This window comes from Mesoplodon densirostris, chromosome 10, assembly GCF_025265405.1.
Source record: "Mesoplodon densirostris isolate mMesDen1 chromosome 10, mMesDen1 primary haplotype, whole genome shotgun sequence".
In the NCBI taxonomy this organism is placed as follows: Eukaryota; Metazoa; Chordata; class Mammalia; order Artiodactyla; family Ziphiidae; genus Mesoplodon; species Mesoplodon densirostris.
This window is the reverse complement of record NC_082670.1, coordinates 34,593,011-34,665,099: the sequence shown is the minus strand read 5'-3', so window position 1 is coordinate 34,665,099 and position 72,089 is coordinate 34,593,011. Positions and strand designations below refer to the sequence as shown.

At 47.8% G+C, this 72,089-nt stretch overlaps 1 protein-coding gene across 1 annotated transcript; it reads left to right on the top strand.

The window, feature by feature from the left end:
• The first annotated feature begins 31,482 nt into the window (after positions 1-31,482).
• LOC132497903 (GMP synthase [glutamine-hydrolyzing]-like) lies at positions 31,483-60,858 on the top strand. The gene is given in 7 exon segments (XM_060111448.1): positions 31,483-31,549; positions 31,744-31,798; positions 31,976-32,031; positions 55,772-56,814; positions 60,303-60,380; positions 60,458-60,553; positions 60,787-60,858. Coding segments are annotated over 7 exon segments (1,467 nt in total).
• Positions 60,859-72,089: the final 11,231 nt, after the last annotated feature.

Here is a 72,089-nt window from a genome sequence, read left to right as displayed (position 1 = left end):
CTAGCTCCTTCTCCTTACACTGCTTCCAGGCAGAGTCCACAGAGAGAAGCGACCACAGAACATGAAATGTACCACGCATGTAATACTCTAGAAGGCCTGTAGAGGGCGAGATGCTGGTGTCCCTCTATCTGCCAGAGGCTGCAGGTGTTTGTCAGATCAGGAGAATTGAATTGTCTACTGAACGGAGAATTGGCTCCAGTTCAGGAGAATTGCTCAATGCCAAAGGGAGCCTCCACTGGGAGGCTGACCTGGAAGGATGACTAAGAGGAAGGGGCTTGGCCAGAGGAGGCAGTGTCCCCATCCCCTCCCCAGACCTCAGCTGATGTCCAACTGCACAGGAGACACAAAAGGCTGACCTCCTGGCCTCAAGGTGGGACCAACTCTGTGGTGCAATTTAAGCTCCAGAGCTCCTGCTGGGATAAGGCTGGTATGAGTCACTACCTGAGAATAGCCTTACTTAGCTTTTTATCTCCTGTCCTCTTCCACTTCCCCCATTCCTCTCCTCCTGAGAGCACTGCCCCAGTAAGTCACGAACAAGAATCCCCATCTCAGGCTCTGCTGCTCAGGAACTGACTCATGTGCGTGGGTACCCTGTAAAAAGCTGACCCAATGGGGAGCCCTCAGATAAGGATTTGAGTGCAAGTGGCTTATTGGAAAGCGATCCCAAGAAGATTCACAAGGAGTGGGGCAGCGAGGCAGGGAAGGGAGAAAGCCAGGAAGGAGCTCATGGATGAGGGACTCACCCCTGTGGGCAACTGACACTCAATCCTGCTGGGGACCCTCAGAGACACCATGAGGAATACGCCTAAGAATTGTCCACTTGGAGGGGCAAGAAGTTTGGTATTTATCCATCAACTCCTGTGCATTCTAGGTTGAGGGTCACTCCTGAGACAGTAAGTCCTAACACTTCCAACCTGCCTGCTCCAGCAATGGGGGAAACACTCTAGGGCAGAGAGATGCAGGAAGCCATGGGTGGCCATGCCAAGAGTTACGGGTGACTTAGTGGGTAGGCCAAGAGGATATGGTGGGCGCCACCAACAGCACATGAAAACCAAAACTAAACCACAAAAAAACAGGTTACGTGGCCACCTGGATATTTCCAGGCGCATCACAGTTAACACGGCCCCAAAGTGAACTCACAATTTCCTCCCCATCACCCAACCCCCAAAGCTACTTCTTCTCCTGCTTCATCACCTTTTGCAGAACCATCCAACCAGTTGACCCAAGCCATTGGTCTAACCTGCTAACAGATCTCTCATTCCCCCAGATCACGAGGCACCCTGAGTCCTTCATCCAACCCTCTTATCTTTGTGCCTGGGGAGGCCCACCATCTTCCATGTCTGCTTGGCTATGGCTTGTCATCCTCCAGAGCCTCCCTGCTGTTTATTGTAGTTTGTTTTGTTTTGTTTCCAGGAAGGCACCCCCCCACCTCTGCCCCGCCTTTCTTGACAAGACAGATATTTGCTGATCACATAACCTGGCCTGGTAGCTCTTCACCAGCCCCTTCACGGAGAGGAAGGAGAGTGACAAAGACCCATCTTTCAGTCTGAATTCTTGAATCTTCACCCGGAGGAAACACCTCTTGGAGAAACAAGATCCCCTCGCTCGGTGATGCTGAGGGTTTTGTTTGGCATATCACCCTTCCCCTCTTTCTGAGGCTCCCTAGGAGATATTTCTCTATTTTCAGAACCAACACTCTCTGTGTTCCTCCCAGGCAGCTGGGGTGCTTTTATATGATGGGCTCTGTGAATCAAGTGATGGATTGAGCCTCCCTTTCCACTGATTTTAGAAAATCAGCCAAATCGTGTCTCACCCCAGGCAAGCATAAAGACCCAAATGCCCCAATGTGAACTTCTTTCATGACCTCGTTTTATCTTTCCTATTTGTCCTGCTTTCTTCTACATTTATTTTTGATTTTGTTAATGCATTCATCTAAGCTACCTTAAATCCTTTCAAGACAAGGCAGATTACAAATACATACAAACATACACATCAGCACGCAAACATATCTACCTCTTATTATTGTCAATAATATTATCTCTTCCCACCCCGAGACCACCCCAGACTGGTACTCATGCATTGCCGGTACACAAATAATCTCCCTACTGGTAAAATCTCCTGCTTCTGGGTCTGATCCCCAGGCCATCCTCTATGTAGCTGCCAAGTTAATCTTTCTAACATGCAAATTTCATAGGGTCACTCTTCTGCTCAAAATTCTTCAGCAGTTCCCTCAACATCTCCAAGATAAATCTAACTTTTCCCCTCCAAAGATGTGACCCCTGACTGTTCAGCCTTTCACATTCCTCCCTCCCCCTATAACCCCCAATACACCCCATTAGACATTCCATGAAAGCACCAGACTGTCTTCCCTGTCCACCTGCCATACTCCTATTCACCCTCTGAGGCTCAGCACGAAATCACCTCCTCTGTGAAGCCTTTCCTGATTCCCCAGTCAGACTGTGAGATGCTCCAGCTATAGGACTAATAGAATGTAAGAGCTTCGGCCACAACGTCAGACAAAATGTGAGGAAATTTCAGGACCCTACAGACTTGCATTGTGTGTCTTCCAAGCTAGAGCAGAAGACACTAAAATGTCTTAAGAGAGAGAAAAACATGGGAAGTCCAGGCAGGCAGGGAAGGAAGCTGAGTTGGTAAAGGAAGGTATCTGCCCTTTCCCTCGACTCTTCTCAGAAGGTATAATTAGTTAAGGGTGTGATTTGAGCACAGGAACAAGGATTGCAGAAACCCAAATAAAAAAAGGACACCCCCCCCATTGTCATAGCAGTTGTAACAAGGACCAAACACGTCCATATGGTCGGTTGCATACTGCCTCAGTCTCCATGTCCACTCAGGAAGCAAGTGCCGTCTACATGAGATAGTTTCAGTGTAACGGACCTCACTTATTGACCTAGTAACTTCCACTCTCTTTAGGTAGTAAATCTGCTTGCCTTGCAACAGTGACCCTTAAATGCAGGCCCCTGAACCAGCAGCACCAGAATCACCCAAACGTGTGAGAAATGCAGATTCTCGGGCCCCAACCCAGACCCATGGTTCAGAACCTCCCAAATGTCTACAGTATAGTCCTGTGAGCCCCCATGAACCCAATCCCAGCTTCAGCAACTGCCAACTCATGACAAACTTTCCCTTCCACAGCCACTTCCCTGGGAACAAATCCCAGATGTCATATAGCACCTTATACATATAGAAAGTGACAATGATTCCTTAATAATAGCAAGTGTTTCGTCAATGTTCAACTTTCTTGTCTCATGAATGTCATAAAATTTTTTGTTAAGATTTTTTTTAAACCAAGAAGCAAATAAGGTCCACACGTACTGTTTACTTCTTTCTTCAGTTTTTTAATTCACCACTTCATATTTTGACAAAATTCCCTTGCAATGGATTTGTTAGAGAAAACAAAACTAATAATTGATTAAAAAGGCCTGTGATTTTTAACACTGAAGTTTTAAAATCATTTGAGTAAGGTTAGTGAAAATGTCACTATTAGCCTGATATTTGTAAGTTAATCAATTTACTACAGTTATTGAAACACTTGGTAACCTTTTCTTGTTAGTCATAAGTTTCCCCTCTTAGGCATTTGACGGTCTTAAAGAGAAAAAGATATATTAAATATATGAATGTAGTTAAAAATATTTAGTAAATTAGCTAAGTGTATAAACTGGGTTCTTCCGAGAGAAATGTGTTCAACTTGAATTTATGGAACATTATTCAAAAGTCTCATGAAAAGTGATTATTTCATTTTGACTTAATTTACCAGATTTGTAAATAGAACAAGCATTGTAGTTGAGTATAGACTTAGGAAAAACAAATTTCAAAATATTTTGTTTTAAAAACCAATTTAAAACCCATGTAATTGTAAATAACCCTTTCTGCACACTTACAAACCCATGCTGCCATTTTCAGTCCACTTCAATTACAGCAATTACTGTATTACATGACCATGGCTGTGTCCTGCCCTGTCTGCCTTGCTGCCCTGTGAAGTCTGAGCTCTTTGCAACCAGAGGCTCTTTGACCCGGTGATTTCAGGCCCTGGGACCTGCCTGTGATGGGCTCTGGGAAGTCCGTTTGCCTTCACTGTTGCCCCAGCTGCTGGGGTGCTGGCTGGCAGACCGTTCCCTTCCTTTGGGGACTCCCGCAGCTGCCAGCCACTTGCCCAAGGTCACGGCCCCCTGGGGCAGCCCCTCTCCAGTGCCTGATGCCTGGGGGTGGGAGTGGAGCAAGGCAATAACTCTGAGGCACCAGAACTCCCAGCCGTGGGCCAGGCTGCAGGTTGCCCTCGGCTGGCATCCCAGCTCAGCGCCTCCCTCCCTGCCCAGGTGCTGACCCCCAGGGCCTTCTTAACAAACATCCTGCGAGCTGTTCTCCCCTTCAGAGCCTGCTTCCTGGGACGCCAACCTGCAACCTGACCCACAGAGAGAAAAAGCAGGAGAGAATTACTCCCAGATCAAAAAGGAAGCGCTGATAGAAGTGTAAGGTTCAGGAGCCACCCAACACGGATGCTAACCAACTCCAGCAAGTTCCGGTCAGATCTTCTCCACCCAAGGTCACCACCGCCACACGCACTGGCCGGGCATCATGGTCCACGGCCAGAGCCTGGGGGCCAGGAGGGAAGGCAGGTTCTGTGGCTCTGGGCAGCTTCATCTTGCATTGACTTTCTCTTTCTTTCCTTCCCATCACTTCAGCCAAAAGTCCAACTTCCCCAGCCTCTGTATTATCTGGTTTCAACACATGAAGGACCAGCTCTCAACATGGAAGGTGTATGTCTTTAAGCTCTGATTTAGTCTAGGTCTAGTGAATTCGAGTGACGCCCTCACTAGCTCTGGGCCTCAGAGTCCATTCTCTAGGCTCTTTGTGGCATCAGTTTGAGGCGTACTCCACGGCTCACGTTTGCCACCTCCCCAGCTCCCCTATGCCTGGCCTCCTCCCTGCCTCACTGTGACGAGAAAAGCAGCTGCTGACAAAACAAACAAACAAACAAACAAAAAAACATCTTTTGATTTCTGTCAAAAGAAACTGACAACAGAGTTGCTGTCTGGGCATTTTACAGTGTGGTCACCCGGCTCACACCCAGAGTCTGGACATTTAGATAGGGACGTGAGTTTAGGATGCCTGCCAGAAGTTCCCGCTTCGCTTTTCCGGGGACAACTTTCAAAATAACCACTTAGTGTTCAGCCCTTGAAAAGTTAGTGACCCCAGCCCTAACCACCTTGTAAGTAGTAGGTGTCTCCTGTTTGCTCGTGACCTGGGACAGAGGACTGCCCTTCTCCTGGGTCACAGTGTCCCCTTGCTTCTGGGATCTGCAAATAATAAATCTTGTGACCCTACTTCCTTTGGGTGGGTGTATTTAAACTGTAACTTCAATCAAGACAACCCTGGGGTTTTTCACTTCCCCAGGTGGGAGCTGGGATGCTGAGCGAGCTGCACGCATCCTTCGAGTGGGTGGCCGTGTCCCCTCACTCAGCGGGTCGTAATCTGCTTGTTCTTAACTCAGAACACCAGCTCTGGCCTCTCAGCACACTCACCCATCAACTACATCCTCCAACAGCCAGGTATGGAGCTGCACAGTGAGCTAGATCAGACTCCTACATGAGTCTCCACTCCAGTGGTCGGCTCTCCATCAGAACCCAGTACTACAGCAGGTGTCCTGGCAGTTTTGTTAAAAGGATAAATGAGGAGAAACTTACGAAGCTTGAAAATAGATCAATAAAATTTCTCTGTGAATGTACAGGTCGCCAGAAGAAGCAGAGGAAGCCCAACACATAAGACACATTTTAAAAAGAATCCCTGGTGACACAGTGCCTGCCAATGCAGGGGACACGAGTTCGAGCCCTGGTCCGGGAAGATCCCACATGCTGCGGAGCAACTAAGCCCACGCGTCACAACTACTGAGGCTGCGCTCTAGAGCCACAACTACTGAGCCTACATTGTGGTGCAACTACTGAAGCCCGCATGCCTAGAGCCCGTGCTCCACAATAAGAAGCCACCGCAACGAGAAACCCGCGCACCGCAACGAAGAATAGCCCCTGCTCACCACAACTACAGAAAGCTTGCGCGCAGCAAAGAAGACCCAACGCCGCCATAAATAAATAAATATTTACAAAAAGAATCATGAAACAAAAGTACCATGAAAGGAAAAACCATCGCAGAGGGTATGTCAAGTGGGTGCATTTCTCAAAGAAAGCTCCTTCCACACCCCCCACCCCCAGAAATCAAATCAACTTGTGGATTGTTTTAAACTTTAAAGACAAAGGCAGGATTTTTAAAGGGGCCAAGGAGAAAAGAAAGATCAAACTAAACGTTGGAAGACTTCAAGCAAATCTCAGCCTCTTTCACAGGCTGCAGGGCAGGAGCATTGCTCAGGAAGAAGCTCTACCAGGCGCACAGAACTGGAATTCCTGGCCCCCAGCTGGCGGGCACAGCCAAGATCAAATCTCCAGGTGGGAAGACCATTCATCAGAGGAAGCAGAGAGAGCCAAGAGCACAGAACTAACTAGACAAAGAGGGAAAATCGAGAGTTTAGAAGGGGCAAGTAAATCTTCACTTTGACAGTATCCACACTTAATCACATAAAGTCAACAACGTCAGGAAATTAAACACGTGCTGTGAGAGACCATGAGGTGTAAAGATGAAATTTTTACCATTTTATGGCAAATGTCTAACCCTTCTCAGTGCTTAACATGTCTGTTTTCCTACAGTTAACCTTTTTTATTATCTTTTAAATTACATTTGTATACCCTTAAATATTTCAACCCACCTTTCTGGACTAGGCAAGATATATATCATTTAAAAATATACTATTTCATCAAGTAGCCCAGACTCCCAAGATATAAGGAAGTATGAATCGGAAATAAAATAGAGGAGGGACAACTTTGAAAACTAAACTTACATCCTGTGCAGAAAAGGGGCTCCCCCTTTATTTAACTCATTCCATGCACATTTACTTAATGCTGACAGTGGGTTTGACATTACACTTGGCTCTGGAAAAACAGGTGAAACAGGCCAAGTCCCAGCTCCAGTGAGATTATGAATAAAGTTGGTAATTGAGAAAGGAAACGCATTTTTTTGAATTTTATTTTATCTATTTTTTTATACAGCTCCCACATACTGCCAGTTCCCTCAGACAACTCCCATATTCTATACTGTGCCTAGTGTATCTCTGGTACAGAACTTGGTACCAGAAGTGATTCCAGGAAACAGACTCATAAGAATAAGTTCTCTGAATTAGTTCTGGTTAGTTGTGATGGGTCCTCTAATTTGGTTAGATTTAAAGGTATTAATGACCATGTTTCCTGTGGTAAAGAGGTCATTGGTGGCCCATGGCAAACTGGTAAACAGCTACTTAAATTCTCACCTGTAGACATCTGTTATCAAGTGACTGTAGAAGGCAAGACTTGAGGTGACCAGGTGATTGCTGCCATGGAATGTTTTGGTGACAGTAAGGAATTTAATTGGGTTGGCTGGTTTCCCCCAACTGTGCTTGGGAGAAAGAAATCAATATGCTCAGGGCTTTAAATTCTCACTCAAGTTCTGCTAAAGGTACCTGAACATTCTGTGACTGACCCAAAAGAAACCTTTTCACCTGTGGCCACCAAGATTTCTGAAAACAAGACCCAAAGTCTGAACTCACAGGTGGTTAAACTACACAGCAAGTGAATTTCAGCCTCTCAGCCTCTTAGGTTAAACTTCGGGCTCTTCTTCGGAAGGAGTGGTACACTGAAAATCAGACGAGGACACATGGAGAGATTCTGATGAAGCTGGAGACCTTGAACCCCTAAATCCTGCCAAGTCTCCTTTTCTAAACGAAATGGCCCTTCCACTCGTGCCTCAGGAGGCTGGCCTCCCCTTGTGACAGCCTCCCCTGAGGTTGTCAGCCACCTTGCAAAGGACTACTGACTCTCCTGGGCACCCACCCCCCCCACCCATCGCTGAGACCTATAACCAGACTCAAGTTCAAACAGGGCCCGAAGAGTGAGGGAGGAATTGTTACCTGTGAGGAGGTGCCACACATGCCAAAAGAATTGCATGATTTTTTTTCCAATTTATAAATATAGATAAATTTCTCTATATAGAGAAATCTGGAGAATATACATGCAAATGGAACTTAAGGGTATTAGAGTGTGAGATGTAAGTGCTGGATTAAGTAGAAGCTATTGAAATGGGCTCACTAAGCAGAGATCCTGGACATGTGCGTTAGCTCTAATGGCTAGCAGTAGCTCCAAAAGCCTGCTGGGTTGACTGATTGAACCCCAGGATGGTCTACACTAAATCGAGTTGAAATGCCAGTCTTTCTCTGGTACACTGTAGAGGAAGCTCTCCAAAGGCTTAGGGAGACTAGAATGCGAGAACGAATTCTTATATAAGACCTGCTCCCTCATCCACTAAGCCTACCACCTAGAGGACACTCCCTTCACGAAGGATGTAAGAAGTCTATTCAGAAGGGGAAGCCCTGCATTGTTGGAGAACTCTGTAGTAACTATACTCTAAAGGCCAGGAATGGCCATGGGAAATACTGCTTCCAAACTGGGCTCCGTGAATCCATTGGGGATGATGGATCCCTGGGTGACAGGGGACAAGTGACAAGATGGGCATGGTTACTTTGTGAGCAACAGAGCTGAAGCAGTAATCAGAATGATTTGAACTGCAGAGATCTTTGGTGTGGCTAGTTGATCATGGTGGTGCTAAAACAGAAATAGAGGGGCAGCCTATTATAGTTTTACTTGATTTATGTTAAGTAGAAAAGCTTTAAGTATGGAGTCTAAACTAAATTACCAGGATGGAGAGTTCCAGTCCCTCAACCAATTCTCAGATTTGAACCAATTCACAGATCCAGAACGTCTGGAATGAAGAGGCCAAGTCACCTTGAGGAAGGACTTGTGACTATGTGATGGGAAAGGGAAATAATCAGACTTTTCAGGGATTAATATTAGCATTAGTTCCTAGATTCCAGCTACCCCTGTAGAGCAGGAGCTCATGGCAGTGAGGTGATCACAGTGGGTCCAGTGGGTCCCCAAGTCCACCCTATAGGTATTTCAAGAATGTATACTGGAATAAACATGGAAGCTGGAAGAGTCCCCCATACTGGTTTCTCATCTGGGGAGTGAGGGCTGTCCTTGTAGGAAAAACCAAGTGGCATAGTCATTTGAAGATTTGGTTACTGCTCTAGCTGGGTGGCAACACCTTACAGGGCAGAGGCAATGCTCTCCAGGATGTGGAATATGCTTTAAATCACTAACTGATATATTTTACCTATAGCACGATTATGGGGACTGGAATCTAGCAGCAGAGATGAGAGTGGCTTCTTTCACTGTTACCCCCAGTGAGTCACTAGTGAAATGTTTGCTTTCTCATCCCCATCACTTTGAGCTCTGTTGCCAAGAGGAAAATGCTTATGCCAGGGACACAACTATGGTTCCATTAAGCTGGAAGTTGGGACGGCCACCTGGCCACCTTGGGCTCTTCATGCCAGTGACTCAACAGACAAAGAAGGGGGGTTAGCTGGGGTGATGAATCCTGACTTACAAGAGGAAATCGGGTGCTACACGAGGTGGGTAAGGAGGAGCTTATGGAATGCAGGCAATCTCCTGGGCTGCCTCATGATATACTCCCACGTCCTGTGATTAAATGGAAAAAGACAACAACCCAATGATCCAGAATCTAAAGTTTTGAGTCACCTCACCAGGCAAAGAACCATGACCATTTGAGGCACTTACTAAGGGGCAGGGAATGTAAAATGAATCATGGAAGAAGGTAAGTTATAAATACCAGCTACAACCACATAACCAGATTCAGAAAACAAGATGCAAGGAGTTATGAATATTTTTCCTTATTTTGATATGACTATATTTTGTATGTATTAACCCATTTTCCCTCCTCCCATTCTCATTCATTAAAATGTATAAATAGTAGTTAATTTTATATCTTAGTGCTTGAGTTATACAGTATCAAAGAGAAGATATGACACAGGCTGAAGGGAGTTAACATAATCCCAAAATGGGTAAAAGAGTGGTGTCTCCCCTTTTGAGGAGAGGGTTGGTGTGTTTTCAGTTGAAGGATAGAGTCGCCTCATATTAGGCAGAAGCTTGACTTTGCTATAGTCTATATTTGGAAAGTCAGTATAGTTTAAAGAGCTGTGTATCCCAATGCCCTAATTTCCTTATATATACCTGATAGACTTGTAAAGGTTAAAATGGTGTGACTTAAGACATACAGGAGGCATTCAATTAATGGTATCTTATTTTTATTAGTCATAGTATATTGGGATCAAATGTGATCATGTACAGAAAAAACACTTTGTCAACTGTTAGACATTATAAATAAAATGTGCTGATGTGTTTATGATTGAAAGAGACAGACAGAGACAGACAGACAGAGAGATGTGTATTGATTGTCAAGTCCTTATGGTGTGGACTGTGGTGGCTTTGTCCTGTGTTAGCTGTGCTGGAAGTGCATTTCCTGGAATGTGTGGTTTCAGACTAGAGTTGGCTGTGAGAGAAACTGACTCAGGTTTGCAAGGCAAGTAGTCCTGCTTCCTCTCTGAAGGTCAGTGTAGGTGGATCTGCTTCTTTGGTTGAATCCTGACTGGTAAGAGTCCCTCCCTGTAACATCTAGCATATTTTTCTCTGTGGACAGGACAGGGGGCGGATTCTTCCTCCTCGTTTCCATAAAGGGGACTCTCCCTTTATTCTCCAAGATGACTGAATGTTGGAATGACTGCAGTTGGCCTTTCTTCCCTTCATCCTGTTTAGTCCCCGCCCCCATGTAGAGGAGCAGCCAATCTGATTGGTGAGCACCAGACGTCCTTTGACTAGAGTCCCACTGCTGGGTGAGGTCACTGTCAGAGGCCACTGCTCACATGGGGCACGTTCTCTTACCCTCTCAGACAAACACACTCTTAAGACTAAAGATACCCTTCTCCTCCTCTTCATGTTCCCGTTTGGTGTCGGCTACCAAAAGGGAGTTTCCAGGTGTAATTCTGTGAGGAAGGTTAAGAGATTCAGCCCCCTCATCCAACATAACAGTTACTGGAGAGGGAGGGAGGGAGGGATGGAGAGAGAGAGGGAGAGAGAAAGAGGGAGAGAAAAAGTGTGTGTGTGTGTGTGTGTGTGTGTGTGTGTGTGTGTGAATGGACATTTGTTTATCAGTTAATAAATATAAAAGGTAACCAACAAAATTAAAAAGCGTTCCATTTTGTCTAGGCTTCAAAACAGCAAACATCAGCTTATTATTATTTTTTTTTAATCTCTTCTGCTACAGCAGGAAGAGAACAGTGAGCTGTTCATCTTAACCTTTTGGAGTTTTCATTGAGCTTTTTTTAGTTTTGAAAATAATGCAACTTCAGAAAGAAGCTTAGGAAGCATGACTGCTGGTTTATTTATATCAAATGATAGATTTTTTAAATTGTGAAATGGATCTTCATACAGAAGAGTATAAAAACACAGTTACTATAATTCTATAAACCAACTATACTTCAATAACAAAATAAAATGTCTAAAGAGTATAGTTTAAAAAAACAGTTACAGTTTAAAGAATCATTATGAGGTTATTTAATGTTAAGAAATGCCAGTACCTTAGAAGCCCCTGTGAGTTACTCCCCAATTGCATAATCCGTCACCCACAGAGGTAACCATTATACTGTTTTGTTTTAATCATTCTTTGTTTTTACTTTTCACCACTCATGCATCTATCCCTAAACTAGTGTCAGGCACAAACCTAGCTATATAAGGACAGGGTGATGTGGCTCCTGTTAGATGAAAGCTCCCAAGGGAAACCAAGCTGAACTGAGTCTTTCTGTCAGAGTCTGGGGGCGGTTAACTGGGCACACAGTTAACACAAGCCTAGAGCAGAGGGGAAGCTGGGCCAAACTTGCCAGAAAAATCTCATCTGTAGATGAAAAAAAATAAGGTAGGCAGCTGGGATCCTTAGGCATAAGTCTTCAACATATCATGAGTCACACGTATCTGGACCAAATGCCCTCTATGTCTGTCGTGCAGCTGTCATCACAGGACCTTCGTCTATTATATTTGCCTCTGTGATGGGTCCCCTCTTTTATTTCATATCTTCCTCTTTCTGGATCTATTCTCTCATTTTTAGTGAAGCACACCCCAAAGCACATTGTTGAGAAAGGGTGCAAGGGAAGTACATTTTTTGATACCCTGAATATTTGAAAATATCTTATTCTGCCCTTACTCTTGGGTGATAGTTTGGCTGGGTATAGAATTCCACATTGAAGATAATTTTCCTTCAGCATCTTTAAGACCCTGCTTCATTGCCTTTAAGCTTCCAGCTGCCGTTGAGAAGTCAGAAGCCACTGTGATTCCTGAAACTTTATAAGTGATTTGCATTTTCTTTGGAAGCTCTTGGAATCTTCTCTTTGTCCCTAGTGTTCTGAAATTTCACAATGATATATTTCACCCTAAGTCTATTTTGAACTATTATGCTAGGCATCTGGTTATTTTTTTTTTCCAATCTGGAAACACAAATCCTTTACCTGATAATTTTGAACCATCAACTGAGAATAAAAATGAAGCTTCTACATACCTAGAAAAAGGCTGACTTTATAAAACCAGTTTAAATCTGTTTGATTAATCAGTGACAAATTGCCTCAGTCTTATATCAATGATAACTTGCTTCATTGAGCACACCTCTAAAAACCAACCAACCCATGATAGCCACTAAAGGTTAGTCAACCAGTAGCCAACTTACTCTAGTGAAGTGTTGCCTTAGTAAGCACACTTCCAAGGCTAACATAACCTACCTCCACCTCTAAAACCATGACAATCCCCACATTATCCCTGACTCCAAAACTTTACATAAATACTGCCGTCTGCTTTGCTTGGTGAGACTGCTCCTAACTAGCATGTCTTTTCATTACTTAAGCTAATAATGAAGCAAGCCCCTGTGTATAACTCCCTAATCATATATTCGCTCACCCCCATATGTCACTATTATTTTTTGTTTTAATATTTTTTAAAAACTGTTTACCACCTATGTGTGTACCCCTAAACTGAGTATCTGGCACCAACCTAGCTGTGTAAGGAAAAATTAACACAGCATCTGTTATATGAAGACTCCCAGAAGTTGAGCTGGGTGGAGTCTCTTGGCCTTAGCTTTCTGTCTCAAATGTTAAGTGGCAGCCTTTTTCTTTTACATAACTATGGGTTTGAAAAACAATGACCAAGTGCTCACTCACACTTAAGATCACTCTCACATCAGAAACTGACGTGGGTGTGGATGTGTTACTGTTTACAACTTATGTTGGACATTTCAGGTCCTATTTGTGGTTCTCCTCCAGAGTCCCTGGATTGCTTGCCCCAGTCTTGGTTCTCCTCAGCTTAAAACTCCCTTCCAACACCATGCCAAATCTAATAACGCCTTCTGGAAGACTTCCACCTCTTCATGGGACAAGAGCAATCAGTTATCCAAAGAGAAAGAGCACTGAATGGGTAATCGGGACACTTGGGTTCAAGTCCCAGTTCAGCAAATAATCAGTGAAGTGACCTTAAGCACATGTCCTCATGTTCCTAACTGTGCTTCCGTTTTCCTGTGAAATAAAGCTTGAACTAAATCAATAGCTCTCCACCTTGGCTGCACATGAGAATCATCTGGCAATTATTTTAAAATACTGACTCCTGAGCCATACCCTAACCAATTAAATCAAATCTCTGAGGGTGAGGCCTGGGCTTCAATATTTAAATCTCCCACATGATTCTACTGTACATCCAGGGTTGAGAGCTTGGACCAGATGACTTCTGAGGGACCATTCAGGGCTTATACTTGGAATTCTAGGAAGTCTTGTGATACATAACTGAATAAGTTGGAAATTATATTGGTAGGACTCTGTTTGTTGGGTTTCTAAGAGAATAAGAATCATGTAAAAGGCACAACACAAGAACATCTGTGATGCAATTTGTCTATCTGACACATATTGATGAGCAGTATGCATAATGGAAGCTTGTAGAAATCAATGAACACAAAGTGCAGACTGTAATTTTTTCTCAACCATGCCTGTAACTGGTGACTGTAGTTGTGAGTGATAAACATGGTGGGTAACATCCATTAATCACCCTCTAGCTTACTGAGGCTCTATGTGTTGGGAGAAGGGGTAGCTCCAGCTTGTCAGAACCTCAGTCTAAGCAGCTGAAAGGCACGTGACCACATCTCCAGGGTCTGGGGACCCTTTTGAAGCAAAGGTTGCACCCAGACTTGGACATCATTAAAGATATCATCCTTGTAGTCGACACTAATTGAGGTGGCTTCCGAGTGCTCCCCAATGTCTGGCTCTGACACCCAAGAGGGCACAGGCCTCTAGGGGCCATGTCTGAACTCTGTGATTTTGCCCTCCAGGAATCTTTTTTCCAAAAGTGGTTTCTTGGGAGAAAGTCCACTCCTCCTGTTTCTGAGATCCTTGAAGCAGTTCTGTTATATGACCATCTTGCATCCAAGTTGTTTGGCTATTCCTTTGATTTTTGTGAGCCATCCCAGTATCCTTCAAAGTTCCTTTTCCATTTAACTTAGTTTCTATTGCTTGCAACCAAAAGAATCTTAACTATTACAGGTCCCATCCTCAAATAATACTAACTTCCACTTATTGAATATCTGGTATTCACCAGGTACTTAAATATATTATTGCTAATTCTAAAAATAACCATATGTCCCAGGGTTGCCCAAATAAGAAAATTGAGTTTTGAGTAATTTGATCAAAAACATAAAGCTAGTAAGCAGCAGAGCCAGGATTTGAATTTACTTCTAACTGAAAATGTGATTTTTTTCTGCTATTCCATGCTAAAAAAATGTTTTTATTATCCAATGACTAGTCTTTCTACTACCAACTTCTACCCATATCCAAACTCACTCATACTAGTCTCTGAGTAAATCTCACAGAGAGGATGGGGAAGGGCATGGGAGATTAATCTGTGCCCCACATGCACCTGTCCTTTCTCCTGATGACAGGAGCTTGCTGGAGTCAGAGCCAGGCTCTCAGCACCGAGGGCTTGTGGATGCTTAGCCAATACTAATTAATGGAGATGATAGGAACAAAATTCATGTCCCAAACTTCAGCAAATGAAGATTCAGCATCAGGAAACTTGCAACTTGCATGGACATCCCAGAATAGATGTAGATGAGGATCCTGTGACTGATGAAGAATATTGCTGGAAAGGACCACAGGAGTTGTTTCCTTTTAACTCCTGTTTTTTTTTTTTCCCCCCATTTGGGAGAACTGAGGCCCAGGAAGAGGAGGACTGAGAAGGAAAGGGTAGCCAGGTTATCCTCAACGTTGTGGCTAAAGCAGCCAGACCTCTACATCTATGGATTTTTCCCACTGGCTTATCCTCCATTGTTTGTCACCTTAATATCCCTATTTCTGATGGCAATGCTGCTTTTGAAAGGGAGTCAGATTTAGAAATTGGCCTATCTTTATCTCCCATGACCTGACTGTGTATATTTGTAGCAGGTTTTGTCCTCAAGGCACCCTGGCTCTGAGAAGGAAGTCCTCATCTTCCCACATAGAGATCCTGTAATCATCTCTTTCTCTCTGGGGATCCTTATTTTCTTATTAGATTTCTGAAATGCAGGTGTTCAGAAGTGAGAGAAAACTGATGTAGTGGCATCTGAGAGACAAGAATCCCAGAAGGATTTGGATTTCAGATGGACACCCTCTGTGCCACAGGTGATGTTCCCCTGATGACTACATGCTGGCAATGCTGCTCGGGGAACCCAGCCCATCAGTCTCTCTGCCTCAGATGTTGGCAGACGTGGAAGCTCCCTGAGACCTGAGGATGTACAAACTTCTCACTGGTGAAACCACCCACTGCTTCCTTTAAAGGGTCACTGCAGATCAAAGGGAGTCCCCAGACTCGGGAGGATGTGACACACGTCCGCTCACCGTGTCTCACATCACTGATTTCAGCATGTCTGTGGCAAACAGAGTCCTGCCTCAGGGTACAGAGGAAGCCTCTGCTTTTCTGCCTCCGGGCTTTCTCCAGGGCTGCAGGACTTAGTCCACACCTAGGCGCAGCTAGGAAATGCTGGGGAGTTAATAACCGAAAGGGCAACTACTGGGGGACAGAAGCCAGTGGACAAATATCCCAAGCTTCCATCCTTCAAAGGGACAATTCTGAGGTATATTCTATATGGTTCCCTAGGGTGGTCCTTGCAGGACTGAACCCCAGTTTCCCACTGTGGTCCCCAGCTCACTCAATAATGCACTCTTTAAAAAAAAATTACATTAAAAAAATTAGAGCAATTATATATACACACATATATATGTATATATACTTAAAAATGGTTAAAATGGCATACTCTGTTTATACATATACATTTATATATTTTTATATTTTATATTGTTTATATATTTTATATTATATATTTCAATATATGATAAAGTATGCCATTTTAAGTGTACAATTCAGTGGTATTAATTTCATTCACAGTGTTGTGCCCCCATCACCACTATTGATTTCCAAACCGTTTTCATAATAACCCTGTACACCTTAAGCAAGATATCCCTCATCCCCTTCTACCCCCAGCCCCTGGTAACCTCTCATCTACTTTCTGTCACTACGACTTTGCCTTTCTAAGGTATTTCATATAAGTGGATTCATAATATTTGTCCTTTTGTGTCTGGCTTATTTCACTTAGCATAAGATTTTCAAGATTCACCCATGTTGTAGCGTGGATCAGAACTTCATTCTTTTTTATAGCTGAATAATATTCCATTTGTATGTGCAGACCACATTTTGTTTAGCCAGGCATCTGTTGATGGACACAGTTGTTTCCACCTTTTGGCTATAGTGAATAATGCTGCTTGAGTCTCTCTTCTTAACTCTTTTAGGTATATATCCAGGAGTGAAATTCCTGGGTCATACAGTAACTCTGAGGAACTGCCAAACTATTAACTTTCTGAGGAACTGCAAACTATTTTCCATAGCAGCTGAACCATTCTGTATTTCTACCAACAATGTATGAGTTCCAATTTTCTACATTTTTGTATTATTATTGTTATTACTGTCATCCTAGTAGGTGAGAAGTGGTATATCATTGTGGTTTTTATTTGTATTTCCCTAATAACTAATGATGTTGAGCATCTTCTTGTTTGCTTACTGGCCATTTGTATAACATCTTTAGAAAAATGTCTAAGACTTGCTCATTTTTAATTGGGTTGTCTTTTTTTTGTTGTGTTTAGGAGTTATTTATATATTTTGGATATTAAACACTTATCAATATGTGGTTTGCAAATATTTTTTTCTCATTCTGTAAGCTGTATTTTCACTTTGATAATGTCCTTTGCACAAAAGTTTTTAGTTTTGATGAAGTCCAATTTAAATACTTTTTTCCTTTGTTGCTCATGCTTTTGGTATCATGTCTGAGAATCGATTATGAAATCCAGGGTCATGAAGATTTACCCCTTTCTCTGAGTTTTATGGTTTTAACTCTTATATTTAAGTTACTGATCCACTTTCAGTTAATTTTTATATAGTGTGAGGTAGGAGTCAAACTTCACTCTTTGGCATTTGGAAAACTAGTTTTCCCAGCACCATTTGTTGAATTTACTATTCTTTCCCCTTGAATGGACTTGGTACCCTTGTTGAAAATCAACTGACTATAGATTTATGTGTTTATTTCTGGACTCTCAATTCTATTTCATTGGTCTCTATGTCTTTCTTACACCAATACCACTGTTTTAATTACTGTAGCTTTGTAGTAAATTTTGAAATTGAGAAGTATGTCTTCCAACTTTGTTCTTTTTTAAGATTGTTTTGGCTACTCAGGGTCCCTTGCAATTCTATATAAATTTGAGGATCAGCTTTTCTATTTCTGCCAAAAAAGACTTGGAATTCTGATAGTGATTGTGTTGAATCTTTACACTGCCATCTTAACAATACTAAATCTTCCAAGTCCTGAACAAGGGATGTCTTTCCATTCAGTTAGGACTTAATTTTTTTCAGCAATTTTTTTATAGTTTTCAGTGTACAAGACTTTCATCTCCTTGGTTAAATTATTCCTTGGTATTTTATTCTTTTAGATACTATTGTAAATGAAATTGCTTTCTTTTCAGATTGTTCATTGCTGGAATATAGAAACAACTGATTTTGGTGTTTTGATTTTATTTCCTATAAACTTACCGAATTTGTTTATTGCTTCTAATAGCTTTCTTATTGTTTCTTTGGGATTTTCTATATATAAAATATGTCATCTGTGAATAGGGATAATTTTACTTCTTCCTTACCAGTTTTGATGCTTTCTATTTCTTTTTCTTGTCTAGTTGCTCTGGCTAGAACTTCCAGTACAATGTTAAATAGCAGTGGTGAAAGCAGGCATTCTTTTCTTCTTCCTGATCTTAGAAAACTTTGTCTTTTACCATTGAGTATGATGTTAGCTGTGGGTTTTTCATAAATGCTGTTATTCATGTTGAGAAAGCTCCTTTTCACTTCTAGTTTTCTGAGTTTTTATCAGGAAAGGATATTAGATTTTGTTAAATGTATTTTCTGCATCAATTCAGGTGATTTGGGGTTTCTTCCCCTTCAGTCTATTAACATGGTTTATTACATTGATTATCTTATGTTAAAACACCCTTGCATTCCTGGGATAAATCACACTTGGTCATAGTGTATCCTCTTTTTAATATGCTGTTGGATTTGGATTGCTAACATTTTGTTGAGGATTCCTGCATCTATAGGCATGGAAGATATTGATCTATAACTTTTTTGTATGTGATGAATCTTTATGTGGCTCTGTTATCATGGTAATGCTAGCCTCAAAAATGAATTAGGAAGTGTGTCCTCTTTTTGTATATTTTGGGAGATTTTGAGAAGGATTGGTGTTAATTCTTCTCTAAATTTCTCTAAATGTTTGGTAGAACACACCACTGAAGCCATCAGGTCCTAGACTAATAGTATATTCTTTATTACTTTTCCCTTATTCCAGTTTTTCTCTCCCTGTTCCCTCACTTCTTCATCCAGGGATCACCTTCCAAACAAACTCACTGCACCCAAATCTTGCTTCAGTCTCTGCTTTCAGGGGAATCCAAACTAAAAAATATATATACTATAAATGAGAGATTTTATCAATATATGAAAAGGTAAATGTTGTACGAAAGAACATTAACTCATTGGACAATCCAGGGAGATGGAGAGAAGGGGAGAGGGGTTTTCTACCCAACACTGGTGAACTAGGTATCATTATGATGGGTTGGAGATTGGAGATTCAAGAGAGAATGCTGAGACTTGCAGGAAAACTGGATGCAACAAGATGAGAAATAGCTGGATGTGCTACTTAAGAGTGGAAGAGCTGGAGAAGGGGTCAGAGCCCATTAAAAAGAAAAAAAGTAGACCACACAAGAGGAAGAAATTTCAGGGAAATGAAGAACACACTGGTCAAGATGGAAGACTTAGTCTCCAGCCACTGAACAAGGCAAAGGGTAAAGGCTAGTGGAGGAATTTCTATGGGAAGAGAACAGGATGAGCTGGTAGATATGGTGGGGGGCCGTGGCAGCCCTGAGAATATGCCCTGCAGACCTCCAACTGCAGGGAACTTAGTTGTCCAAGGGCCCCCACTGCTGTGCTCTGAAATCCAATATCATGTTTGCACCAGGGCAATACTGCATGTTTCAACAGGCTGCTCCCAACCCATGACTGAACGCAGCAGGGATACTAAGGTAAGCAAGTCCCGAGAGACGCAGACTCCTCTGACAGGGGACTTTGGCTTGAGAACAACAGCCTTGCCAACCCCCTTTAGAGTGCGTGGAGGCCTAGGGTGTTTCCAGCCAACCTTCCTTCTCTCACTCCTTCATTCAGGGCCAGTCTTACTTTGCAGTCTGATAGCTCTTCTGGCCTCTCCTAGCTTCCCTCCTCATCTTCTCCTTTAGTAGGTGTCCCCCCCCATACTAAAACCCTTGCACATTTAATTCTATCCTAGCATCTGCTTTTTGAAGGACCTGAACTAGACATTGTCTGAGACGTCCATTTTGACCCAAAGTTAAGGAGGTGGACCTGGTGTCCAGGCAGAAAGAGGCCTTGGTTCATTAGACATCATGGGGAACAAGGAGACTCTGCTGGCCTGGGACAGGAGAGGGGTGATCCAGCAAGAGAGGGCAGTGGGAGGACAGTCCCAAGGACAGAGAGAGAGAAAGAGCCAGTGACTGGGAGGACTCTGGAAACAGCACAGCTGAGACAAGCCCACTGAATGCATGAACTGGTGCTAAGTCACTAGGGTGAGGTGTTTCATACTCCTTATCTCTGTTTTGCATGGTTGGTGCCCTGAAGTCACCCACACTGTATTAAAAATAGCTGTGTATACTCCAGAGACTGACAACACTCCTGTACATCTTTCCATTTTTTTCAGGTGGTGGCCGCAGGCATTTACAAAGAGCAGAAATGCCAGGCACCCGGCCTAAGGGGACACCTCCAAACCCCACCCATCTGCCTCAGGGATGCTTTAGGAACGTCTCAGACTTCTTCCCACCTCTTCCCTGAAGCGTTTTAGATCAGCCCTGTCTCTCTGTGCCTCTTTCATTAGGTTGGTGGGAGATCACCCTCCATGGAAAAGTATTTTTTAGATCTCCAAGAAACACAAAGTCAGTGGAAGGCTTTTCAGATGCCCTTGAAGCCATTCCTTTCAACTTCTGAGGGTCAGGCTAGGCTGAGCATCCTTTGGAAAGATGTCTCCACAGGGGAATTGGGCTCCTAACCAGGCAGGGAGGGCTTGGCTTCTGACGGCTCAGATGGGAGAGCTGACACCCTGCCGTTTTCCAGGGTTAGAAAGCAGGACGTGGGACTTCCCCTGGGAACTTCCTGCCTCCTCAGAAAGCCTTCTGGATCTCAAAATACCCAGAAGGAAAATGGTTACCGGATTAAGCAACTGAGGCTTTCTCAAGACTGACAAAACCACCCAATATGTCCACGAGACAGAACATTTGTGAACAGGTACAGATAACTTCATAGAAATCACTGAGCCAAAGTGATAAATTGAGCAGGGTGCTATATCAAGACTCAGCCCTGTTGGTGGAGTGAGCATTCTTGTTTGAAAGGGAGAGTCCTCACTGGACATGTGTAGAAGGGGGTTAGTGGCTCAGGGGCAGAGGTTGGCGAAGGAACGTGTATCAGCCAGGTTCTGTGCAAGAGATGGAAAGGGATCGAACACATGGGATTAGGTGCCTAAACATCTCAGGAAGGGCTGGAACCATACGGGCTTCAGTCTGGGTGCAGGACCCTGGAGCTGACCTACCAGTGGAACTGCCCCGAGGCCACCACTGTTGGTCCCAGTTGAGTTCAAGATCACACCCACAGCTGTGACACAGGGTCCAGGAATCCAGATTAGGGAAGCCAGCCTTGCAGCTGTGCCTGTGTCATGAACCACTCTCGATGCTGGTAATCAGGTCTGCAATGTGGTTTTTCAGCCACTGTGTCCACCACAGCTGCTTCTCAACACCCAAGAACATGAAGAATGGGCATTGGAGTGCTGCTGCAGGGGGAAAAGTCACATCTCCACAGCCTCCTTTTCCAGCAGGGAAACAGCCAAAAGCAGCAGCAAGGCAGCCTCCACCTCACCTTTGTCCCCCAAGTCTTGGGCAAGAACAATGAATTAGAGAACTTAATTCACATGCAGAATAATAGCTACAGAGAAATCTAAGGAATGTAATTGTTAGCTTTCCAGCCTTTGCAGTGCAGGGAGACACCCTAAGAGTAGGGCCGAATGGAGGGTGGACAAGCTGCTCCACAGCGCCCCCCGACAGGAGGCCTCCTGCATTAGGAGGAGGCTGTGCACATGTGTAAAGCCCCCTTGGGGGCTGCCCATTCTCCTCTCAGAAGGGCTCATGGAGACCCAACATGGCTGGATCCAGTATGCCTCATGTCATATCAAAACCCACTGGACAATAAATTGTATACAGATTTGATTTAGTAATTTTATGGTGTGTGTGTGTGTGTGTGTGTGTGTGTGAAAGAGAGAGACGGAGAGAGAAGAGACACAGACACTGGCATTTTTGTTCTCTGGAGTAATGTTGATATTCAACTGTTCGAATAATTTCATGTCCCCAAGATTACAGAGGTTTGGGATACACACAGACCTGGGTTTAAATCCCAGCTCTGCCACTATGTGACTAGTTGCTTGTCTTTTCTGAGCTCAGTTTTTTCATCTGTAAAGTGAGACTAGTGATATTGCCCTCACAGGGTTATAGCGAGGAATAAAGAGATAAACCCTGGAAAGTTCCTGGTGCAGTGCCCGGCGCACATACACAGGGGCCCTAATGACTATCCTGTTGTCTCAGTTAATACATTTGGCAGGAATTGCCAATGCCTATGCCAGGAAATTGACTGTCCCTCTGATAAATATCAATTGTCTCATGGCGTTTGAGAAGGAGACGTGATGAGATTTCTTCCCTCGTGCTTCAGGGAGCCCTCCATAGACCCTCATCACCCGGTGTTCTAGGTGGCACACCTTTCCAGAGATCACCTCTTCCAAACAGAAGGGGTCACATGTGCAGCACAGAGAGGAGGCAGGGCAGTAAGAGGTTCTCATACAATCATCAGGAACAGTGTTTGTTTAAACTGTAGGTCAAGACCCGTTAGTGAGGGGCATCGGTGGCTCAGTGGTAGAATTCTCACCTCTCATTAGTGAGAAGCAAAACCAGTTCAGTGGGTTGTGACCAGTATTTTTCCAAATGGAGGAGTATGGAAGGAAAATAAAAAGAGAAAAGAGGAGGGCTTCTCTGGTGGCGCAGTGGTTGAGTCTGCCTGCCGATGCAGGGGACATGGGTTCGTGCCCCGGTCCGGAAAGATCCCACATGCCACAGAGCGGCTGGGCCCGTGAGCCATGGCCGCTGGACCTGCGCGTCCAGAGCCTGTGCTCCGCAACGGGAGAGGCCACAACAGTGAGAGGCCCGCGTACCGCAAAAAAAAAAGAGAGAGAGAGAGAGAGAAAAGAGGAGATAAGAAAAGAGAACATGGACGTGCATCTTAATAAGAGCGCTGTTTGGAGAAACTGTTCAGTTCATAGATGTGTGTGTGTGTGTGTGTGTGTGTGTGTGTGTGTGTGTGTGCGTGCGTGCGTGAGCCAGGTCACAATGTGAAATATACATTATTTGGATCTGAAGCATGGCTAACAAGGTTGTGAAATAGTAGTCAAGGGAGCCAGCCCCTTACTTTGGAGCGGGGACAACATCGATAATCAACCTGCTATACAACTTGTCACGAAAAGGGATTTGATTGAAAATCACTGTATCGCCTGAGAGGTAAGTGTATACCTAGAAGTCTCTCAACAGCCTCACTACTCACCTCCCAGCTCCTGTGGTCACTGTCCGGTGGCCGCAGGTGACCCAGTGTCAGGTTGCAGATGTGTCTCGCTCAGAGCCGCCACAGTGGCCGCACACCCGCCTCCTGTCCCGGCCCCTCCCTTGCCGCCTTCCTGTCCCAGGTGTTCTGTACTGCGCTCTCCTCTCGGGCTGCTTCTTTCCGCAGCTCCTCTCCTGCTATCTCACCTGCTGCTTCCACTGCTAAATGGCTTTCTGCTCTCAGCCAGCAGACAATTCCCCTCATTCCACAGTCTGCACACAGCCACCACTGCCGACACCGGGCTGGGCCATCTCAGGCTCTCGGGCTCTCTCCTGGCCCCGATGATGGGACATGGGCGGCACCAGGGAGGTCTGCCACTCAGACCTTGACCTCTCTGAGCCTCTGTTTCCCCATCTGCACAATGGGCATGATAGTCACACGTCCCCAGGCTGCTCATCAACACGATGCAAGCGCCTCCCAAGACGATAAAGTGACTCTCAAACCTGTGAGGTCCTTCCCAGGAGCTGTGCAGGTTTAAGGCGTTTTGTGCTCGTCACGAACCTCCCTGTCTTTCTGACTCCTCTTTACCCCCCTCCCCCCTCTTCCTTGGTGCTGCTTAGAGCAGCCCATCTAAAAACTGTTGATTCCTATGTGCCTTGGTCCTGCATTTAGGAAACTTTTGTCTTAGAAGGAAAGGACCAGCAGGGGACAACCCTCGACCCCTGGACACCCAACACCACCTCATTTTTCATGCTGTCTGTTTTCCTTACTTTGAATCCCCCTGAGTCAAAGGGACCCTCCACTCCCGCAGATACTTGGTTGACTGTAAGACAAATGGAAGTGCTTTAAAAATGTAATTGTATGCATATTGGAATATATATGGTTTGACTCCCGGATGGATAAACAGATCATCGCTCCCCCTCATCTGGTTTTGGACAATGGGGTGCCACATACTAAGCCTCACCACAGGCAAGGCTCTGAGCTAGGTGTTGCAGATGAATGTTGGGCCTGAAGGACCAGGGAATCTCCTGGGAATCAGACCAGGAATCAGATGCTTAGGACACAGGAAACACCTTAGAATGGCACTGTCCAACAGAACTTTCTGTGATGATGGGCGTGCTCTATTCATGCTAATACAATAGCCACTAGTCATGTGTGGCCACTGAACATGAATATGAGTGCTAGTATGACCAAGGAACTGAATTTTAAATTTTGTTATATTTTAATTAATTTCCATGTAAGTGTAAGTGTAAATAGCCATGGGTGGCTAGTGGCTATCATTTCAGACAGCAGAGCCTGACGATCTCCTTCTAGTTCCTCCTCCTTGACTTCCCCCTGGGAATCTGGCCCGAGTCACCGCTTTCCACACAGGACACTGAGTCTAAGAAAGGTGAACAGGAAGGTCTCCTTGATCCCCTGGGCCCGGCCTCCTGCAGCCCTCCAATCCCCACGGCCTCCCCTCCTCCAGCATTCAACAGCCTCCGAATCCAAGATGCAGCTATAAGGACAGCAAAGACAGCAGCCCAGAGAAGGGGAAAAACAGGAGGGAAACCAACATGAAGATTAAGGGAAACCAACATGAAGATTAAGGGAAGCCAACATGAAGATTAAGTGATTGAGGGAACAGGGCTCCTGTTGAGACAATCCTGCCTAATGAAGCATCACAGACGTCAATCTTTGGACCAGGACACTCTATGCCAGGGTCCAGTTCCCTCCCAGCCAAAGAGCTGCCACTTCTTCACTAGCTATGGGTCACCTGCAGCCAGGGACCCCTTCCCTCCCAATAAACCATCTTCCAAGGTGAGCTGGGAAGGTGCCAACTCATTTTTCCACGAGCCTTTTCAAAATAAACAGAGGGAATCCAGGCTGCATACAACCACCATCAGGGGCACCCAGCCCGAAAGCAAAGTGCCGGCCTGGGAGACAGCAGGAGCCCAGGACAAACCAAGGGGCCCTGGAAGCCAGACTCACTTCTTCTGTGAAATCTCTCCCCCAGGTAGGTCACTCACTAGGATCTGGCTTTCCCATTTGTTATGTGGAAATGACGATTAAAGTAACACAGGACAAAAGTCTACCCCTAGTGCTCCACACAATGACACATAGTAGGCACCCAACGCGTGCCCCATACTCATGGCTTCATTGATTAATTCAGCTGTCCAACTAGTAATTATCAGAAATGGTCAGCATTCCGACCAGACACTGTATATGGCCCTATAGAGTCCCATGCAATAGAGGACCTGTTTCAGGAACTGAAAGGGATGAATTTTCATTTAGGAGTAGAAGGAATCTCATTTTTCCTGCTACCCACTGCAGGGAAGACTGATCTCTCTCGCCTTCCTGCTGGCACAGGGGCCCTCAAATATTCTGATTTATAGGCACAGTCTTGCTCCCAGCACGCTTGGTAACTTCGGGCCTCAGTTCCTTCCTCTGTAAAATGGCGGTGGATTCCCCTCCAGCTCTGCAGCTCAAAGATCCCACAGCTTCCCTGCAGAGGGAGACATGCGTATGCTTGGGGACTCTGACAAAGATTTTCCATGTTGCCACATTTCCTCTTCCCTGTCTCTCTATGAAGATTCTGATTAGACTCCAGGGGGACCTCCTCCTCCCTTATTGTTCCTTCCCCCACTCACATCCTCTCTTCCCTGCTGTTTCCAACTAGCCTCTTTCGTTCCTCAGCTCTGAGGGTGAATTTGCATATTAATTTGAAAATGAGATCAGTTATTAGCCATAACCTGTCATGTATCATCCAATGCATCTGGACCTGGATTAGATTTAATATTGCCACAGAATAAAGATGGGGGGGAAAAAGAAAACTAAATAATTTAAACTCATTAATTTACTAATCCTCCCGCTTGGTTGGGCTCAGGGGGTAATTGAAAACACGGAGATTCGCTGAGAAGGCATTTGAGATGAACAATGCCAAGCCAAGCCGTAGAACGCATGGGACTTCATGGTTTTTCCCTCTCATTTACCCACAGGGAAGGAAGGAGCATGGTGGGGTGAGGTGGGGAGAGACCCCAAGAACACCGGGGAAGAAGGATGGAGTTTGAGGGCATAGGGCCCAATGCCAACGGGGCCAGTGACTTAGTTTCCAGTACAGTGCAGGGGAGTCTCTGCTCCCCCTACAAGGTTCCAGGAAAGGGGAAGAGGGAGGAGGCTGTGAGCCCCCCTCCTGCAGACCCTTACCCACCCTGCTCCTTCTGTGCTCTTTCCAGCCCTATACCTAAGAAAGTGCTAAAGTGACAGTCTGCAAAGGGGCAGCTCAGACTTGTGTTTTGTTTGATCTGATTGCAGTGTCTTTTTTAAAAGATGAGTTTAACGCCAACACCGTCAAATCAGGAAATTTCCCATAGAAATTCAGTTTTCTGCTTCCCTTGACAATGCAAAGCTGGGTCCAGTTTCTTGAAACCAGTGTGGGCGGGAGCTGGTCAAGTTGCCCACTAACTTAGGTGGAGCTTGGGGTCCCTGGAGAACCACCAGGCGGGCTTCGTTCCTTTGTTATGCGCCTCAACCACGCCCCACACATACGTCTGTGTTTGCAACCCCGCGTTTCAGGGGATAAAGGCCCTTCCCTTGCAGCTCTCAGGAAATGGATCAGTTGCAATGCGGATAATCAGAATCCCAGACTCATCTTCATCCAGGTATTGCAAGGGTCAACCATATAAGGGCAGGGGCAGGGAACGGATGTTTCTAGAACACATACTCGGCCAGGTGCTGGCCACGTTAACAAGAGATGAGAGACATGGTCCTTAGTGTGGGGAGTCTCGGAGGGGAGATGGGCTGTGTCTGTATAAAGAAAACAAACCAAGAAAGAACTTTCCGACAGGGGTTCTGAGAAAGACTGAGCTGGGATTCCCTGCCCTGGTGGAGCTCCCTAGAGACAGTAGTTCACGCGGCAGAGAGGACCAGACACAGCCCCCTGGGGACAGATGGTGCCCTGCCCTGGGTATTCTAGGAGCAGAACCTCTGCAGGGCTGGGAGAGAGCCCCGGGGGTGGGCAGAAATCCCAGTGGTCTGGGCTCCAGGGCGGGCTCTGCCAGCAATTTACTTAGAAGATTGCTCTGGGGCAAACTGCCCAACCGATCTGAATGCCAACTTCCTCAACCGTAAATGGAACTGCTGGTGCTTCTGGCCCTCCCTCTTTCCAGGAGCAGAGAGTAAGATGCGGGAGAGCAATTGCCTCCACTGCAGGGAACTTAGAGGGATGGCAGGGCTGCTCTGCGGGAGACTGGAGTTCCATCCATTCCATGTGCAACCTCTTTTAAGCTCCCCAGCCCCTCCTCTCCAGAGAGTGGGACACCTGGCACCAGCCACAAGGGACCCCATTTCCTGCCACAAACCAAATGCTTGGATGTTAGCTCTGTTTATCGCTGCTGTAGGGATTAGCTGCTGCTTAATTAATTCCTTACCGAAGAAAACGGTGCACGTTCCTGCACAGCCAGACACATGGAGCAGACACTGCCCTCCACACCCCCACCCACCCACTCCCGCGGGCCGGCACTATTATTATAAGTTCTCTTTTAAGGCTGCACCATGAACAAGTCAATTGTCCTCTCTGGGCCTCAATTTGTTCATCTGTACAATGGGGAGTTAGAACATCATTCACAAGCATATTATTTTCTGTTTCTTATCTGTACATCATTCCCCCACCCCCATCAACTCCATCATCCCCTGAATCTCAAAACAAAAAAGAGAGTGGGCAATAAAAACAACATACTCTGGTTTTTCATCAATTAAGCCCTCTAATCATTCAAGAATCATTTCATTAATCGTTTCCATCCAACCTAGCCTCAGCTCTGTGAAGGGGGGTAGAGAGTCCCTTGATGGCTCCCTAAGTAACTCAAGGAAATGAAGCCAAGTAAATCCCCGGCTCATATCTCACCACTGTGACTCTGGCAGGCTTGTTAGTGAACTTGGAAAATGACCTGTGGTTGACAAGGTCTCTTGGGTTGAGAATGAATCTTACATTTGGGTTCGGTCCCCACAGATCAGATCCCATGAATCACTGCTGGATCAGCACCCGGGGTGCTTTGTACAGCCCTTATCACCAGCATCAGGCTTCTTTGTTTAACAGCCTGTCTCCTGGGGTGGGGGGGGGGGGGAGTGGCATTCTATTGGTCCCTCCAATGTCTGCCCCAGAGCAGGCCCTCTGAGAATGATTGTGAATAAATAAAGGAATGATGTGTAGTATCCTAGAACCATTAATTCACTGAGGATTAGGGCTGGGAGGCTCTGTCCAGTTTATCTTCAGTGTGTTCTGGCTGGGCTGTCCCCCAGGGGCTTCTGCAACACCTAGGGTTCTGGGCCTTCAGGTTAAGCCTTGGTTGTTCCCTTTGCCATGATCCTCACCCCTAGGTCTGCTGTTCTGCATCATAAAACGTTGGTGATTAGGGCCAGGATTACAGTGAGGTGAGTGAGACACTTGCTAGGGTGTGAAATTTCAGAGGAACACCAAAAAAAGACCTAGTAACCAAGGATTTTAACACAATATTTCTAAACATCAAAACGAATGCAAAAAATATCCATGATGAACAAAACATCAACATTTTTTTTTTTTTTTGCAGTATATGGGCCTCTCACTGTTGTGACCTCTCCCGTTGTGGAGCACAGGCTCCGGACACGCAGGCTCAGCGGCCATGGCTCACGGGCCCAGCTGCTCTGCGGCATGTGGGATCTTCCCGGACTGGGGCACGAACCCATGTCCCCTGCTTTGGCAGGCGGACTCTCAACCACTGCGCCACCAGGGAAGCCCAAACATCAACATTTTAAAGAAAGACAGGATCCAGTCCTACACTTGCAAGACCCTGCCTCATTCACCTCCCCCTGAAAGAGTCTTTCAGGAGATAATGCCTCAAAGATAGCTCAGACTGGGTATCTGGCAGTAACATTTCCATCTATTGGCTATGACATTGCTCTCTTGGTTTCCTGAGAAACTGTGGCCTGCGGTACTGGTTTTCAAATGGGGGGGGGGGGGGCGCGGGATTCCAGTGTGTGACATCAGTGTCCCCTCCCCCACCAGCCCAGTTAGAATTTGAACTCCTCAGACTAGACGGCCACTGAAGCCCCTGCCAGTTAGTCCGGAAGACAAGCGTTTTAAAGAAAGCCAATCAGGGCCAGGCTGGCCTTGCAGTGACCCACAGTGCATGTGAGGAGGTAGCCATGTACTACACCATCGCTTGGAGCCAGGCCCTGCCATAATTCTGCTGCCTTAAATGCCGTGGGGTGGTGTTTGCTCCATTTGACGGGATATGGGTGCTGAGTAAGCCCTTATGGATCTTCCGAGCCTCGTGGTACAGGTAGAGCCCCTGCCTCCCACCCCCAGGGGCATTTGGCAATGTCTGGAGATAATTTTCATTGTCACAATTGAGGAAGAGGATGCTATTATCATCTAGAAGATAGAGGCCAGGGATGCTGCTAAACATCCTACAAGACAGCCCCTCAACAAGGAATTATTCAGTCCCAAATGTGAATGGTGCCAAGGTTAGAAACCCTGAGGTAGAGAAACTAGGAAAAATGGGTTCAAAACCACAAGGCTGGTGAGTGAAGGACAATCCCTGCTTCTCTGACTCCTCACCGAAAGGCAGCCACCTCTCAAATCTGTCCACCCCCGAGTCCTGAAAGCTTTGTGGTCAGTTCCTCTGCCCACATAAGACCAACGCCAACTCAGGCATTTATGAGAGAGGATTTCATAATTTCCTTAGGTCCTTATAGCTTTCCTTGGCTTTCAGAAAGTCCTTCCTGAGGTCTAGCCTTAATCTCTCCTGCTGCCGTTCAAGAATGTTTGATTTCTCAGTAAGGGTAAAGCTCAGATGTCTCTCTCCTGCTCCAACCCCTTTTGATCGTTTGAAATAACCTACCATAATATTGCTGATTGAGGTTCCCCAGTCAAAGAAGGGAAAAACAGCTCAGGTATCATGAGAAAATGGCAGTTGTTTCCTTAACACCTTCTACATACTGAGATAAGCAAGCACCAAGGCACCTTTCACTTCACCTAGGCAGCCTGTATCGGGTTAATTATGATGACCCCCGGGCTCTCAAGCAGCTTGAAGAGAAATCCCTCTTTGGCTCAAAGTGACAAATCCTCCATACACAGATCCAATTTGAGAAGGAACCCAGGGAGAACCTGTATCTATAGATTGGATGAAGAGGATCTGCCTGCAGGAGTCATTCCTTCCCTCAGTGAGCACTTCTTGCGTGCCCAGGCAGTGACACTTAACCCTGATGTGCCTTAGAATCCTCTGGAGCGCTTGGTCACACACAGGTTCCCGGGCTCACCACCCTCCCCCGCCAGTGTTGCACTCAGTGGATCAGGGTTGGAGCCCAAGAGTCTGCATTTCTAACAAGCTCCAGGTGATGGTGATGTTGCTGCTGGTCCAGGGACCACACTTGGAGAACCCCTGTGCTCAGCTGTTCTGGATACTAGGGATAGAGCAGGGAATACTCTACGCAATAAGCCCAATACACAAGTAAGCGATGTGGTACGTTAGAGGTGATAAATGCTCTGAAAGAAAAGAAATATAAGAGCAGAATGAGTGGGAATCAGGGTTGTGGGGGAAGGAACGCGAGGGGTTGAAATTTTAAATGGAAGAGTCAGGTCTCATTGAAAGAGGGTGGCCAAACATGCCAAGTTGCCTGGGTCTGTCCTAGTTTTAGCACAGAAAGTCCCACATTCTGGGGAACCTCTGAGTCCCAGGCAACCCAGGACAACCTTGAGATGATACTGGAGGAAGGAAGGGAAAGAGTGAAGCAGTTGTCTGCACAGACGTAGGGAGGATGAGCCCGCACAAACCCTGCAGCGAGACTTGCCTGTGTGTTCCTGGATCGGCAGAGAGGCTGGAGTGGCTGGAGGGGGATAGATAAGAGGGAAAGTGGTCGGGCATGAGGTCAGAGAGTAATGGGGGGTCAGATCATGCAAGGCCTCCTAGGAGAGGAGCAGCTTTCCCAGTGTGGGTAACTGGCCCTGACTACCGCCAGCATGCAGGGAGGAGCATGGCTAGAACTCCGGGCTTGGAGAAGACTTGTGATCTAACTCATGTAAGGATCAATCGCTCTGGCTTCTCTACGGAGGACAGCGTGTGGAGGGAGTGTCTTAGATTCTGCCTTGTGGGGGGAAAAGCATCTAAGACAAAAGCTTGCCGGCAGGAGGTTTATTTGACCTGTGATTCTGTGGAGGAGAGTGAAGGACAGGAGGGTGGGGATGGAAAAGGTGGAGAAGCGGGAAGGAGCATGCATCAACGAGGTGGCCACCAGCCCGGGCCAGCGGGGTTTGGTTTTGGCAGGGTCCTGGGAGAAAGACGTCTCAGGACTCTCCTCTCGGACAAGGCCAGGGGCCGGCACCACCCCACTGCCTTCCTTGCTCTGTTGGTCAAGTGTGGTCTCGCAGCCCTGACTACCACACACTGCTGGGTTGCCCGTGCGTGCCGCCGAGTGGGCTTCTGCCAGCAACCGTGTGCTTCAGGCCCCGAGATGTCCCAGCACAGGAAGCAAGAGGTATACAGCACGATGTACATTACGTAAGTGCTGTTAAATTGCAACCTGCATGAAGCTGGCTGTAGCCTGCACAGGACCGATTGCCACAGCCGTGGCTGGAGTGAGAAGTGGGGATGAGAGGGTGTGAAGTGTCTGGTACAATCCAGCCCTTGAACCACTCAGGTCTTCTTGGGCCTTCTGCTATGTCCAACCCATCATAGAGTTTCCTTCATGGTGGTGGCTGCCTACAATCTCTGCCAAAACTCAACACAGGAAGGTAAGTGGAATTCGCTACAGTCCCTGTGATTGCAGCTGGTCCTGAGACCAAAACTGATACTCATCACCCCCCTCCTCCAACACACATCCTCAGCTTCCCTCTCCCTTGGCCAGCTGGTCTGGGCTGCTTGCCTGTGATATACTGCTGAGTCTCATCTCAAGGGGTCTGAGCTCTCAGTTGCTTTGCCCTCGTCAGGCTGTGATTGCTGCAGTTGTCTTTACCATGACCAGGCACAGAAGCCCAAGAGACAGCTCAGTGAATTCTTGAGCTCTAGACAAGCTCCTCCTGCCTTCAATGTGTAACAGCAACCCTAGCTCCTCATGGGGGTCAGGGCCGATTACTTCCACATACAGAGTCACTCCTTTCTCTGCTTGCTGGTCCACCGGCAGGAGGAGCCCAGAGTGACCACGCTGTGGTCATAGCTTAAGTGCAGCATCCCCTGGTGGAAGTGTGTTCCCTCCCTGGGAATCCGACAGAGCTCAAGGTTATGAGAACAGGGAGCAAAAATTCCCTAAGTGGTTCATTAAAAGTGATGGTGAGAGGAGCACCATTTATCAACCATTGGTTCAGTGTGTATCCTAGTGGATGGCACCCCAGATCTGGAGAGTAGGTCAACTCAGCTTTTCTTTCCCGTTGACCTCCACCCATGCTCATGCGTGTGTACACAGTCACAGATACATGTTCACATGCACACACACAGACACACATAAGACCACGGACAGAGGCCTTTCCCAGCTCTGACATTCCATCCATTCCATTTCCATGTCCCCACTTAACTCCCAGTTATTTCCATCCTCTGGTCCTCTCTCAGGCCTACTCTCCTCCAGCCTGTGGGCCAACTCCTAGGAGCACAGAGCTGTCCTTGGTGGCAGAACTACTACTGCCCTTGCCCCTCCCTGAGGATAACCTTCCACCCAACCCAAGACTAGGGTTCATCTTCCAACCCAAGGCTCTCTCTGCTTCCTCAGCCCATCCTTACTCCTTGTATTTTCTCAGACACCTCCATGTGCACACTCACATACACACAAAGCTACGATAGCCTTCTAGGACATACCTAATGGACACAGAAGCTAGGCCTCAGATAAAGCATGTTCATTTAAACCATGTGTTATATAATAAAGAATTTGGCAGGTCTTCGTTCCTGGGTCCTGGGAGGGCGCCTCTCAACCTTGAATTTCCCATGCTATTCATAGCGGGCCCTTAGACAACACCTGAGTTTATGCTCACAAGATGAATCAGGATGGGGGCTGGTCACTCCAGAAAGATGAAATATGTAGTTAGATGGGTGGGGCTTTGAGTCACATATCAACCCAACCTCCTGGAAGGGGCGGAGTACTGGAGATTGAGTTCAATCACACGGCCACTGTTTTAATAGTGCCCAGGTAATGAAATCCCAATAAAATCCTTGATACTATGGTTCAGGTGGGCTTCTCGGGTTGGTAATACTCCACGTGGGCTGCAAGAGTGTTGCATCTTGAGGACACAGAAGCTTCACATTTGGGACCCTCCCAGACTTCCTGTGTCTCTTCTTTCGGTTGGTCCTGATTGGTATCCTTTATAATAAAACTGTAGTTATAAGTAGAGCGCTTTTCTTCGTTCTGAGTCGTTCCAGTGAGCTACCAAACTTGAGGAGGCAGTGGTACCCCTGAATTTGTAGCCAGTTGGTCAGAAGTATCAGTGGCTCTGAGGACCCTTCAAAACTGGGGCTAGTGTCTGACGTGAGGGCAGCCTTGTTGGGCGACTGTGCCCTTGACTTATGGAGTTTGACCTAACTCTGAATGGTTAACATCAAAATTGCATTGGACCAAAGCTGGGTGAACTGGGGTGGAGATGATAAACAGGTTATGGACAGTCTAAGAAGAATTAGGTGAGAGGGAGAGAACAGAAATGAATGACCCAGAAAAGGCAGATTAGAACCCACTCTCTCCCCAGCTGTTCAGAGCATGTAGAAGCAGACTTGATGGTCAGTCCTCTGCACTGTTGAAATATTAAAATGCTTTCATCCCCACCGCTGTCTTGAGCCCTCCAGCACCCCGCCCCGCCTCTCTTCCAGGATACCCCCAACACCGACTACCCTAAGATCCAGAAACTAAAGAGTTAACATTGCTGGGGAGGGGGAGGGGGAGAGGAGGAGGCGGGGCGCAGGCCACACCACCTCTCCCTGGTCAGTGCCAGAGCCCTGCATTTCCTTAAATATTTTAAATTTCAGTCCCAAATTCCAGGGGCCTCGGTAGGGGACCTGTCAGAACAAACCATATTTTCTGGTCTTAAGCTCTGCAAGGACTTTTTCAAGAAAAACTGGTCTATATCAGGGTTTTTAGGCCAGAAAAGACAGAAGAAGTGACTGGAAAGTGAAAAATTCAGTCAATTTGGTTATTTGGCAGCTTGTACATTTATTTAGAAGCAATCCATTGGTCGGATTGAATTCAGTGTTATTGTGGGTTTTTTCTTTTCCCCTTTCCCTACGTTCAGCCAAAATAAGAGTCAGCAACTCAGACAGCGTCTCAAAGAAGGAACTCTAATTGCTCTTTTCCCTCACTGGGATATTTTGGCCAATTTCAAGACGCATAAATAAGCCTGTTATTCAGGCACAGAGGAGAGTGGGATTTATTAATTTAAATGAGTTGACTTGGAGGTCTCTGGGGAAAGCCGCCTGCATTATTCACTTGCTAGTCCCAGGGTATAATTTTCAGTGAGTTTTCCCTTTGTGTTTTGGACCTAGTTGAAGCTAGGGCATAAATTTCCTCAAGTTATTATTATTACAATTTATTATTCATTGAATGTTGACTCAGTGTAACATAAGCAGTGACAGAAAGACACGATCCTCCCAAAGGGCAGGAAAGCCATGTCCCCAACAATTCCAGAGGCACATGTAAAGAGCTTCTGGGATCAGAGGAGGGTTCCTTCTCCCCAGGATTGGGACGCCACGTGGAGCTTTTTGGTGTCCACTAAAGTCTCCCCAGGAGAAATAGGCTTTTGGCAGGGAGAGTGCACCTTCAGGCTTTGTGGGGAATCGGCCACAAATTGGGCTAATTGTTGACCTTAATTCAGACAAAGAGTCCAATAGGATGGGAAAGGGCCACTGCACAGGTCTGGGACAGAAGCCAGACCCTGGGGTGGGGTGGGGCAGGTGTTCCCACTTGGGGGCCATTCACTCACTTTTACCCCCGGGTGCTGGGTTAAGAAGCTAAGCGGTTGGGCAGGTGGAAAGCAGCTAGTTGCAGGCATCACCCCCCGCCCCTCCCCCACCCTAGTTCACATCTGCCCCTCCTCCCTCTCCCACCCAGGTTCTCCCGTGGGGAGCAGAAGTATCTCTCCTCGCTCCTCAATCACTTCAAACAATTGTGCAGCTTGGAGGCGCAAGCCCGAGTGACAGAACGTTTTAGGCCCAGCAACGGAAAGCAATTATGTGCTGTTTGGCGCTGCCTGTAAGTACAATCGGAATTAGAGGGGAGACAAAAATGATTTCAGAATGCCAAGACTGGGTGACTGGTGACAATGCAATGACACGCCTTGCTCCCTCCCTCCTTCCCCCATTTCTCGAGCTTCAGTTGTGCACCAGATTCTGTGCTGTATCTAAGAGGCGTTCACTGTTAGGTGTGGGGTGGAGGCGGGGGAAGGACACACAAATCAGTGTGTTCTGCCAGGAAGAACTCTGGGGGTGCAGGGAAGTTACTTAACCTCACTAAGCCTTAGCTGCCCTGTCTGTAAAGGTGGAGGGCCACCCCACCTCACAGGGCAGCTGTGAAGAAAGCATGTGTAGTGGACAGAGCACACGGTCAGCGACGATTAGCTCTCTATTTCTGTCGTTACCACTAAGTGTTACTCTGTTGGTGGGAATGTAAACTGGTGCAGCCACTATGCAAAACAGTATGGAGGGTCCTCAAAAAATTAAAAGCAGAGTTACCATGTGATCTAGCAATACCACTCCTGGGCATATATCCAGACAAAACTCTAATTTGAAAAGATGCATGCACCCCTATGTTCATAGCAGCACTATTTACAATAGCCAGGACATGGAAGCCGCCTAAATGTCCGTCGACAGGTGAATGGATAAAGAAGATGTGATTATATATACATATGTGTGTGTGTGTGTGTGTATAATGGAATACTACTCAGCCATAAAAGAAGAATGAAATAGGGACATTTGCAGCAACATGGATGGACCTAGAGATTATCATACTAAGTAAGTCAGACAGAGAAAGACAAATACCAGATAATATCACTTTTATGTGGAATCTAAAATATGACACAAATGAACTTATCTACAAAACAGAAACAGACTTACAGATGTAGAAAACAGACTTGTGGTTGCCAAGGGGGAGTGGGTGGGGGAGAGAAGGATTGGGAGTTTGGAATTAGCAGATGCAAACTATTATGGGATAAACAACAACGTCCTATTGTATAGCACAGGGAAATATATTCAATATCCTGTGATAAACCATAATGGAAAAGAATATGAAAAAGTATATATATGTATAACTGAGTCACTTCGCTGTACAGCAGAAATTAACACAACATTGTAAATCAACTATACTTCAATAAAACTAAAAAAAAAGACAAAAAAACAAAAACAATAAAGTGTTACTTATAGATGCAGTGTACTGAAAAGCTATGCTTCCACCAAGCAACTGCTTTTATTTGAAATTGTCAATGAAACATACACACAAGCACACACATATCATAAATGCACAGCTTGATGAATTCTCACAATTCCATACCCAAATTGAGAAATAGGACATTACCAGGATCCCCAGGACCCTCCCCCTACTATCTTCCTATTCATTGCCCCACTCCCAAAGATAACAATTATCTTGACTTGGAATGGCATGGATTAGTTTTGCCTGTTCTTGTACTTATTATATAAATGGAATTTCATAGCATGTACTCTTTTTCATCTGAATTCTTTTATTAAACCTTCTGTTCGTGCGGGACGGGGGTCATCCATTTTGCGACTGACTTCCCTTTGTCAGTGAATTTTGCAGCTGATCATATTTTTAATGGAGCTGAGCGCCACAGTAACGGCCCACTTCCGGAAACTCTACAGGATCCCATTCGAGTCATTCCGTACACTTATCTTGCCCTTGCTCCCCCATATTTCCCCATGAACTTTATTCTGTCTCTTTTGGTGAAGTGTAAGAATGTTTATGACTTGTCTCACATCCCATTTGGAACAATATATTTGGAAAAATAATAATAATAATTGAATGAATCTTAGTTCTTCTTCCTTCCCTAGTCCAAGCATCCTCTCACTATACAACTGTTTTAGGAAGATGATCATAATGATGTCGATGACAATGATGATGGAAGAGGCAGAGGGGAAGATGATGCAGATGAAGCTGAAACCGGTGATGAGAGGTAACACATTTTACGTTGCTTATTATGTACCCGGCCTTATTCTAGCCTCCTGACCTGTACTGACTCATGAAATCTTCATCACAACACACTTCTATCCCCATTTTCAATTAAAGAAACCAAGGCACAGAAAGGCTCAAGTATCTTGCCCAAGGCCATCCAGCTGGAAGGTGGTAAAGCTTGGATTAGAGCCCAGCCTGAACCGTCTAGTTTTGAAACCCTGCTCTCAGCCAGCACCCAGGATGGTCATCAAAGGACAAGGATGTCCTCTGAGCCATTTGTATTGTCATCCCTTTAGAGGCAGTGCTCCTGGCTTGCTCCCCTGATCCTCTGCATCTGTTACCAAAGCACCAACGACAAGCCTCAGTTGCAGTCTTGCACGTGTGTGTGTGCGCACACAGGCGCAGGCACACGATGCTCCTGATTTTAATGCAAATGAGCACATACCACCCAGCAGAGCAGTCTCCCTCCACACTTCCCCCCAATCCCACACCAGGTGTAATTATCACTGTCTTTCAGCAGAGCCACAGGCAGCCTTCAGTGGCATCAACAAAGGGAGAATCCCTGCAAATCAAGCTGACCTGCTTACGGAGGAAGAGCCATGGCTGCCTGGGGAGGATGATCAGAGCTGTTATCCTTGGGAGAATTTACTCAGGCCCCACCAGAATGTCCATTCACTGCCTTGATCCAGGCTCCTTAGGTACTTATTTCTACACTTCACAGCCATCCCATAAAGCAGGAGTTATCAGTTCCACTTTCCAGTTGAGGAAACTGAGGCTCCAATAAGATGTAGTCAATTAATGGAAGCCTGAGCAGTCTGGTTTGATTTGCCGTGAAAAAGAAATACCAGTGTTTGTTAAGGAGAGAAACACACTGATTTTTTTTTTCCCCAACAAAATCAAAGGGACTGGGCCCCCAGAGCAGGAGCAAGGGAGGCCTTAGGTTCAACCTAAGTCACAGTGCAGGTGCAAAGGCAGCTCCCTGGCTGTCTGTCTTTCCTCTGAGCAGAGCAGGTCCCTCGCCTTCAGGAGCTGCCACTGCAAGTGGGAATAACGGTGAAAATAGGCGTTGACCTCAGGCTCCCCAGGAAAGCTACTTCCGTTCTGGGTCCTTCCTTGGGCTTTAACCCTTCTTACGACTTAATGTCTCAGTAAATTTTGTCGACAACTGGTCTATGCTTTCTCCAAGAGCAGTAAACACCTTGTCATTTATAAATCATTTCATCAATAACTGCCTGCAGAAGAAAGGAAGCAACCAAAGGCTGGGTGGCGAGGATGCAGAAGAAAGAAGGACTGTCCAATACAAGGGTGCTGTTTAAAGAAACAGAGACAGGCACCCGGGTGCTTAGAAAGGGCTGCCTGTCCTCAGTGACTAATTCCTGTTGTCACGCTTAGAGCAAAGGAGTGATGCTGAACGTCCCAGGTGCCTGGCATCTCTCAGTTATTATTTCTAATCCATGTGGCCAACCTTCACAGCCAGCATCATGGTCCCAGCTCTCACACGTATGGTGGCTAAGGCTCACCTTGGGTGAGTAGTCTGACCAAGGTCAGGCAGCCTGCAGGTGGCAGAGCCAGGATCCAAGCCTAATTCTGGCTGCCTCCAAACCCATGCAGGCTCCCAAGGCTGCCTTGGTCTCCAGTGGACGATGTTTTTTTTTTTTTTTAGATGTTGGGGGTAGGAGTTTATTTATTTATTTATTTTATTTTTGCCGTGTTGGGTCTTCGTTTCTGTGTGAGGGCTTTCTCTAGTTGTGGCAAGCCGGGGCCACTCTTCATCGCAGTGCGCGGGCCTCTCACTATCATGGCCTCTTCTGTTGCGGAGCACAGGCTCCAGACACGCAGGCTCAGTAGTTGTGGCTCACGGGCCTAGTTGCTCCGTGGCATGTGGGATCCTCCCAGACCAGGGCTCGAACCCGTGTCCCTTGCATTAGCAGGCAGATTCTCAACCACTGCACCACCAGCAAAGCCCTGGATGATGGTTTTTAAGAGCACTTGACTGCAATCCATGGGAAGATATAGATGTGACATCTCCCTGGGCTGGAAATTGTCCCTTGGGGTCCCTCTGCCCCAGGAGCTGTAGGGCACTGCACCCGTGGCTTTCTTGCCCTCTGGCAGGCTCTGCGAGTGGGTAGCTCCAGCAGGACATGGAAGGGCGGAGAGTGAAGCTAGGGGTATTTTCCCTCCTGGCTTCCTTCCTGCTGGGTTGCAGCAGCCTGGCTGTCCCTCCATAAAAGGCTGTTGCTCCTCTCAAGGTGGCCTTTTCTATAGGACCCCCCTGTTGGGTTCTGGAAAGCACTCCCTCCCTACATTCCTTCTGCCTCAGGGGTGGTAGCAACCCTATTGCTGCCAGTCCCTGGTCCTGCATCCATACTTTCCCTATTCTCCACCTCTGTAAACAGTCCATGAAGCCCGGTGCCAATTATTCTCATTGAAGTGTGTCTTCTGTTTCCTCTTGGGACTTGGACTGGCACAGCGACCCAATACGCACGCGTGCACACACACACACCTGAAACACAAGTTTCAAGGAAACTTCCTATTCTGCCATGCCCTACCCTGCCTCACCAAATAATTAAAATTTTTTCATGGCCCGCATTTTGGAAAGGTCCATTTTAGACTACACCCATGGTAGCATCCATAGTGATCATCAAGCCTAATCCTGCTTTTTTGAAAACTGAGGTTAGGAAAAAGAAGTAACTGGTTTACAAGGATGTATTGTACAACATGGGGAACATAGCCAATATTTTATAATAACTATAAATGGAGTATAATCTTTAAAAATTGTAAATCACTATATTGTACACCTGTAACATATAATATTGTACAGCAACTATACTTCAATTATAAAAAAAAAAAAAAAAAAAAAGTAATTGGTCAAGGAAACTTGCTCCAGGCAAAGTCCGGACTAGAATTCGGATAAGGTGACTGCCGATCCTGCTTGCAGCACCTAGACCAAGTCCTGCTGCCTTTGCTCTGGGGACCCTTGACTCTCCCATGCCTTTCTCTCCCAAAGAACTGGTTGGAATATGGTTATCTCCTTGCTAACCAGCTTTCCCTTCTCGTTCCTAGTCTTTTCCAAGGCCGCCACTTACTCTCCCCCTCATGAATGGCGCCACCATGGTTGATGGGAGCCTCGCTCGTCGGGGCTGGAAGGAGACCAAGCAATCACTCAGCCCACCCCTCTCATCTTACAGGTGAGGAAGCATGTCACCCAAAACAGGACTCGCCACTAAATCAGCACAGGCCTGATTCACAGCACGGTGGCCGGGATCCAACAATAGAGAGAGAAAGGAGTGTGGTCTGCAGCACGTGCAGTCACGGAGCACCTTGGGAGTCAGGGGGTGCCCCACCATGGCTTGCCACAGCTCCCCACACCCTCCAAGGCAGCAGAATCACGAGGAATTCACAGTGGAGGGAAGGGGAGCCTGAGGTTTCACCCTGATCATAAGCGTCTGGGTTTCCTCGTGAGAAAACCTCCTGGTTTTCCTCCCATAAGGGGGAGATGACTCATGATCTTGAAACTGAGCATGACCCTGTGGGGCTCCTGGGCCTGGAAACCTTTCAAACAGTTGCTAATCAGGGAAGGGAGAGGATGCAGAGACAAGGGAGGAGCAGCCAAGAAACAACAGGGCAGCCTTGAAGCAGGGTCCTAGTGCTTCCTCAAGCGATACACATAAAAATATCTTTGAGCTCTTTACAGATCTAAAACCCCCAACAAATGGAAGACGTCAGCATTCATTCCAGAGAAGATCACAGTTTGATAACCTTGAAAAGTTCATCAGGAGACCACCCGAGACCAGATTAAAGGACTGCAGCAACCCCCCTCCCACTCTGACCCTTATCAGCAACTCCACCCTTGAACCCTTGCTATAAAACTCCTCACCAAATTCTCCCAGGTTGGGATGCACAGTTTTTCAGGGCACGAGTCCGCTGTGTCCCCCTTTGCCTGGCAAAGCAATAAAGCTATTCTTTGCTACTTCACCCAGAACTCCGTCTCTGAGGTTCAATTCGGCACCTGTGCGCAAAGGCTGAGTTTTCAGCATCATTGTCAGTGGTTAAATCTCCTCTCCCAGTCCCTGTGGCCATGGCCTCCAAAGTGGGGAGCACAGAGGGTTAGAAAGCAGAATTGAGGGGGGCAGGGAGGAAATATTACAATTCCTATTTGTATTTAATTTTACCTATAAAAAATGTTTTCCTTCTATTACTTAATGCCGTGGCTTTCAGTATTACATGTATAAAACTTACAAATTAATACCCTTATTTTGGGGGTGAGAGGTAAAATGTGTTCATTCTTGGGATACAAATCTGCAAAGGCTCTGCTCTGGGGAACCGGGGACTCTCAGAGTATGGGCTGCATCAGAATCACCCAGGGAGCTCGGTTCAGGGCCCAGGCCAAACCCTCTGCAGCAGGTTCCCTGGGTGCAGGGCCAGCAATCTGCACGTTAAGCAAGCTCCCCAGGGAAATCCATGGCCACTAGCCTTTGCAGATGCTCACTCTGGACTTTGCCTCTGTAGCAGTTGGGAAGAACCCACTTAGTCCACAGCCATCCCTCTGTCCCCATCCCCAGAGCTGCGTCTCACAGAGAAATAGGTCCTGGAAGCCCTGTCTTCCATGTGCTGCATACAGGGTGCTTGGCCAAGGGGTAGCACGGGGCTGAAGCCCTTGGGATGTGCACCCTGACACGGGAGCTACCTCTACCTCAGAGAAGGGGCACCTCTTTTCTAGTTTATCCAGAGTTGCCCTGAGGGCTGGCGGTGGCTCTGGGCTGCTCTCCGTCTGCCTGCTGGGGGAGCCTGACCTTTCACTAGGACCAGACTGGGATCACCGCAGCAAGGACAGCCCCGGTGAGGGCAAGAGGGGAAATGTGATTCAGACACGCCAAGACCGGCCTAGGGTTAGGGAAACACCCCCAAGTCTGGCCCAGGGTTTAGAAAGAACTTCCTAATGTGAGGGTGTTAAAATGGAAAGTCACAGAAGACCCACCTCAGGAAAAGGAGGAGAGTGAAAAAGATGGGATAGAGAAAAAGCAAATGAGAGAGAATAAGACAGGCAGAGATTGAAAGAGAAGAATAGAGAAACAGACAACTGCCCTTGAGGGGTGGGCACAGTGAGCAGTGGGCAGTAGGCACCGTAGCACATCTGCCCAACAGGCAGAGGTGGGGAGAGGGTAGGAGGTGGGTTATGGCTCGTTTTAGCAAAAAAAATTATGCCCCCCTGCTAAGGCAGGAGATAGATGGGCTCCAGGCTAGATATTTACAACTGGCTTCCTGTTCACACTTCCCAGGGTGAGAAGAAGTGGGCTTCAGGCCAGACATTCATTACCAGCCCCCTGTTTACATTTCTGAAGCAAGAGACAAACGGGCTCCAGGACTACATATTTATGACCTGACTCCTGTCTATATCTCGAGATCTGCACCTCGATATAAAACCCAGCAACAGAAATAGGGTAAATAACCAGACGTTGGACATGTTTATGGCAGGGACAGAGTAGGACTAAACCCTGTTAAAAGATCAAGAGGTCATACATTTCCCATCCTTGGGGCAAGGGGAACATTCTGCACATGCGCAGAAAGGCTCCTGGGGGGGTCAAAAAGGAGGGGGCACCACCCCATAATATGTGATGCTAAGGCCTCTGGGCTGAAATCCATCTTGGAAAAAAGTTGCACACGTATGTGGGGGAGGGTCCTAGGGCAGGTTAGGTGTGGAAAAGGAGACCAGATAGTTGGCCAAAAGTACACAAAGAGGGCTTCCCTGGTGGTGCAGTGGTTGAGAATCTGCCTGCCAATGCAGGGGACACGGGTTCAAGCCCTGGTCTGGGAAGATCCCACATGCCACGGAGTAACTAGGCCCGTGAGCCACAACTACTGAGCCTGCGCATCTGGAGCCTGTGCTCCGCAACAAAAGAGGCCGCGACAGTGAGAGGCCCGTGCACCGTGATGAGGAGTGGCCCCCACTTGCCGCAACTAGAGAAAGCCCTCGCACAGAAACGAAGACGGAACGCAGCCAAAAATTAATTAATTAATTAATTAATTATTTAAAAAAAAAAAAAAGTACACAAAGACCCGGAAGAACTGCCCTGCATAAATGATTTAACCGCCTCTTTACTGCGGTTCCTCCTCGTTAGGGAGAACCCCCACACCCTTTCTCACCGGGTGGGCATCTCTGCCTTGCTTCTATCTTAACTAAACAAACGGTTTCTCTGTGTGCTGTCCCACCTGTTGTTGTGCTATGTCTCTAAAAATAAACTTTGTACCTGTTTTTACAGTTTTGCCTCCATGAGAAGTGCATTTTTCACTGGCGGCAAGAGCCAGGGGGTGTGGTGGCTAGGATTCCCGGTTTTCATCCAGGTTCCATAGGTTCAATTCCTGGGCAGGGAATTAAGATCTCGCTTCACACCACCACTCACCGCTGCCTCTCCGAGATCACCGCAACCCGCCAGTCTGTCTATTCCTTCACACTGGCCCAAAGTGGCTGGAGTAGGAGAGGAAGACCAGGGATGCTCAGCGTTTCTGGGACTTTCCCTGGTGAAGGTGAGGAAAAGCATTTTGAACTGTCAATGTTTTTCCATTGGCCACTGGAGCCTGTTTACATTCGTGTTTTAGCATCTGAGCCGTAAATCAGCAAATTACCTGTTGGGCTGTTTTAGCCAGGATGCCTGCTGATGATGACATTTCCACTGCTGATACGCATAGTGGGATTCTACAGGGTGACTGCTATTATCACATAATTAGGAGTTTATCTTAGGAGCGTTTGGGTTTTGCTGATTTAATAACCAAGCCCTGGTGTCTGTGCCATCAGGGAAATGTTTAGTCTGATGAAGGGAACAGGTGAGTCCAGCGTCTTCTCCTATAGGTCAGGCCAGAACTTATTTAAGAGAGAGAAAGTAAAAGGTGCAAGGGGAACATTGGCTTGTTGAATTGGCCATAGATTTTCCTGGCAATAATTTGCAGCAAGATAAGGGACCTCTTCAAGGTCACGCATCTTGGATGGCTGGGTAAGGAAAAGGACTTGGGAAATTCCGGGTGCTTGGTTTTTTAAGTGAGTTGGCTGATTTCTCTCAGACTCATCCATCAGCTGATGAATGTCTACTGTTTAACCGATGGTTCCTGCCCAGCTGGCCTGGCTCTCTGCCTGGACACGCTGTGTCTGGATGAAGGCAAAGATGGAGGACCTGCCCTGGGGTCTGGAGTGCCAAAGCCCTTGTATCCAGATCCCCAGGCATAAACCCTGCCCCAAGGTCAATAAGCCACTGAGCCTCATGGCAGAGAGGTAGCTTGGAGAGAGAACAGGCCACCTCTGCACGAAGTGGGATGGGCAACAGTGCCTGTCTCCCAGCTTGCACAGGTCCAACACCCTATTCCCGGACCAGTGATCTGCTGGAGCAGAACCTGTGATTCCTTGCATTTATTCCTGGGGCTTAGCACATGGCTTGACACTCAGCAAATGCTAAGCGCTGGAATGAATGAATGAATGTAGTGACTTGCCCAAGGACACATAGCTGGTGGTGGCACAGCCAGGATACCCAAGACTAACGCTGTGCTCCTTATACCCCCCCCCCCCGTCTACCAAGGGGTTAAGTACACAGGCGTCTGGCCCCAGACCCCTGGAGTCTGAGTCCTGGTTTATTTCCTAGCTGCGAGGTGGCTGTGGAGGCATGCCTCTCAGATCCCTCTTCAAGGAGGAATTTCCTGTTCAGTGACAGGAGGGCCGTTAGCTGAGAGCCTCCGGTTATAGCACCTTCAGGGGCCACCTCAGTTCTGGAGCTCAGGCCAGTTCCTCCCAGTCAGGGCCAGCCAATGACCCAGCATGGCAGGTGCTGGGGCCTGGCCATTTCTGCCCAGAGCTGGACTCGTCTAATAGGCAATCTGCTGGGGAGCTCCCCATTGGGCGGCCTGAGATGCTGCCATTGTGCATGACCTGGTGAATGGTGGTCAGAGGCATTCCTGCCCCCTTCCCTCCCCCCAGCTTGCAGGTCTGCATTATGGTCTGAAGGCTCTCTCTGCCCAAGGACCATAGTTTGCTATGTAATAAATATGATGACACTGCCCAGGGATAACTGATTCCATCACCTGGACCACAGTGATTACTGGGGGAGGGAAATAGAGGGAATACATAACCCAGTTTGGGCCAATGAGTTATGAGATGTTTGTGGGGGTGCTTCTCCAAAGCTCCTTCTTCTTTTATAAGAACCTCTCAGACAGAAGCTGTTTATCTCCAGATGGTTCTGTAGCCACCAATGTGGTGGGATTGGGGGGAGGGTGGTCAGAAGAGAAAACTGACCCAGAAGTAGAGTGGAGCCCAGGGAATCACAACAAAATGGGGCCAGAGTCCTGCTGACAAGGAGAACCCCTGGATCAAACCATGCCTGAAGCCAGAGACTTTTCAATAATCTGAACTTTTCAATAATTCATTCAATTATATCACCTAAGACCAAGCTAAGTGTTCTATCTATCATTTACAATGAAAATAATCCTGATTCAATTAGGGAACAAAAAAAAAAAAAAAAAAAAAGAGGGATCACCCACTCACCACCCCCAGGCCAGGTCACAAAGAAATCAATCTCTGATGGTAAAATTTCAAGCACATGAATGGCAAGGAAATCTCAGAAAGAGGTTTGGGGACAGAGGATTCAGCAGATGTTCCCCAACCCAGATTTCATAGGCAGTGGATGCTCCAGGATCCACCTGTGGCCTGAGAGCTGGATAGACAGAGGCCAGGGTTACAGTGGTGGTATTCCCACCAAGCGGGAAACAAACCAACCCCCTGGGGCAAGAAGAGAGGAGAGCCAGTTCATCTGCCCACACAAACACACACCCCCAAAATGAGAGGAGCGGGCTTCCCTGGTGGCGCACTGGTTGAGAGTACGCCTGCAGATGCAGGGGACGTGGGTTCGTGCCCCGGTCCGGGAAGATTCCACATGCCGCGGAGCGGCTGGGCCCGTGAACCATGGTCGCTGAGTCTGCGCGTCCAGAGCCTGTGCTCTGCAACGGGAGAGGCCACAACAGTGAGAGGCCCGCGTACCGCAAAAAAAAACAAACAAACAAACAAAAAAAAACACCAAAAAGACAAAAATGAGAGGAGGAAACAAGGGCTGACCAGCATAGGGAGCCAGAGTAAACCCCATGGTACATCTGACATCCAGGGTGAGTTCAGGGTTAACTAGAACTATTCCAACACATTGCCCAGGATCCAGGGATCCTAATCTTTGCCCCTCTGCCCCCAACTCCAAAGGCCCAGTGCCCCCACCCCTTGGCTCAGCTTTCTCTCCCAAATGTCATGCAAACTGCCCTGCAGAAGTCTTTGACAGGTCCTGCTGAGCTAACTGCACAGAAAATGCCTAAAACATGGATTGTCTCAATCAAAAGGAGAAAGATGCGCAGCTGATCAGGCCTGCGTTATTTGACCAAGCGTGCTGGCTTAACAGCAATTACTGACAGGGTGCGGAGAGCAGAAATGTAATTACCATTATCGACATCTTCTCTTTGTGGGAGGTGGCTGTGGGTGATGAGAATCTGAGAAACCGATCAAAGATAACGAAGTTCATCTTTCAAGCCAGGGCTGGGTGAGGGGGTCCTTCCTCAGGCTGGGAAAGGGGGATCACAGACCACACCCGGTGGCTTTTGAAGGACACACCAGTCCAGTGCTGCCAGCTGGCCTGACCCTGAAGGTGGTTCAAATTCTGGCATGGGCTCTGCGCTGTGAAGTGATGGTCGAGGTGAGGATGTGGCTGTGGTCCTAGCTCTGCCCTGATGCATCAGGTGAGCCTGGACTAGTCACCTTACCTGGGACTCAATCCTTCCTCTGTTAATGAGGGGTGGTTCTGGAATCAGTGTTTCTCAAAACAGGGGTCTGTTGGCACTTGGGGTGGTCAGTTCTTCCTGTGTAGGACTAGTCCACACATTGTCCCAGGGGGCACATTCACTAGGAATCCCCACTGTCCCCCAAGCCTGCAAGATGGCCCCAGCCACTGTGACAACCCAAAAGCACACACTCATATCTCAACACATCCCCTAGGGAAACAGTGCCACTCCTGGCTGTGGACCACTCTCCAGTAGCTTTCCTGAAGAGCTGGGTGGCCTCCCTGTACCTCAGTGTCCGCATTTCAGACATGGGGATTATAGGACTTCCCTGGTGGCGCAGTGGTTAGGAATCCGCCTGCCAATGCAGGCGACACGGGTTTGATCCCTGGTCTGGGAAGATCCCACATGCCACGGAGCAACTAAGCCCGTGCGCCACAACTACTGAGCCTGCGCTCTAGAGCCTGCGAGCCACAACTACTGAGCCCATGCGCTGCAACTACTGAGCCCACATGCCTAGAGCCCGTGCTCTACATCAAGAGAAGCCACCGCAATGAGAAGCCCGCACACCGCAACGAAGAGTAGCGCCTGCTCGCTTGCAACGAAAGCCTTTATACAGCAACGAAGACCCAACGCAACCAAAAATAAATAAATTAATTAAATAAATAAATTTATTTTTTAAAAAAAGAAATGGGGATTATAACGTGCCTGCCTCATTGGGCTATGAAGCTTACGTGAGATACTGCTTATAAAAATGGAGAATGGTGCCTGGCACACAGAACAATAAGCATTACCCACAGTCATCAATGTATGGAGCCCCCTCCCAAGTATCTATTATCCAATTTCAATCCTACATAGTACATGCCATTATTCCCATTTTATATCCTGGGAAACGGAGGACCTGAGAGGTGAAATAACTCGACAGATTTCAACAATGGCTCAGTGGGACTTCCCAGCCTGGCCTCCTAACGGCCCATTTGCAGGGGACATGACAAGGCCAGGCACTTACTGGCCTCTGTTATAGGATGTCTGTACTGTGGGGCTGGAGAAAGTCGGGACAGGGCCTGGGGCTGATTACCATCAGTTCCAGAAGACAGACCGGAGGTGAGGGCCTTCCTGCATCTGCCCAGCTACATGTTTCTCTGGCACCCTGTCTGTAAATCCAAAATTCAGGTCAAGGAGGTTTTCCCCTTGCTTGCTTAAGATGGTTCTAAGGAACAGGACACGAGGGGCTGAGCTCAGGGGACTGGGCAAGGAGGCTGGGGGCAGGGAGTCCAGAGTGTGGCTGGAGAGGTGGGCAGTCGGGGGCGGCTGCAGGAAGGGCATTGTGCTGGCAGGACACTTCCTCCGTGATATCCTGGGGCAGCAGAGGAAGGTGGGCAGGGGACAGAGCCCAGAGCCCACAGCACAGAGAAGCCACAGAAAGCTCCGGGAGACCCCACGGGATGGCAGTCAGGCCCTTCCCTGCGAGCTCCCGCTCCTCAGTGTCCATGAGGCCCTGCCTCACCTCCACGTGCCCGCCCCCCAACCTCTGACCTCATCTTGGGCCTCTATGTCCAGACACCCTGACCTTTCTTTTCCTCCCACCTCAGGGCCTTTGCCCTGTGGTTGGTTCTGCCTGGAATGCTTTTCACCCAGACTTTCCCACACCTGTCTCCTCCTTATTGCTGGATCTCGCAGCAGCTCAGAAAGGCCTTCCCAAAACACCCCAGGTGAACCAGTCACACAACCCTGCTTCTTAGCACTTAGCGATGGCGAGAATTGTTTGCTGTTTATCAGTATAATGTTCTGAGAGCCTAGAACAGGGTCTGGCACTAAATAGGTCCTCGGTCAATATCAAATGAATGAATGAAGGACGGAGACACACTTTCCGATGGCAGGGAAACTTCGGTCTGAGGGGAGACACAGCCCCGCCCTCGGGGAATCCCCGTCTGAGGGGAGACACAGTTGTTTTTCTTGCGGCAGTAGTTATCAGCAAGTACTAAACAAATACATAATCCTTGCAGGCAGTGTGGCTGAGGAGCCACATGCTTACAGGACTGTCAGGGAAGACTTCCCATAGGAAGCTGCCTCTGAAAACTAGAGGCCCCACCTCTTAGACCCGTCAAAGGGGTCTCTCCCTAGTGGACCAACACTGTCCTTTTAAATCAGAGCCAATCAAAGTGGTCACGCTCATATGTGGCTGGTGAGTGGGATTAGTGACAAACCCCAGAGATCTCTCACCACAGGTCCAGACACACCTATGTGACCATTCCTTTTTGCAGTATAAATACTTGTCTGCCTCTTGATTGGAGAAAAATGTGGTCACAGGCCACCCTCTGCTTGGAACTTCTCCCCTCTTCTCTGACCTCATGTCCTATCTATATCCCCATTTATAGACTCCAGGACCATGGAATGGGATGCAGACTCACACTGCAGTCTGCCGGTGGCACCTACCTGGAGTTGTGCACTGCACAACCTGTACACCTGTGCTTAGCAGCACTGATAAACTCCCAGAGTCTCAGGACTGAAAGGGACATCAGAAAGCCTAAAGCACAGTCACTCAACTTTAAAATGAAGAGCCTGAGGCTGCTGGTGGAGACAAGGCTTTTCCAAGGCCATGCAGTGATGCCTCAGTGAAATGGCTGGGCTGTGGACCCACAACTCTTGGCGCTCAGAATGGCACCATGAGGTGTCCTCTGCCGTCCTCCCTCCCCTCCTCTAGGACTCTCAAAACGCCCCCTTCCCTCCCCTTCAGCACACCCTGTGCGCCCACCCTGGTTCTGTGCTCTCATTCAGACTCAGTACATGCCATGCTTTGGGGTCTTCCTAGGTACATCACATCACCAAGCTGTGGCACCCATCACTGGTCCGCTCAGAGTGGGGGGCCCCCGCCAGAGTGGGTCCGCATCTGTACAAGGGTTAGTAATGGGGTGAAGGGAATGACGAGGAGGTGGGGAGGACCCCCATGTTTCCTGGCAGAGTAAAAACACAGAGTCAGACACACTTGGGTAGGAGTTGCTCTGCCCGCCACTCTGCCCCACCAGGGCTGTGACCTTGGGTGGTCCACTCAGCCCTTCTGGGCTCCAGATGTCTCGATGATAAAGGGCGGTAAAAATAACCCTCATTTCTCCCCCCACCCCTCACCCCAGCCTAGTAAGGATTACATAAGGTAACTGATGTGAGGGACCGAGCCTGGCTCATGCCATGGCTGCACCTGCCCCTCGGAAACAAGCCCTCCTCCTGGAAGCCTTTCTCAGCCTCTGTTCTGCATGTGTGCTATGGCTCTTCCCCGTGGAAGCCGTTTAAAGGCAGGAACTGCTACTGGGAAGAGAGAAAATCTTTGGCACAGCTCAGCCATTACCAGAGATGTTTAACCAGCCCGCGTTCAAGGCAGAAGGACGTGCGTGAAAGTGTTTTATCTTCCTCCCACAAAGGGAGAGCAGAGCCCTGTGCCAAGCTGAAATGAAGGCTTGATTTTTTAAAATAGACATTTAGGATTCACTGATGCTTTGCTGACCCCCAGTCAAATCACAACATCAAGGAAAGAAAAACTCCATTTTCTGCTAAGATGTTGAAATGGCCCTTTCCAATTAAGCAGTGGGCTCTGGGAGGGGGAGCCCAGGCAGGCGGCCCAGAGCCATGTCTGCTCATCTGTGTGTTTCTGGGTCTGTGAGCACCTCGGAGCTGAGCCCACGTGTCCTGGGTGAGGGGGCTGGCCTCTAAGCCATCCTGCCCTCTGGGTCTCCCACCAGGCTGGGTCCCTGGCTGTCCCTGGGAGGGATGTGAGATCTGTTAGTTAGCAGTCACTTACATGTTTTGCATGTATCAGTAGGTCTGATCATCTACTTTGAATTAGCAAAGACCAGGACTCTCACAAAATTGCCCACAAAACACGACTACGTGCTAATAACACCATCCATCTGAAACCCACCATTCCCCAGCTCCCCATGGCTCCCTGTCTGTCAAGAGAACACAGACTCATCTATTAAGACTCAGCCCAAGGGTGGTAATTAAAGCAACAACGACAAACACTTGTATGTCTCTTCTGCTGTCAGTCACCGCTCTAGCTGCTTTCCGCATATTAACTCATTTCATCTTTGGGTAACTGGGATGCTTCAAGAATGGCCACAAATCCTTCCCACTCTTCCCACTGGAGAGTTTGAGTCTAAGTCTTCTCACTTTGAACCTGGGCAGGCCCTGGGTCCACTTGACAAGTACAATGTGGTGGAAGTGATACTGTGCCAGTTTCTAGACCAGACCTGAAGACACTAGCAGCTTCCACCTCCATCTCTTGGTGCACTCTCTTTGGCAGCCCTGGGCCTCCATGAAGGAGTCTGACTAGTCCAAGACTGCCATGCTGGAGGGACCATATCCACGTGCTTTAGTGGACAGTCCCAGCTGGACCCAGCCTTTCAGCCATCCTGGATGAGGGGCCAGACACGTGAGCGAAGTCATCTGGGACCTTCCAGCTGAAGTACCATTGAGTGACCTCAGCTGATGCCACGTGGAGCAAAAGCACCAAGCAGCCAAGCCCTGCCTGAGTAACTGACCACAAAATCATGAAGTATAATAAAATGGCATGGGGCTTCCCCGGTGGCGCAGTGGTTGAGAGTCCGCCTGCCGATGCAGGGGACACGGGTTCGTGCCCCAGTCTGGGAAGATCCCACATGCCATGGAGCGGCTGGGCCCGTGAGCCATGGCCACTGAGCCTGCGCGTCTGGAGCCTGTGCTCCGCAATGGGAGAGGCCACAACAGTGAGAGGCGCACGTACAGCAAAAATAAATAAATAAAATAAAATGGCATGAGTACTTTGTTAGGCAGCAGTAGATAACAAGGACAACCTTCTGAGGCAGGTCTAATGGCATACCATTTGACAGCTGAGAAAACTGAGACACAGAGAAGTTAAGTAGTTTGCCCATGGTCACACAGCTAATAAGTGATGAAGCCAGGATTCAAAACCCAGACAGCCTGGTCCCAAAGTCCATGGTCCCTCTTCTCTGAACCCTAAATTGACTACTATTCCACTGTCCTAACATCTCTTGAACTTACCCATTGGTAAATCTTCTCCCTTACTGGATGCAAAGGCTACTGAAAGGCAGATACCAATTCTTAGTCAATGCATAGCCCTGTCCTGGGACAGAGGAAGAGTGCTCAGTGTTTGCTGAGAGTGGAGGGGGCTGGGGGATGGATAGATTGATGGACTGATGGATGAACAGATGAATGGGCTTGGATAGGAGAGAGCCTGGAGAACGTGGAGGAGCTAGAACTGTTTGGGGTGTGGGCTTATTAGAGGTGCCATGTGAGGATCAGCATGAGGGAAGCAGAGGAAGACCACACACCAGGCAGAGGGGTGCAAAGACTCCCTTGACTAATTGTGTGGTTCCCCACCCTCTCTTCTCCAGGGCCTCACGAAGAGCCACTCTTTGAGGCTAAAGATCAATTCTGAAAAACACTTCTATTTTAGTGTTATACGTTACCTCCATTCTTTTTTATCCCCCAGCACAATTTTAACAAGGACCCAAAACTTCCACTAATAGGTATGTCACGTGCCTGAAATGTCTAGCCACCAGCTGAACACTAATTTTACCTCTGAATGTCCTGATAGCCCAGGCAAAAGGGAAAATACATTGTAGTTAAGAGTTCTCATTTGGGGGAGATTTGCTGACCTCTTAGATCCAGAACCAGCAACCCCAATAACTACCTTGCAGAAGGCTCACCTCTGACCCTCAGGGAGGGAGTCCCTCCACACTCAGCCTCTGGACGCATGCACCCCATGTGTTCACCACCAGTCCACCCTGAATGCAGTGGTGCTTATTCCTAACTCCTCCTCTGCTGTTCTCAAAAGGGCACGGGCTTGAGTTCATTTGTCTCTCCACCATGAATCCTCAGTTCTGCAGATGCTGTGCTTATTGCCAGAATAGTCAGTGACCACAAGGTCTTCCAAACCTCTGGAACCTTCTGGAGAAACAAGAGTCCCTGGGCTCCTCCCACCAGTACTCTTCTCTTTAAGATTCCAGGCAAATAAGAGGATTTCTATTATCTTGTCCGAGAATATTTTTCCGGGAAGAATGGTTATGCTGCACCTCAATGGAAATTTCCACTGGGGCTTTTCTGTTTTCTGGAACCCATTACACAGAGCAGCATTAAATTTACAGGATGCAATCCCTTAGATGCGGATGGTTAGGTTATATAGTTCACAGGAGCAGATAAAAAGAGGCCAACAGACTCATCTGGAGAGATGAAATTTCTCCTGCAAAGAGGATGGTCTCTGCTCAGAGTTCAGAAAGAGAAGTCTGTCCTTCCAGGAGGGATTTATTGCATAGATGGCGCTTACAAAGGATGCTGGATAACATAAAAGTTGACCCAGAGATGTTCATTGTCTCATTAACCTCCTGAGAGTGACCAGGACAGCAGATTCTGAGCTACTTAGACAGAGCGTCGAGAACAACCAGGCACAGCAGTGGCCCCTCCTGCCCTGCCCTCACCAGCCTCTACCGCTTGGCTTTGCTCAAGGCAGGTAATGAACAGACTTGAGGAAAATGCTTAATCCCAAGCCATATGCCACATTCACTCTACCAGGTCTCCTCCCTGCCACCTCCCACCCCAGCATGCACATGCACACACGCGCGCGCGCACAATTTCCCCAGTCACTGTGTTCATGGAACTAATCTACTTTGAGGAACATGTGTTGTGAATCACTGAGCAAAGACAGAGAGAAAGCTGAAGATAAGTTATTTTTGGAAGGTTGTCATTTTGAAGCACCAAAGGCAGGCTTCTCCAGGGTGGGTGAGGCTGTAGAAGTGACAGGCAGCTGGGGCCATTTTCTCTTCCCTGAACAGCCCTTTCACCCCCACACTCTGGACCTTTGCACTGTCTGTTCCCTCCACCTGGGATGCCCTCTTCTGATCTCCATCTTTTCCTGGCAAAATGCCATCTGCCTCTCTCGAGGCCCAGACATTCCCGATCTCCCCACCCCAGCATAAGCTCCCCGAGCTTAGGGCCCTTACCTCTCATGTCACAGAGTTGCTTCATGGTAAACAGTGTAGACTCTGGAGCCAGTGGCCTGGGCTCAACTTAAGACTGCTACTTACTAGTTGTGGAATAGGGAAGAACAAATCTGACTCCATATTGGATCTGTTTCTTTTACTTTCACGTTTGCATTCCATTGCTTTTGCTACAAGAATGTTGCCTGTAGCTTGAAATATACAGGGTAGCCCGTTCTCAAGGCTCTGACCTTTAAAGGTATAACACTGTTCCATTCATATAGAGATAAAAAGTTGCAGAACAGACAATAGCATTTGTTTTGTTAGAGGTTTATAGGAACATCCTGACGAGACCTACAGGGACAGCTGCAAGGACAAAGGATTCTGACACCAAGAGGTCTGCAGCAATCAATCACACCCCCTCCTCTTTTACTATAAGAGAAGCCTGAATTCTAACGAGGGTAAGATGTTTCTCTGCGATGCTAGACCACCATCTTCTCCATTTGCTGGTTTTCTGAATAAAATCACTATTCTTTGTCCCAACAACTCGTTTCTCAGTTTATTGGCCTGTCATGCGACAAGCAGTACAAGTTTGGACTTGGTAACAGCTGTGCAACTTTGCACAAGTTACTGAATCTCTCCATGCTTTAGATGTCCCTTCCATGAGATGAGGAAGGTAACCATGTCTACCTGATTAGGGCTGTTGAGAGAATTTTAAAAGCAATGACTGTAAATTGCTGTCTTTATCATTATCCCTGGGGACTGCGTGCTCAAGGCTGGGCACTCAAAGGAGCTTGGAATGCCTCCTGAACTGCAGTGTGGGAATAAGGAATTGGCTGCAGTCCACTAGGGAAGTGGGGATTGAGAAACAATAATGCAGTTGGGGCAGCTCCAGGAGTAATATGGGGGCCCAGGGATGGGGTGGGGCTGGAGGTCCTGCCCAGAACACCCTGTCTCTACTACACCCTGAGATTTTCCTCAGCACCAGCCCCCATCTCCTCCTCCAGACTCGGGGACCATCTGAGAGCAGACTTGAAAGGGAGCTCCTGCCTCAGATCTGCTCTGCAGGGAGCTGCAGCATTGGTAGGCTGGAAAATGTTCACAGTCCACTCTTTGGAGGAGGGGAGGAGTGACTGTGATTTACAGTGTCTGCCAACTTCCAAGGTGTAAATACTCCCAGCATGGCGGGTTTCAAGCTCCTGACACGATGTCACTGAATGCAGAGTTGAGAATGGATGGGCAGTTCCCTCTATTACATGGCAATTTCACTCTATGCCTACAATAGATGTAAATAACCTGAAGCACATGGATCAGAGTAAAATACACAGAATTAGAATGTAGCTAAATAATGACAAAGTAACAGGTTTTAAACATATATTACATTTCTTTTTGATATAATAATTTAATATAATTTTAAATCATGGTTGTGTTTAAAAAGTAGCTGTCAGGATGCCTGAAACGGTTGGTTGTTTGGCCTGAGGTGACCCAGCACTGGAGCCTACCCGGCTGTTTGGTGGGGCTAATGGCAGACTCTGGGAGGGCTCAAGCCAAGGAGTACTTCCCAGAACTTCTGCTGCCAGTGTCCTTGTCCCCACGGTGAGCCACAGCCACCCCCGACCTCTGCAGGAGACCCTCCAACACTAATAGGTAGAGCAAATGAATCTGAAAAATTATATGGGGTCCAGTTCCACCCTGAAGTTGGCCTTACAGAAAATGGGAAAGTAATACTGAAGAATTTCCTCTTCGACATATCTGGGTGCAGTGGGACCTTCACTGTGCAGAACAGAGAACTTGAGTGCATTCAAGAGATCAAAGAGAGAGTTGGCACATCAAAAGTTTTGGTTTTGCTCAGTGGTGGGGTAGATTCAACAGTTTGTACAGCTTTGTTGAATCGTGCTTTGAACCAAGATCAAGTCATTGCTGTGCACATTGATAATGGCTTTATGAGAAAATGAGAATGTCAGTCTGTTGAAGAGGCCCTCAAAAAGCTTGGAATTCAAGTCAAAGTGATAAATGCCGCTCATTCTTTCTACAATGGAACAACAACTCTACCAATATCAGATGAAGACAGAACTCCATGAAAGAGAATTAGCAAAACCTTAAATATGACTACGAGTCCTGAGGAGAAAAGAAAAATCATTGGGGATACTTTTGTTAAGATTGCCAATGAAGTAACTGGAGAAATGAACCTGAAACCAGAGGAGGTTTTCCTTGCCCAAGGTACTTTATGGCCTGATCTAGTTGAAAGTGCATCCCTTGTTGCAAGTGGCAAAGCTGAACTCATCAAAACCCATCATAACGACACAGAGCTTATCAGAAAGTTGAGAGAGGAGGGAAAAGTCATAGAACCTCTGAAAGATTTTCATCAAGATGAAGTAAGGATCTTAGGCAGAGAATTTGGACTTCCAGATGAGTTAGTTTCCAGGCATCCATTCCCAGGTCCAAGCCTGGCAGTCAGAGTAGTATGTGCTGAGGAACCTTATATTTGTAAGGATTTTCCTGAAACCAACAATATTTTGAAAATAGTAGCTGATTTTTCTGCAAGCGTTAAAAAGCCACATACACTATTACAGAGAGTCAAAGCCTGCACAACAGAAGAGGATCAGGAGAAGCTGATGCACATTACAAGTCTGCATTCACCGAATGCCTTCCTGCTACCAATTAAAACTGTGGGTGTTGGGCTTCCCTGGTGGCCCAGTGGTTGAGAGTCAGCCTGCCGATGCAGGGGATGCGGGTTCGTGCCCCGGTCCGGGAAGATCCCACATGCCGCGGAGCGGCTGGGCCCGTGAGCCATGGCCGCTGAGCCTGCGCGTCCGGAGCCTGTGCTCCGCAACGGGAGAGGCCACAACAGTGAGAGGCCCGTGTACCACAAAACAAACAAACAACAACAACAAAAAAAAACCTGTGGGTGTGCAGGATGACTGTCGTTCTTATAGTTATGTGTGTGGAAACTCCAGGAAGGATGAGCCTGACTGGGAATCTCCTATTTTCCCGGCTAGACTTATACCTTGCATGTGTCACAACATTAACAGAGTTGTCTATATATTTAGCCCACCAGTTAAAGAACCTCCTACAGATGTTACCCCCACTTTCTTGACAACGGGGGTGCTCAGTACTTTACGGCAAGCTGATTTTGAGGCCCATAACATTCTCAGGGAGTCTGGGTATGTTGGGAAAATCAGCCAGATGCCGGTGATTTTGACACCTTTACATTTTGATCGGGACCCACTTCAGAAGCATCCTTCATGCCAGAGATCCATGGTTATTCGAACCTTTATTACTAGTGATTTCATGACTGGTATACCTGCAACCCTTGGCAATGAGATCCCTGTAGAGGTGGTGTTAAAGATGGTCACTGAGATTAAGAAGATTCCTGGTATTTCTCGAATTATGTATGACTTAACATCAAAGCTCCCAGGAACTACTGAGTGGGAGTAATAAACTTCTTGTTCAACTTAAAAAAAAAAAAAATGTCTGAAACTTCAGCAATTGGTTCTCCCCTCATTAGTAACCCTGATACTCTTTGTAGCACATACCTACCTCAGGACCTTTGCACCTACAGTCTCCCCAACATGGTATGCTCTTTCCCCAGATAACCCTGTGATTCCTTCCCCACTTCCTTTAGCTCCAGCTCAAGCACCACTTTGTCACTTATTAAAAGACATTCTCTGGCCATTCTATTTAAATAGCAGCACCCTTTCCCTCAGTCCTTCCCAACCCCCAGCTATGCTGTATTTTCCTCCAGAGCCCTTGACACCATGGACACTCTATTTGTTCATTCATCATCCATCTTCCCCCACTGAAATCCCCACAAGGACAGGGATTTCTGTCCACTGTGTTAATTGACCCCCAGTTAAATTATGTCTGATAGCAGGTACTAAATATAGATCCATAGAATAAGTATCTACAGCCGTCCAGAGTCTACAAGGTGCAGCCACAATTATCTCATCTGCTCTTAGCAGCAGGGTGGTTATGACAACCCCCATTGTACAGAGAACTCCTTCCCCTACCACAGAAGGTATGAGGTTTGGGGATAAATTGACTTCCCCAAGATCACAGCTAGCCAGACAACCTGCCAGACCAGTATTCCATTCTTGTGACCACAAAGCTGGGTTCTGCTCTCAATACAGCAATGCCTCTCAGAAAAGCAGGAGATCTCCCCTGGGTGATGCACCCCTGAAGGCCCAGGATTCACAGTCACACTATGTATTACCTCTCTTGAGGCCCCAGTGAAGTTCCTGGGACACATTAACTGCTCAATAAACAGGTTTCTAAGTTGAAGTCAGACAAGTTCTTTTCCCAATGCCCTCCCTCACCCTCGCCCTGCACGCTCCCAAAGTCCCATCCCTCCACCTACAAGATCTCCTCCACCATTGGGAAGCTCTAATGAAGCTCTAGGATGAAGCTCTGTCTGCTAAGGTTTAAGACATTTTTTCAGGTCAGATGTAATTGCAAGCATCCTCATCTCTTAGCACGCTACCTGGCACAAGAACATGCTCAATAAATAAATTTGATTGAATAAAGCATGTGTGTGTGTGTAGGTGAGAGGATGAAAAGACTGCTACACTGACGGTGGGGTTTCAGGTACCCTATGAGGCAGGGAAAGGAGAGAGGGTCCTCTGGAGCCACAGTTCTGGGAGCACAAGGCCGAGAGGCCAGGAACCTCCCTTCCCTGTCAGTCCTGAGGCAATGGGTCTGCCCCAGAATTTAAAAATGGGTTGAAAGGGGAGCAGAGGGAGCGGTTCCTTTTTCTGATGACTGGTGGGCCCAGCACCTGCTCAGGTCTCCTTGTTATTCTTAGGGGGGATGCTCTTGCCTGGCAGGGAGGAAGGAGGGTGGGAGCTGGTGGGGAGGGGCGGGGGAGCCGGGCTCCGCAGGTCGGCTTCCAGAAAATGAGATGTCAGCTGGCAGGAATGAATTAATAAAAGGAAGTGGCCCCTGCTGACCCAGATTCATTCTTGGTAAATCTTGGATTCTGGAAGTTTCTCCATGGCCTCCACTTCTTCTCAGGGGAGCACTGGAGGCCGGGTGTGGAGGAGTGGATGAGTGTGCAGGTTGAGGTGGGGTTTTTAATTATCTGCTCCCCAGCTCTTCCGAAAATTACCTGCTTGTAAAGGGGAAATACTGACTGTTTCCTGGACACGACCAGAGGCAAGCTGGGGAGAATCCAGGCCTTCGGGGAACCCTGGGCAACAGGAGCTGGTTGTGTCCTCCATGATTGCAAGGCTTCCCAACCTTGTCCAATGCTACCAATCACCTGCTGTAATCGTTAAGCAATTCAAAGTCTAGTCTATGGCTATCACATTAGCAAACATCAGACTCACCTGGAGAGCTTGTTCAAACAAATGGGGGCCTGGGCCCAGGCCCTGGCGATTCCGATTCAGTAGCCCTAGTGTGGGACCTGACTGTGCAAGTATAACAAATCCCCCGGTGTGCCGGGTGCTGGTGCTCCTGGGACCACACTTTTTTTTTTTTTTTTTTTTTTTTTTTGCTGTACGCGGGCCTCTCACTGCTGTGGCCTCTCCCGTTGCGGAGCACAGGCTCCGGACACACAGGCTCCGCGGCCATGGCTCGCGGGCCCAGCCGCTCCGCGGCATGTGGGATCTTCCCGGACCGGGGCACAAACCCGTGTCCCCTGCATCGGCAGGCGGACTCTCAACCACTGCGCCACCAGGGAAGCCCGGGACCACACTTTTGAGACTCACTGCCCTAGGCCAGCTCGCTGGACCAGACTCTCCGGCGGTGGGGGGGATTGGTGTTTTTCACAGCTTCCCAGGTGATTCTCAGGAATCACCAAGACAGTTCAGGAAGCTGCTAAAATGTGAGGGCCACCTGCAGCCGAAGCCCCTGCGACCCTTGTTATGAGGCAGATTCCCAGGCTCTGCCTCAGCTCTGAAGACTCAGAACCTCTGGGCGGTGGGGCCCAGGAATCAGAATTTAACCATTACAGTTTGAGAGTCCTGACCCTATAAACAGAGGAGTAATCACTTAGTTATCAAAGTGAACGCCAAACCGGGCTGTTTTCCCATAAAAGAACAATCCAACGTTCGGGCAAGCTCGAGTTGCCCTGGGAGTCTCAACCTGCACCCCCAACCCTCCCAACCCCGGAGAAGTTTGGCCAGAGCCCTCTGGACCCTGGGGCTCTCTCCCTCTTTAGGTGCAAGAGCCACGAGACACAATTCCCCAAGCATGCCGCCCTCCCTCGCGTTGCCGTACCTTTGTGGCTTTGCACAAGGTAAGGTCTCAACCAGGATGCCCTCTCCGCCTCCTGGCGTCTTTCACATCTCAGCCCTCACTCATTCCTCCCTGAAGCTCAGTGACCTCCAGCCCACAGGCACGCTCTCCCCGGACTCGCACTCACCTTGCACGATTGTCTACTACTGCTGTTGCTGCAGTGATGGGGCCAACGTATTGAAGGATCACAGCCGTCCCCACCTTCCAGGGTGTTGGTCCTGCTTGGTGATGCCTCTGCTGCACTGGCCGCGGATAACAGGCAGGGAGGCACATTGGGGCGGTGCTACTGAAACCGTGGTTAAATCCACTTCACTTGCCTTCACTAATCCAAGTCGTTTTAAGACTCGCCTGTCCTCCAAACGGCATGTAGCCTAAACGGTAAGACGCTTGCCCCAATTGTTTCCCAGGAACTTGGGGCCAGTTGCCTGGTTCAAGCTGAGCAGGTTAAGACCGGAAGGGATCCCCGACCCTTCAACTAGGCATGCGCGAGCGTCCTTGGTGAGCGTTTGCACGTGTGGAGGCATATAGTTACGTTACGCCTGCACAGAACAAAGCTGATCACACCTTTTTCCAATCACCTTTCCCCCACGCCCCCCACGCCTGAGACCGCCCTGCTTCTTTATTCTTTATCCCATAAATACCCCCGAGGCCTTTGCCTTCAGGTGGGCGCATTTGAGATTTCTCCTCCTGTCTCTTTGATTGGCTGCCTTGCAGATAAACCCTGTCTTCGCTGCAAACCCTCTGTGTCTCAGTGCTTTGGCTTTCTGTGCATTGGGCAAAACAAACCTAGTTTGGTAACACTACCAATTGTGGAAGCATGACACAGGTGCGCTGGAGTTCTGGAAAAAGCAGACCCATCTAGAGAGCATTTTCTAGAGGGAAGTGGAGGTTAAAGAAGATTTTTAAGGAGTTTGGGTCTCTGCTGTGAGATGTAATTCCCACCCCACTCCTCCCCCTTCCAGAGAATCTTCAGCAAAACTGCTCATTATTTGCAAAACCTTTTGGATGCAGGTTTTCCTGTATCATTACCGTGATGCTGTGCTGATATGCTCCTTAGATGGAGTCAAGAAGGCCCATTTTCAATGGGTCCTGACACTCTGTACTGTCCTGTATTAGTTATTGCTGCTTGACAAGTTACGTTAAGACTTAGTGGTTTAAAACAGCAATAAATATCTATGGTTTCTGGGTCAGAAATTTGGATGCAGCTTAGCTAGGTGGTACTGGCTCAAGATTTCTCATCAGGTTGTAGTTAAGATGTTGGTCAGGGATACTTGCATCTGAAGGCGTGGCTGGGGTAGGAGGAGCCCAGGAGGAGAAGCAGTGGCTTCCCACGGATCCCTCACATGGCTGCAGAGCTGATGCTGGCTTGGCAGGAGGCGCTGTGTGCCTCAGGGTGGCCTCTTCCTGGTTGCACGAGTGCCTTGAAGCTGGCTGCCTTTCCCCAGAGTGAGCAATTCAAGAGAAAAAGAGGCGGACAGAACAATGTCTTTTATGACCTAGCTTTGGGAGTCACACATTGTCACTTCCACTACATTCTACTGACTAGGAAAAACATCACCAAGGACATCCCACATTCAACGGAATTAGGCTCCTTCTTTTGAAGGGAGGAGTACCAAAGATTCCGTGGGCAGATTTAAAAATACCCCAGTTGTCATGTATGGGAGACTGGGTACCTACCTCTGGTACACAGGAGATGCTTACTAAATGCCTGGTGAACTGGACAGACAGACCATCTTTCCCTAATGCCACTCTGAAGCTGAGATGGAACAGGAAGCAGCGGTGACTGGCCTGGGGCAGCGCTGTCTGTGGGCATCTCTAGCTGCCCGATGCTGCTCTTGGCTGCCGGCCTATCTGGGACATACAGAGCAGCCTTTCGTGGCCTGGGTCTCTGACCAACAGTGTCCTTCCTGCCCTGTGCACCCCTCTGACTCCCAGTGTCCTGTGTGTGCCTCTTACATGACTCCTGTTGACTCTAAGAGGCCTGGACAGGCAGCCACTTCCACATGGGGTTTGCTTCCAGGCCTAGATTCCTTCTAGAGGGAGACTATTATTCCACTGTGACATGGTAGGGTTAGATCAAGGGGGTGGGAACGACCTTCCTCTAAGGCTACTACAATATGGATATTAATCAGACCAGCTCCTTTCCTCATAGCCTTTATATGTACATTTCAGCCTCTAAGACTTTGCTTGTGCTGTTCCCCCACCCAGAATGCCCTTCCTTGTCCTCTCTGCCCTGCTAGATCCTGCTCCCTGGGAGGCAGTGTGGCACAGTGGAGAGAACACAGGCCTTAGAATCTAAAGGCAGGAAGGAACTCAAGGCTCTGCTTCACCATACAGTACTTGAGCACCTTGGACAAGTCAGCCCATGACCTTTCTGAGCCTCGATTTTCCCCGTTTGTAAAATGGGGCTATTATACCACCTTAGGGTATAATAAGTCATTTCTAGGCTTAAATGAGAAAACAGAAGGGAGAGTGCTCTTTGTGCAGCTAAAGCACTAGAGGTAAGGAATCTTTATTTTTCCTTTTCATCCTCTTGAACCCAGCTCAGTTCTAACTCTCCCAGGAGAACCTCTTCACATTTATGAATCTTTCTAACCATCACGTTTCAAGCACACAGACCTGCACTTAATATGACACCCTCAAATTTTTCTTTTCATTTGTGTTAGGCCAGTTTCTGACATGGAGTGTTGAGTCCAACAGGACTTGCCTGTGTCTCTACCACAGGACACAGCACAGTGCTGGGCCCACATGGGTGCCTGGACCATCCATGCCCACAGACCACACAGGGGCACGCTGATTTGGGGGGCTCCGTTTTCTATTCTGCTGTCTGTCATCCTCTCAATCCCCGTTTAGTGGAGATTCTGTGCAGCCGGTCTCCAGCTTCCATTTAGTTTCTAATGGCCCACGCCTGTTATTCTCATCAAAGAACTGCCTTTGGGAACTGCTTGGTCCACACTTGCAGTGAACCAAGCGCCCTCTCTGGCTCCCGGCAGCCCTTAGTCAATGACTGACCTGTGCAGAAGTCTGAAAGCCCAGCTGCCTTGCCTTAGAAATGCAGAGGTATAATTTATGCTCCAGAGCTCCCGCTGGGATGTGGACTGAAATTACACCTTGCCTTGCCTTCCTCGTCCTGCCTCCCCGACTCCTTTCCAGCTTCCTAAAAACATCCTTTGCGCATGAATCCTCAGCTCCGGATTTACTTCTAAGGAACCTGCCTAAGAGATCCCCATCCAGGCTCCCATAACAATGAGCACAGTGGCATTGATGAGCCACGTGGACCAAGATCTGCAGAAAGGAAAGGGAGGGAAGAAAACCACGTCTCTTTTCCTCTTTTGGTTGCTTCCTGATCACCACCAACGCCACAACTGGGGAGAAAAAAGAAGTGACTCATTTTCAGTTTACATTTTCTTTAACATAACAAACTCCCGCTTTTGGAGGCTTAATTGGATCTCTTCTTGGATGTGACAAAAAGTTAGTGGGAGATGAAAGGGGCACATCAAGGAAAAAAAAACATTCCAAGTGAATAATTTAAGATCACATCCATAATTAATGGCATTTGGCATGTTTCCCCTGGAAGCCTAATCATAGCGTGGAATGTGCTAATTAGAGCAGTTTGGTGCAAATCAGTCATTGCAGGTGTGGAAAAGCTGCCTCTGTTCTTTTCAGCACTGGTAGCGGCCGTGACACTGGATCCTCAGGTGGGGCGGGGCTTGAGTAAACGACGGAGCTCCGTTTTGAAACGTCTAATGGTGCGAAATGAGTTTCTCTTCTTGTGGAGGAGGGGGACATGTATGTGGTATGTGGTGTTTGATGGTGGGACACGGCAAGTTGGAGCTGGAGAGACATTTTAGGTTAGTTCTTTGGGGAAGACAAGAGAATGAACCAGGGTCAGAGTTGGAAGGAGGGAAGGGAGGAGAGGAAGTAACTCCCCCAGCCCCTGAACCTACCCAACACCCAGTGGGATAGGGGAGATGACCTGTGGCAGGGCCAGGTGCACCTCGGAAAAGGTAAGGCACCAGGGCATCTTTGGTTTACTCTTTCGTGTCCACGCTCCACCCCAGGAGGCTGAAACCACGCACTCAGCCCTGCCTGATGTCTGACTTCTGGTCAGATTTAGCACATGGGAGCCCCTATTAGAGACTGGAGGGAAGGAGGGAAGAGATAAGAGAGCTCAGGTGACTTACTTCCCATCTCCTCCCTCCTCCTTGCTGGGATCTGCCTGCCCCCTAGAGCTGAGATTCCACTTGTTGTAGGTCAGCCTTCTACTCACAGCCTCTCGTCCCAGCGTCTTGCTGACCTGGGCTGCAGGGCCTGGGGCATCACATCCCCACCCTTCCCAGCCTGGTCTACAAGTGCTCCCCCTTGTGGTTCCCGCTCTACCTGCACCTTTGTAAACACCCCTTTAATAAATTCTCCTCAAATGATCCTTAATTTGAGGGTGACATTTCTTAACAGCTGTGTCAAGACCCTGAAAAAGAACGAGTTCACAAGAGTGACATTCTTTTTAAATGGAGCTCTCTCCCTTAAAAGCCAGTGTTTGGCCACTGTTCTTTGGCAGTCTTTATAAAATGCATCCGTTATTTCCCTGCCGTCTGAAAGAGAAGTAACTACACATGATTGAAAAGCTACCCTTGCTAGTTCTTTATGAACTTCAACTGTTGTCCCATGGTGGGCACTGCAGACTTTGGCGACTGTTATGGTCTGAATAGTGGCCCCCCAGATTCATATGTTGAAGCCCTAACCCCCTAATACGACTGTATTTGGATATAGAACCTTTAAGGGGGTAATTAAGGTTAATGATGTCATAAGAGTGGGTCCCTAATCTGGTAGGACTGGTTTTCTTAAAAGCAAAGGGAAAGACACCAGAGCTTTCTCTCTCCTCCTGTGCCCACAGAGGAAAGGCCACGTGAAGACACAGTGTGGAGACAGCAATCTGCAAGCCAAGAAGAGAATCCTCACCAGAAGCCAACCATGCTGGCACCCTGTTCTTGGACTTCTAGCTTCCAAAATTATGAGAAAATAAATGTCTGTTTAAGCCACGCAGTCTATGGTATTTTGTTTTGGCAGTCTTGAGGCAGGAGATAGATGGGCCCCAGGTTAGACATTTACAACTGGCCTCCCATTTACATTTCATGGGGCAGGAAAAAAGTGGGCTTTGGCCTGGGCACTAGCCTCCTGTTTGCATTTCCTGAGACAGGAGATAGATGGGCTTCAGGTTAGACATTTAAAATCAGCCTCCTGGGACTTCCCTGGTGGTGCAGTGGTTAAGAATCCGCCTGCCAATGCAGGAGACACGGGCTTGAGCCCTGGTCCGGGAAGATCCCACATGCCACAGAGCCACTAAGCCCACGTGTCACAACTACTGAGCCTGCACTCTAGAGCCCAAGAGCCACAACTACTGAGCCCACATGCCACAACTATTGAAGCCCACGCACCTGTGCCTGTGCTCCGCAACAAGAGAAGCCACCGCGATGAGAAGCCCCCGCACTGCAACGAAGAGTAGCCCCCGCTCGCTGCAACTAGAGAAAGCTCGCACACAGCAACGAACACCCAACTCAGCCAAAAATAAATAAATAAATTAAAAATAAAATAAAATCAGCCTCCTGTTTACTCTCCAAAATGGAAGAAACTACAGAGACAGGGTAAATAGCCAGGCTTTGTCTCTTGTGGATGCCTTAAGATAACAGTCATGGCAAGAACAAAGAGGGGTAAAACCTTGTTTGAATAAAGGATCAAGGGATCTCTGCTTCCCCCCTCCTTGGGGCAAGGGAGACACCACACATGCGCAGAAAGGCTCCTTGGGGGTCAAAAGTCAGAGGACAATGCTAGGCCATAGTGAGTCTTGCTTCTCCCAGATGCCTTCACATCAAGATCCACCTTGGTTGGGCTTCCCTGGTGGCGCAGTGGTTAAGAATCTGCCTGTCAACACAGGGGACATGGGTTCGAGCCCTGGTCTGGGAAGATCCCACATGCCGCAGAGCAACTAAGCCCGTGTGCCACAACTACTGAGCCTGTGCTCTAGAGCCTGCGAGCCACAACTACTGAAGCCCGCGTGGCTACAGCCCATGTTCCGCAACATGGGAAGCCACTGCAATGAGAAGTCTGTGCACCACAACGAAGAGTAGCCTCCGCTCACTGCAACTAGAGAAAAGCCCATGCGCAGCAACGGACACCCAACGCAGCCAAAAATAAATAAATAAATTAAATAAATTTTTAAAAAAAATGATCCACCTTGGCTGAGAGGTGCGTGTGCACCTAAAGGGAGGGTCCTGAGACAAAGTAGCCAGGGGGACAAAACAAGATGATTGGCCAGAAGGAAGACAAAGACCTGGAAAACTGTCCCTCTATAAAGGATTTAAACTTCCCAAAGGCACGACTCTTTCTCTCTGAGTTCACCCATGCGTCTTTCCACATGCACTCTGCTTTTCCAATAAACTTTTTACATTTCTATTTACCTTCTGCCTCCTTTCCTGAATTCTTTCCTGACAAGGCAGGCAAGAACTTGGGGTTTAGGGTGTAGCCTCTGGCCTCTGTGGTCTAGCAGTTAGGACTCCCGGTCCGGGAACTAAGATCTTGCTTCCAGCTACTGCTTGCTGCAAGCTGCTGCTTACTGCTGCGTGCGTCCGAAATCAGTCTGATCACAGACTAATACAGAGACTCCAGAATATAGGACAGTTTGCCCTTGCCCTAAGTGGTTCCAAATTTCATGCTCACCCCACTCTGGTTTTATAGTTTCTTTGCCTTATCTCTGAGCTATTACTTCCTGTGGCCAATAACGTCACTACCTTTAGCACAGCTATCCCTTACTCACTTAAATCTTACTTGTTTCCTAGTACTAAACTGTCATGTGAGACCAGAAAAATAAAGTTTTATGTATAAAGCAAGAGTTCATAGGTTCTGAGTGAGGGTCTGAATTGCTCTTCCTTGAGTAGCGCATGTATTTTAATGCAGAGACTTTATCATGAGGACTTTTTAAATGCCCGGAAGCCATTTTTTTCTTACTCTGGAATCCTTGTTATATTCTTGTACAGCTGAGGTTGCCGAATTAGTGCCCTAAGGAAAAACGTGGTATCACAGTAACTTCTCTCTTTTCTTTTCTGAACTGGTTAGAACACAATGAAACTTCAAATCTTGTACGATCAGGTCTTACCTCACACCTGAGGATCCTTTGGCTTGAAATTATTAGAAACTTGGTTCCTGGCCCCTGCTACATGCCCCCTGGTAGGAGAGGGGCCTCTGGATTCATTTAGCCCAGTGGTTTGATTAGCTCTCAGGCCTTGCATTAGCCATCCTTTGTCTCGGCCTGGACGGCCCTGCAGCCAGTTGATAGGGGGCCGATTTTATGAGGCAACTCCCCTCCAACCTCCTCGGCTTGTAATGCTCATTGGCAGAGACAGCTAATCGATTGTTGCTCCTTGCCAGCCCCCCAGATATCGACTCAGGTCTTGGGAAGACTTTATAAAGAGTCATTGGGGAGAATCTTCCAGTTCAAATTGAATTGTGGGCCATTAAATCTCTTTAGTAAAAGACTGCACCTCATATCATATGCCAATGCACCTTCTGAATTTTTAACCTGCGCAAGAGAACAACCGCCTTTCCTACAGCCATCTCAGCAGGTTCCGGGTTTTTTTTTTTCCCTCCAGCAGATCTGGTTAATTGTTATGGATTTTCCAGCAGGTAAAAGAATTTGGAGTTTGGAAAGAGCAGGCTTTGTTTTTTCTTCTAAAGAAAACCAGTTCAGGTGGCTCTGCCTAGAGACACAGGAAGGAGGGAAGAAAGAAGGAAAAGGAGAGAGGATGGGACCTGGGGTGACTGCCCTCCGGGGCATCTCAGACAAAACTGGCTATTGACCAGATGCCACACGTGTGCACCCCACACATGCAGCTCAACACACACAAGCAGACCCACATGCTCACACACACACACACGTCCACACCAAGGGCACATATGTGTACACAGATACACACATAACACACATGTTCATGTGCACACATGCACACACACGATGTGCACACAAACACACTCGTGTGTGAGCAGATGCCCAAACATACACACATGAATGTACACACACCAGCTTCATCATTGTTAACATGTGACGTTAGGTGAGTTATGTAACTTCTCCCAACCTTGATGTTCTCATCTATAAACCCAGAGGTAATCTGGGTCATCGTGCAGAATAAATTAGTCCATAGGTGAGAACCCTCAGGCATGTAATAGGTATTAAATGTCTGGCCCTGCTGCCTGCAATCCTTGGTGAGGTCTGTCATGGAATCAGAGATGGGAGGAACATTTAAAACTCTCATTTTTTCCAGGAGGACACAGAGGCCCCCATAGAAGACATACTTTGTCCAAGGTTACCCAGCGAGTTAGTAACAGGTGGGGCTAAACTCCTGGTCTGCTTCTTTCTAATACTGTTTTCTATTACGCTGCCTCCATCGAGGAGAAGGAAGAGGCCTGGCCAGCCACATGCTCAACCCCAACAAGATCACTTGTTTTTATGAACAACTCACATTTGTGTAGCATTTTACTCTTTTCGAAGAGCCGAGGCTAATTAGAAATTGCAGTCCTCAGAGAGGCTGCCCTGGGCTTCCTGCAGGCGCCCTTGCCCAGGGTGAAGGAAAGCGAAGCTAGAGAATAGGTCTCATTTAATACGAAGACATCCCCCACAGGTCTGACCTCCTGGGCCTGTGTGTGTGCCTTGAGAGGGCAGGATCACCTGAGAATGGCCTCAGGCTCCCCTGCCCAGCAACACCATTGACTTCAGCAAAGGCAGCAGTGCATTATGGATGTAGGTGCAGGCCAGGCTGGGAACCAGAGCCCAGACTCACAACACAACATGTAGTCAGGAGCGGAGGGGGAGCCAAAGTCAGGAACACCGGGGTCGGAGTTAGGACAAGAATTTGATTTAGTAAATATTGCCAAGCACTCTGCCCTGTCTGGGAATGGTTAATAATACACACAAGGTGTGTTGAGGCTGGAAACGCCCCTGGCCTTGGGGGGCTCACGGTTTAGTAACATTTGAGCACTCACCACATGCCAGGTACTATTGTCAGTCTCTCCATGTAATCACTCATCCAATCTTCAGAACAACTCTATAAGGTAGGGTCTGTCATTATGCCCATTTTACAGACGAGGAAATGGAGGCAAAGAGAGCTTAAGTCTCTGACCCAAAGTCTAAGTAATAGAAATAGGATCTGAATCCACACACACCAATGATGCCACTGTTCATTTGGGTTCCCCTACAGAGGCCTGAGTAAGGACTTGTGTGCAAGTAGCTTATGCAGGAGCTGATCCTGGAAAACTCAGGAAGAGGAGTAGGGAAGTGGGGCAGGGAAGGGAAGGAAGCCAATACAGTGTGCATTGATGACCAGATCACCAGCTGATCCTGCTGCATCTTGCTAGGAGCTCTAGAAGCCAGTGCAGAACCTGCACCTTGGACTTCTGTGCCCATGGAGGTGAGGGAGCTGGGGCATTTATACACCCGCTCCCATCAATCACAGGCTGAGCTACTCCCGGGCTGTTTATTCCCCAGCTCTTCTAGCCCTCCATGAAGGGGCACAAAAGGCTTCCATGGCCAAGGAACGCTCTCAGCCAAAAAGTTAAAAGCATCTGGAAGTGGGCTGTCCTCACCAGAGGGGATATCGGAGGATGCACTGACAGTTCAGTGTGGCCACCCCAATGTTCTAGATGGCAGAAGAGGATAGGGATCCTCGCATCCAGCTCAGATATTGAAGCAGGTAGGCCCAGGGGGTGAGCGATTAAAGCTCTGAAATACCTGGTACATTGGGTGATACCCTCCCCTCCCCTCATCCCAGCTTACAGATCAGCCCCTGCAGCCTCATTGCATGAATGTCCCCAAGCTCTAGCACAGAACCTTCCTGCCAGGCCTGAACATGGGGAACTTAAGTTCAAGGATGAGACAAAGACCTCACCTGATCCAACAGCTTCACCTGTCCTACCCCTGCCCCCACCCTTGACCTTGAGAGGCACACCACCACCTGTGTCATGTACATGTCCCTAATTCTCCCACCCTGGCAGGGGAGCTCCCGCAAGGCAAGGCGTGTAGGCAGGAGAAGGAAGGAACTGGATGTCCCACTGCAAAGGGCCACTTGCCCCCGAGGTTGTGAGCCCTGATGCACTGGAAGCGGCGGCCCGGCTCGGGAGAGGAGAGCTAGCAGCGATGAATATATATATCCTTGTCTGCTGTGAATTGGTGTAAGTGGGCTGTTCTGTTGGCTGAGTATGGGAGAATGCCAGTAGAATGTGGAGAAAAGTCAACAGACATATGTAAAAAGAAATCATTGCATTTAAAAGCATTTACCCCTGCAGGCCTTGGGAAACTGTCGCTATCAAGGAAAGAAGTGGGCCTCTGCTGAGCCGGGAAATGCTCGTGGGCTCGGGAGGCCGTGCAGTCCTGCAGACCAGACTGTCCTTCCTCATCTGCTCAGCAATGATTTGTCAGGCACCATCCAGGGTGACCTTGGTACTGGGATGTGGACGAGGAACCAGCATGTTCACAGTAACTCCCTGCCCAGGGAAGGGTCAGAGTTATTCTTGATCTGCTTGAGTTTACATATATATTTTTTTATTCCAAGCACTCAGGTCAGCACTGACATCCAAAGGTCTGTGGCCTCATGGAGGTAACAGGTTCCTTCCCTGTAGGTTGGGGATAATAATGACCTCCAGAATCGTTATAAGGAATAAAATCTACGAAGTATCTAAAATACAGCACATGCCTGGTGCTGGGGGTTACTGTAACCATCACTGAGCTGTTCTCTCCCATCTGGAAAGTGGGCTCCATGAGGGAAGAGAGGAGCTGTTGACTTCCTGTCCACCCGGGCCGTAGGGCTCGGCAAATTGTGGTTTTCGGTAAGCAGTGAATGAATGAATGAATGAATGAGTGAGTGGAGTTGTGACAACTCCTGATACATAGTAACCTGAAGCTTTATTGTGTAAGATTTTAACCCCAGATTAGGTAAATTCCCCTGTACTTTTCTTTCAAACACCCATCCCAATCCTATTTACTAATATTTTCTATCATCATTTGCTTACTATCTGTCTCTTCTATGAGAATCAAAGTCCATGAGGGTGGGGTTGTGTCTTCCTCTTCACTGTGTATCCCTAGGGCTGAGCATTCTTCCAAAACCGGTGCTCAGTGATCCATGGGAGGGAGGAGGGGAAGACGGAGGGAGACAACGAATATGAAACATGGAAGAGTGACTTGGAAAGCTGTAGGCGCTGAGTACCAGAGGCTTTTGCTGCCCTTGTGATGGGAAGGCGGGGTCCTGGGCTGGGACTAGGGGTGGGGGTAGAACAGATCTGCAGGCATGAGCCTGTGATCAGGAATGAGGCTGCCCTGCTTGGACTCTGTGCACCTCCCCCTTGCTCCAGCCCCCAGCTTGGCATGCTGTTCCCTCAGCATACTCTGTGTTTTCCCAGGGAAGAGAGTTGTGATTCGGTGCCTGTTAATGCCTGTTAATGATGCCTGTAAATGAACCTGGCCCGTGGAGGGATTTCATTTCCTCCCTGCAAAGGTCACTCTCTTCCCCCCACCAGGTGGAGGGGTGCACAAAACAGAGGGGGACCAGGCAGCTTCTCGGGGGAGCCCCACTGCCCAGCTCCCTAGGACCTGTGCCAGCTTTGCACATCCCTGGCTGTGCTTGGAAAAGGCACCGAATGTCCCCGTTTGTCTCTTGGTAAAAAGCTGTGT